We start from the raw sequence: 72,089 nt of genomic DNA, 5'->3' as shown, positions 1-72,089 counted from the left end.
TATTACAATGTTACAAATATAAAACTTTTTAACAATGTAGAGCTCTATCAACCTGCATGATAGGAAAGGCAAAAGCAAGGGAACATACAATAAAGCACTGGATACCAAGATGAGACAGAGAGGGTAGAGCTTCAAATGAGCTAATTGGCTTCATGTGTTAGCCACATGTGGCAGCTCAACTTCAATCTTGGTTGTGGTGAATTAAAGCAGAACAGACTGGGGACTGAAACTGGCCTGTTTGGCTGGATGATTTACTCAGTAATGCATTCAACAGCATTAGTGGTTGAGGTGGTGAAGCCCTTTAACATCCACTGAACTAGCAGCAAAGCACAAATTCCTTACATTTACTGTAATTTTCACAAGCTACAAAATAACATTGTATTATGCTGCCGACCACTCCAGCCCAATTTCCTCCCTTATTCTCCTGATGGAGCCAACTCTGACCTATGTGCAATTCTACAGTTCCAACCACCCTCTGGTATCTCACATTCAAATGGTAATTCTTCATTTCTGAGGCTTCACAGTGAACACTGGCAAGCTAATTAGGCAGTGGTGGGCACAGTAACTGATCTCAAAGACATGTGACTTTAATTCTGGCCTGAAATCTCTTTCTCCCACTAAATTCCCAGACTGCTTAAAGTAGCATTAAATCTTTAAGCACCTAAACAGCACAATCAGCAAAAACATGCAAAACCTCTTACAGTCAGCATGTTCAAGCAACCTGCTGGAAATTTCTTTTTTAAATATGGAGGCAGCGGGGGAGGGGTGGGGTTTGTGTTTGAGAGTCTTCTCTCAGGGGCTGGAAGCTGGACAGAGGATAATAATCAGGATATCATAGGTTTGCCAACTGCAATTAAATGTATTCCTGGAGGTTATTACAAGACTTGCCCCCACATTATTGCCATTAGTTGGCCAACACATCCATCCTTGTGACTTACTGCCTATGTTATTGAAAAGCAAAAAGTCTCATTACCTTGACCATTAACCAAACTGCTCTTTCCTTCCCACTTTCAATATTTTTATCTGGTAAAGAGAAATGCTCAAAGACCATAACACGTACGAGCAGAAGTAGGCCATTCGGTCCATCAAGTTTGCTCCACCAATCAACGAGATCACGGCTGATCTGATAATCCTCAACTCACTTTCCTGCCTTTTCCCCATAATTTTCGATTCCCTTACTGGATTAAAAATCAGTCTCTCACAACCTGGAATATACTTAACGACCCAGCCTCTACAGCCCTCTGCAGTAAAGAATTCCACAGATTCACTACTCTCAGAATGCCTCTTTTTCTCTGTCTTAAATGGATGACCCCTTACTGAGATTATGCCCTCTGGTCCTAGACTCTCCCATAAGGGGAAACAACCTTTCAGCATCTACCCTGTCAAGCCCCCTGAGAATGTGATATGTTTCAATAAGATCGCCTCTCATTCTTCTAAACTCCAATGAGTACGGGCCCAACCTACTTAACCTCTTCTCATAAGAAAATCTCTCCATACCTGGAATCAACTTAGTGAACCTTCTCTGGACTGCCTCCAATGCCAGTGTATCTTTCCTTAGATAAAGGGGACCAAAACTGTTCACAGTATTCTAGGCATGGTCTAACTAGTGCCTCGTATAGTTTTAGCAAGACTTTCCTATTTTTATACTCCATTCCCTTTGAAATAAATGCCAACATTCCATGTGCCTTCCCTATTATCTGCTGAACTTATATGCTAGCTTTTTGGGATTCATGCATGAGGACGCCCAAATCACTGCGCTGTAAGGAAAGGATTTTTTAAAATTGTTTTTTTTGATGCTGAGGATTTTTCTCCAGGGTTGCACAAAGATATGCAATTCCTGGAGACTCCAGGCCAATCCTAGAGGATTGATAACCCGAGAATATCACCTAGCGTTGAGTGGTCCCCTGTGCCTGCAATGGCCTGGGAACCAGTCAGCAACCTCTCAGGTGACAGGGGGCAGGCAAATGAAGGCTGGGGATAACAATATGGAAAAAATAAAGGAGGGAAAGTATCTCCCTAAAAACACCCTTCTAAAAATAGCTCAAGGATTTTACAAAAGGTTAAAAAAAAAACGTTTGAACAGAATGAGTAAAGTAGCTAGGACATTTAGCAACAGTTGCAATGGAGTTGATCCAATGAGCACATTAGACATTATAGCACAGTAAGCACTTCCATTCAGTTTTGTACAAATTTAAAACACATCTGCTTGTGTATAGCCATAAAAATTATAGCACATTACAATCTCATTTGGCTCATTATGTCTTTACCAGTTCTAGCTCTTTCATTACAGCCATCTACCCCAATCCCATTTCCCTACCCCGATCCTTATTCAACCTTTTCAAATTTATTCAATCCCTGTTAAATTATGTTAAAGGCTCAATGGTGTGCATTTCCACAATCTGACATTTTCTTCATCTTCAAGATGGGTGGGGTGGAGGAGGGTGGGGGGGGTTGTTGTGAGAAAAATAGGGATTCAAATGGAAATGCAGCATCTTTTGCCAGGAATGGGTCCTGTCACCTCAGAATTGTGTGTCTTATATATATTATTTACAAAAATTTGCATAGATCAATTTCATCTCTTCCCTATGCTATTAAATACCTTATTGGCTAAATTTCCTAATTCCAGATGGGATGTCTGATGGGACACTACAACTTACCTCAGTCCCTTGGTTTGGGAAGGGCAGGGAATCGAAGAGTCATCCAGAGTTCCCAATCCTGACCATTATCCATTGACTGACTAGAAAAATGTGCCAGGAAGTACGAACAAAAGAATGAGTGGGAGTATGTCAGATGTGATGTTTCCATAGTAGAAGTCTGCTGAAAGTCACAATCTGGGCTGATGTTTGAAGCATGGCCAATTGAGTAGGAAACCAAAGAGCAGCCTAAACTGCCAGAGACACACTCCTGCCAGAGAAGGGAACAGAAAATAGTCGTTTGGTAGTACAGAACTTGAGTATTGCTGAAAAAAAAGTTTTTTTGTCAAAGCTTTTCATCTTGCACTCATAAGGATAATGCACAAGAATATCAGATGTAAAGGGAACAACAATTTATATTGTGTGAGAAGAGAGTTACATTGCTGGTGCATTCTCCATGCCAACACCTCCACCAAACAGAGTCCACTTGCCAAACAATCAGCACTCTTTTCTCACAATATAAAATTGTTGTGCCCTTTATATTTGGTATTCTTGTGAATTGCCCTGAGTGCAAGACGAAAAGCATTGACAAAGGAACAGAAAATAAAACAAAATAAAATAAAATTTTATAGTAGTTTCTATCCTCACTACGAACAATTTAAGGTGGTGCATAACTAGCTGCACACACATTTAAGGGCAATACTTGCTTGCTCAGCTAAAAATATACAAAATTAAAGGGCTATAATGTAGGTGTAACTATAGATCTGAGGTAAGTTTAGCAAATTAGCTCTCCTCCCTCCTTCAGCCTGTTATTCTGTTAATTACCCTAGTTATAAACTCCTCCACTTCAGAAGATTGGACATGTAGGATAACAGCAAAAATTTCAAAACATTGCAAATCTCCTCTGATACAGCAATTTTTTTTAAAAAAAGATCCACAAATCATCCTCTACTCAGACATAGATAAATGCTGCTCATAACATGGTCCCAGAACTATTTGCAACCTGGTCCTCTCAATCACTGTCAGTTCACTAGATCTGCTCCATAGGGCTGCGTGGCTAAAACAAGGATTCACTGCTGCCTTTTACCCCATTGGTCCCCATGGGCAAGTGGCAGCCAGAGAGCAAGTGAAGGGATCCTAATAGTTCCATTGGAAATTCAAATACCAGTCCCATAACATTATTTCATGTCGTGCCACAAGGAAGTGCCCAGGGTGACTTCTGAAACTCTCCATGTGTGGTGGTGCAGATGACTCCCATCACTGCAGTGGAATTAGTTGCAGCATTCCCAAGAGGGATCTTTGAACATGCATGTTGGGGAGTGTGATCTTTAACAGAAGGTCAGTGAATAACAATCCTAAAAAACATCAAGGACAACTTGGGCTGTTTCACAAATCATGTCCCTCTGCAGCTTCAAAGCATCTGCTGCCCTGAAGAGAATTCGACAAAACAGGACTCTGTCTAAAAAGCAAACTTTGGTGGCACTTATCTCTAGATAGATTAACTCTTCACTCTTCTTATCCCACAGTATATTGTCTTTTCAAATTAATACTGTAGGAGATTCACCAATTCCAACAGCAAGACAAGTTTATAACATGCATTGCAAAAACCTGACAACAAAAATATCTCCATGACCTCTTTTGCTGCTACAAAATCTATGAATTCATTCCCACTGCCTCCATTGTATCCCTCCCTCAAAACCCATCTCCTCCCCTATCCCACCCTTTCCATTGTATTCCTACCTCAAAGCCCACCTCTTCCCCTAACTTCTCTTATAGCCAGCCCCCATTTTTCAATTTTTCCTATTGGTGATGTCACTCAGACAGAATTATAGCATCTAATTAGCCTTCAATACCAGTGAAAATAACCCATTCCCCTTCAATAGCACTCAGGATGCACTCAGCCCCTTCATCACCCTCAGTATGGCATATCCAGAAACGAGCAGTGGCAGAACAAATGGTGAAAAGAAAAGGTAGGAATGGTAACTTCACCAGCAGCAGCTCAGAAACTACTAGGATGCTGATTAGAGGGAGACTACAGGGGGGGTGGTAGACATTTTGGTTCATCAGTCTCAGGTGAAAATAATGATCCTCCAAAGTTCAATTCTCCAAGGCTCTCTGTGGCACAAAAATGAAACTGTTGGGAAGATTTTTGAGAGCTATGAGAAAGTCCTATTATCAAATTTCTCAAAGTGCTTCATACACAATGAATTACTCAAGTGCAACAACTGCTGTAATATGGGAAAATGAGGCAGCTATTTTGCACACAGCAAGATACCACAAACATTAAGAGCATAAGCAGTAAAGAGCAGGAGTAGACCAGGTAAGGAGATAAATCACCAGTTCATCTGTTTTTGTTTTGGTAGCCTGCAGACCAGAGTAATTCTGCACTGTAATTAAAATAACACTCACATGAACCACAAACATGCAGACAGAGCCTTCAATCAGCCTCTTAGTTGAATGAGATCAGTAACAATTCAGTACAAATACCTAAATATACAAATATCTTTATTGCCGTATCTCTAAATCAACAATATATCTGACTTTTTACAAGTCAGTATGTCCGGGGTGAGGGAGAAATGGTGGTGGGGGTGGTGGGGGTGAGAACGCAACAAAAGCAACATAGCAGCTTCCATTTGCCTGTTACGTCCAAACTGCTGCCCATGGATCTGAGGAACCCAAGCCTTCAGGTGCACACAACTCAATTCGATTTATTTGTAACCAATCTATTTCTTATTCTTGGTTTGTTCTATTAACTTTATAGGCCTCGAAGATTTGGAAATAGCTGTCTCAGCAGCAGCACTGCTTCATTTTTGGACAGTCAATTAATCTCCAAATGAACAACAAAATGCCAATTAACGAAACACGGATTTCAAGTTTAGGTGTAAACCCAAGGTTTCATGGAGCTCAGCCGAACAACTCAAATAAAAGCATGGACACCCCATTATAAACCAGCACAGGCACAAGCATATGCATACACATACAAACCCAAGACAGTCATTCCTTGGCTGCAGGGACCTAAGGTATGGTTGCTAAATTTGCTGATAACACAAAGTAGGAAGGCATGTTGTGAAGAGGACGTAAGGAGGCTACGAAGAGATAAATGAGTTAAGTGAGTGAGCAAAGAACTGGCAAATGGAGGGCAAAGGTGAGAAAAATGTGAAATTGTCCATTTTGGCAGGAAGAATAAAAAGAAACATTATCTAAATGGAGAGAGATTGCAGAGCTCTGAGATGCATAGGGATCTGGGTGTCCTGTTGCATGAATTGTAAAAGGCTAGTATGCCAGTACAGCAACTAATTAGGAAAGCTTAATATCATTTATTGCAAGGGGAATTGAATATAAAAGTATTGAGGTTATGCTTTGGTTATACAGGGCTTTGGTGAATCCACATCTGGAGTACTGTATATAGTATTGGTCTCCTTATTTAAGGATGTAAATGCATTGGAAGCAGTTCAGAGAAGCTTTACTAGACTACTACCTGAAATGGGCAGGTTGTCTTATGAGGAAAGATTAGACAGGCTAGGCTTGTATCTGCTGGAGTTTAGAAGACTAAGAGGCAACTTGATTGAAACATATAAGATCCTGAGGGGTCTCGACAAGGCAGATGTGGAAAGGATGTTTCTTCTTGTGGGAGAATTTAGAATTCAAAAATAAAGTGTCACCCATTTAAGACAGGAGAATTTTTTTCCTCAGAGGTTCGAGAGTCTTTGGAACCCTCCTCCTCAAAAAACGGTGGAAGCAGAGACTTTGAACATTTTTAAGTCAAAGGTAGACGGATTCTTGATAAGCAAGCGGGTGAAAGGTTATCAGGGCTACGCAGGAATGTGGAGTTGAGGTTACAATCAGATCAACCATGATCTTATTGAATGGCGGAGCAAGCTCAAGAAGCCAAGTGGCCTACTCCTGCTCCTTGTTCGCATGCTCCTCACAGTAAGCCTATGGTGGTAACTAAAAACTCCATAGTATTTCTAGCTTCTGCCCCATCCCAATTTTTTTTCTTCCTCTCCTTCACACATTGACTTTTCCAGGGTCAGATAGAGCTTGATTGCCAGAAGCTCCCTCACCCATCGCCTAATAGTGTCAGTGAGGTATTAGTTACAGACTCCATTCCATGCAGCCAAGCTTGATCCTACTCTCAGCTAATTTCCCCCATGTCCACATTCCAATTAGAAATCCCCCCAATCTCAGCCTGCACAAGGGTCAACCAGCGTAGAGAAATTTGAATCCATGCTCTTTCTGGTCTGCAAGGCTCAGTGCCAAGTGAGGCAGTGCATTCACTTACAAAGCCACCGGGATATGTCTCTGGTGTAGAAAGAGCTGGGGGCAGATAGTTGCTGCTGTTCATCTCAGCTTTAGAAGATTTGCTGTCTTCTGGAGATGCTGTAATAGTGTTGCTAATACCCCAGATGTAAGTTAAATTATATCCTGGACACAGAAACACAATATGTTACATTTTGGCATCCACAAGCTGCAATCAGCCAAACACCTACCACTGCATCTGTGTCACTTCTTAAGTGGAATGATGCTGACGTCTTCAATCTATCTCTGCAGCTCTTTCCAGTCCAATTTCTCAAATGTACTTTTAAAAAAAAAACTTTGGCCTTACTGTACATCTCCTCTTTCCATTACTATTGAAGACAGGCTAAAATCACCATGCCCCTACACCCTGTTATCACTCTCTTCACAAATCATTCCTCCTTGCAATTTCTCTCCCCTTTTTCAAAATCCTCAAAAAATCTAATATTTGAACACACCAATGGCCCCAAACCCTGCCTTTTCCTCTAGGTCCGGCACAGTATGCCCCCTCATCCTATTAAGGTGCATTTTGTTACAGGAAAACCCCCATATGTAAGTAAAAGCTGTTGCCAACAACGTTTAAACAAACAGTCTCAGTGACAGACAAGAATCTCCAGGGACCAGTTGGGGAGTCTAGGACAAGTGGGCACAGTCTAAAAATTAGAGCCAGACATTTTAGGGATGCAATTAAGAAACACTTCATGCAAAGGGTCATAGAAGTTTGGAACTGGCTTCTGCAAACAGAAATTGATGCCAAATCAATTATTAATACAAAAATCGGTCTGTTTTAACATTAAGGGATACAAGGCAAAGGCAAGTATATCGATTCAGGTCTCAGATCAGCTATGATCTCATTGAAGGATGGAACAGGCTTGAGGAGGCTAAAAAGCCTACCCATGTCCCTTAGCAAATGATTCCAATACCAGGTACAAAGTAGGAAGCTAGGAGTAAGAAAAAAAAAAGCCAGGCAAAAGAATTTCATCCATCGGGAAATAGAACTGCAGATATATCAGAAGGAAGCACCCTCAGGACTCATGCATACACATGTAGAACATAGCCACATAAACTTGGCCATAAGTTCCATACCCCAGTCATGCTGAAGTAACTGCTCTCGGGAGGGCAACTGGTGTTAATTGTGTTTAATTATATGCAAGTGACAGGTGTTAACTGGGAATCCACTTGTACTCCTATAAATAGGAACAGACTAACTCCAGTTGTGTTAGGCGATGCAGGTTTGTAAATAAATGCTTATTAAAAAAAGTGTAAAGATTGGCTCAGTTCTATCCTTCACCATCTGGCTTTTTGGAATAGAACAATAGGGGTACTATGATTCACATCCGTGCCCTCAAATAGGAGGAGGGTGAAATTACCCTATATCACCGTCTCTTCATTGTCACAGGGTTAAAATTCTAGAACTCCCTTCCTAACAGCATATGGACGTATCTACATCATGGACTGCAGTGGTTCAAGGCGGCAGCTCACCACCATCTTCAAGGGCAATTAGGAATGAGCAATGAATGCTGGCCTAGCCAGCAACACCCACAACCTGTGAACGAATAAGGAATAAAAAGTTAACAGGTAAAATAACTAATGAACTAAATAATTCAAGTAGATGGGTTGAGTGGTATAGCAAGGAGACTGGTAGGTGGAGTTGAGGGGTTTAGTACAATGATAAAGTGGGTCAGCAGGGATAAGGTACATGGTGTGATGATCAGGTGGCTGGTGGAAATGGAGTCTGGTAAGAAGATGGGTAAATGCCATTAAAACATTCAGTGAGAAACCTGTAGGTGGAATTAGGAACTTTCCTAGTCCAAATATTCAGGTTCCTAGATTTCTACATTGCTTATGGATGGAGGGCAGATAATTGTTAAACTGAACTTTGCTTCTCATTTTATTCCTATTAGCTTTCCTTGCCAAGTTTTGTCCTGTTCACCAAACTAAGAACTTTTAAAAGTAACTTAGTAACCTATACTGGGGCTCTTCCTTGGCAAGTGCATCATTGATCTTTGTCTACTGTCACTTTAGAGAAAAATGTTTCTCCAACTGGGAAAAGATGAAGGTTTGCCTCGTTAACTGGCAGTGACACACAGCAAAAAGTTGGAACTCGCCAGTTCAAAAATTATGAGAGATGTAACTGGAACCAGTGTGTTCACAGCAGAGGGTGTAAATGACCTCAAGCACTCATGGCCAAGCTTTTTAAATCTATTATTTATTTTTAACCTTTCTTGCCTGGTGCTGGAGTAAACATTCACACCAGAGCAGGGGTTACAAGAAACAATCTGGTACCTCTCCAAAATGGTTATTTTTCGTATGAATTGCGAGAGCACCAGTTTCACATTTACAATTCTGTAGGCCCCACTGCCTTTCCTTCCTCCCTCCCAACCCACCCCACAACTTGAGCAATCTAGGGCCAAATGTAGCAACCCACCTACCTGACCCCAATTAGCTCAGCTATCTTACCACAAGACTAAGACCTTCCTAGTCATGACGCTGAGTCCTATACTGAGCTGTGAATATAGCATCAGGGAACAGCCTCCTTCAGTTTTTTTGCATGTGGGGAAATATAATAACACCTCTGTTTAATCCTCCTGCTGATCAACTTAAGCAGCATAAGATGACAGAAAAAAATACAGGCAGCAGGGAGGTAAGACAACAATGGTACGAGTGCCCACAAAAAAATGGAGGAACAAGGGCTCCCATCTCTACGGGGGAGGAGTGGAGTGTTGCCCGTGCTTTACATAAATGGAATATGGCAAGATGCCTGTGGACCCCAGACTCACCCTTAGGGAGTATGGAAATAGTTCTGAAGAAGAGTCATACGGACTTGAAACATCAACTTTGTTTCTCTCTCCACAGCTGCTGTCAGACCTGCTGAGGTTTTCCAGCATTTTGTTTTTGTTGGAAATACTCCTGCTTTGGTCACCATTATTCACATTGGGTCTTACCTGGATAAGGTGTGAAAGCACTGTTATATATGTAGGTCTGGAATTGTATTTTAACAAGGCAGAGTGCATTGGAAGCAAAGCTGTCAATGCAGTTTAATGGGGGAAAATTAGGTGATCCATTGGGAGTGAATGAAAGATGGAAAGATAAGGCTGAACCATTCGCAACAATCTTCAGCCAGAAGTGCCGAGTGAATGATCCATCTTGGCCTCCTCCAGAGGTCCCAGGCATCACAGATGCCAGTCTTCAGCCAATTCAATTCACTCCACGTGATATCAAGAAACAAAGAACAGAGAACAAAGAACAAAGTACAGCACAGGAACGGGCCCATCGGCCCTCCAAGCCTGCACCGATCATATTGCCCGTCAACTAAAACATTTTGCACTTCCAGGGTCTGTATCCCTCTATTCCCATCCTATTCATGTATTTGCCAAGCTGCCTCTTAAACACCATTATCGTACCTGCTTCCACCACCTCCTCTGGCAGCGAATTCCAGATATTCACTACCCTCTGCGTAAAAAACTTGCCCCGCACATCTCCTCTATAGTTTTCTCCTCTCATCTTAAATCTATGTCCCCTAATAATTCACTCTTCCACCCTGGGAAAAAGCTTCTAACTATCTACTCTGTCCATGCCACTCATAATTTTGTAAACTTCTATCAAGTCGCCCCTCAATTTCCGTCGCTCTAGTGAGAACAATCCGAGTTTCTCCAACCTCTCCTCATAGCTAATTACCTCCAGACCAGGCAGCATCCTGGTAAACTGCCTCTGGACCCTCTCCAATGCCTCCATATCCTTCTGGTAATGTGGTGACCAGAATTGCACGCAATATTCCAAGTGTGGCCTAACCAAGGTTCTATACAGCTGCAGTATGACTTCCCAGCTTTTATACTCAATACCCCTGCCATTACCTATGCCTTCCTGACTACCTTATCCATCTGCATTGCCACTTTGTGACCTGTGGACCTGTACACCCAGATCCTTCTGCCCGTCAATGCACTTAAGGGTTCTGCCATTTACTGTGTAATTCCTGCCTGTATTAGACCTTCCAAAATGCATTACCTTGCATTTGTCTGGAATAAACTCCATCTGCCATTTCTCTGCCCAAGTCTCCAACCGATCTATATCCCGTTGTATCCTTTGACAATCCTCTTCACTATCTGCAACTCCTCCAACATTAGTGTCGTCTGCAAACTTACTAATTAGCCCAGTTACATTTTCCTCCAAATCATTTATGTATACTACAAACAGCAAAGGTCCCAGCACTGATCCCTGCGGAACTCCACTAGTTGCAGCTCTCCATTCAGAAAAGCACCCTCCACTGCTACCCTCTGTCTTCTATGACCAAGCCAATTCTGTATCCATCTTGCCAGCTCACTTCTGATCCCATCTGACTTTACCTTCTGTACTAGTCTGCCATGAGGGACCTTGTCAAAGGCCTTACTGAAATCCATGTATATAACATCCACTACCCTTCCATTGTCGATCATCTTTGTCACTTCCTCGAAAAACTCGATCAAGTTAGTGAGACACGACCTCCCCTTCACAAAACCATGCTTCCTCCCACTAATATGCCCATTTGCTTCCAAATGGTAGTAAATCCTGTCATGAGGAATCTTCTCCAATAATTTCCCTACCACTGACGTAAGGCTCACCGGCCTGTAATTTCCTGGATTATCCCTGCTACCCTTCTTAAACAATGGAACAACATTGGCCATTCTCCAGTCCTCTGGGACCTCACCTGTGGCCAGTGAGGATGCAAAGATTTCTGTCAAGGCCCCAGTAATCTCCTCCCTTGCCTCCCTCAGTACTCTGGGGTAGATCCCATCTGGCCCAAGGGATTTATCCACCTTAATATTCTTCAGGATGCCTAACACCTCTTTTTTGATCTCATGATCCAGGCTATCTACACACTCTTCCCTAGACAAAACTGCTGAAGGCACTGGATACTGCAAAGGCTATGGGTCCTGACAACATTCCAGCTCTAGACTTGTGCTCTAGAATTTGCCGTGTCTCTAGCCAAGCTGTTCCAGTACAGCTACAACACTGGCATCTACCCAGCTATGTGGAAAATTGCCCAGGTATGTCCTGTACACAAAAAGCAGGACAAATCCAACCTGGCCATTTACAGCCCTTTCAGTCTACTCTTGATCATCAGTAAACTGATGGAAGGGATCATCAACAGTGCTATCAAGCAGCACTTGCTTAGCAATAACCTGCTCACTGATGCCGAGTTTGGGTTCTGCCAGGGCCACTCAGCTTCTGATCTCATTACAGCCTCGGTTCAAGCATGGACAAAAGAGCTGAACTCCAGAGGGGAGATGGAATAACTGCCCTTGACTTCAAAGTAGCATTTGACAGAGTGTGGCATCAAGGAGCCCTAGCAAAATTGGAGTTAATGGGAATCAGGGGGAAACCTCTACACTGGTTGGAGTCACGCCTAGCACAAAGGAAGGCGGTTGTGGTTATTGGAGGTCAGTCATCTCAGTTCCAGGACATCACTGCAGGAGTTTCTCAGGGTAGTGTCTTAGGCCCAACCATCTTTAGCTGCTTCATCAATGATCGACCTTCAGTCATATGGTCAGAAGTGGGGATGTTTGCTGATGATTGCACAGTGTTCAGTACCATTCACAACTCCTCACACTGAAGCAGTCCATGTCCAAATGCAGAAAGACCTGGACAACATCCAGGCTTGAGCTGACAAGTGGCAAGTGACATTCAAACCACACAAGTGCCAGGAAATGACCATCTCCAAAAAGAAATAATCTAACCATTGTGCCTCAACATTCAATGGCATTACCATCACTGAATCCCCCACAAGATCCTGGGGGTTACCTTTGACCAGAAACTGAACTAGACTAGCCATATTAATACTGTGACTACAAGAGCAGGTCAGAGACTAGGAATCCTGTAGCAAGTAACTCACCTCCTGACTCCCCAAAGCCTGTCCACAAGGTACAAGTCAGGAGTGTGATGGAATACTCTCCACTTGCCTGGATGAGTACAATTCAAACAACACTAAAGAAGCTTGACATCATCCAGGACAAAGCAACCCATTTGATTGACACCCCTTCCACAAACATCATCCCTCCACTACTGAGAACAATGGCAGCAGTGTGTACCATCTACAAGCTGCACTGCAGAAACTCATCAAGGCTCCTTAGACAGCACCTTCCAAACCCACAACTGCTACCATCTATCTACACCACAGGCAATGCAGCAGTTCACGAAGGTAGCTCATCACCACCTTCTCACAGGCAATTAGGATGGGCAATAAATGCTAGCCTAGCCAATGACACCCAGATCCCACAAGTAAATAAAAAAGTCTATAGGCAAGTTTGCTATTTGGTTACTCAATGGCTGACTTTTGAATGTATTCATTGCATTATAAATTTGTTCTGTGAGACACATGCTGCTTGATAGTTGAAATAAAATCACCCAACCTAAACAAAAATAATGTCCAATATAATAAGCTGAGGCAGCACGTTGATATATTAGAACATTCAAAATACAATTATCGATGCAGTATGAGGAGCTCAGGCACTGTTGGTTCCTTTTGCCCTTCACATCTGATCTACTCTTACTTCCTTCAACACATTTCATGGAATGAACTCATGGAGGTAATTGAACACAACAGTTTAAAACACCAACAAACTCCTCTTTTATTACAAGCTATATCCTTGCCAGGCATTTAGTTTTTAAGACTATGACAAAATCTCAGGCCAAAGTTAAACTAATACTTTCACAGCCTGTACGCAAACATGGATGCTAGAAATCCTAAACAAAAACACTCTGTTCACCATAACTAACTCCAGCATTTCGCTCAGATTCTACCACAAACTCACGCTTTCCTCTCTCTTCAAAATCAATACCACTATAGTAGGAGCTCCTCAAACATCTTTTCAAATATTCCATTCTACAATCACTTACTCAAAATTAAGACTCATTACAATACCTCTAACCCAATTTTTTTCCCTTAAAACAATGGAATGCCTTGCCTTTTTTCTCCCCCCTTCCTGAAAACCTTTTAAGAGTCAAGCACTGTGTCAGTTAACCACTATTTCTGATTACTTTCCTAGTCTTTTCAATCTAGATGTCCTCCAATTTAGCCTTGGCTTTATTTTGTTTTCTAAAAGTTAATTGAATTTCTTCAAATGTTCTTTTCTCCCTCAAAGCTCCAAGTTTGTCAGCATTATCCCCGATCTCATTCAAGACCTTGGTGCTCAATTCTAATGATATTAACTTGAAGTGTTAACAGTTTATCTTTCCCCAGACACCACCTGACCTGCATCCACAGTATTTTGCTTTTGCACAGATAAGTGAGTTTTATCCTCATCTATTGGCTGGTGATTTTATTTTTATTCACTCATGAGGAGTCAGCATCACTGGCAAGGCCAGCATATATTGCTCTGACCTTGAGGTGACGGTGGTGAGCTGCCTTCTTGAACCGCTGCAGTCCATATGGCGTAGGCATACCCAGTGCTGTTTGAAGGGAATTGCAGGATTTTGGTCCAGTGACAGTGAAAGAACTGTACTCTCAAGCTGGATACTTTATCCAGCTACTCAAAGTAGTAGGCTGAGAGGATTTTTTGGTAAACTTTCATTGAGCACAAAATAGCATCTACATAGGAGATATCAAAAATATATCATAGGCAGGAACTGAACTTGGCATCTTCTGATCTGTATAGTTCAGTTACTCATTGGGTTTACCAACAGGGCCATCGGGGAAAGTGCTAGTAATGTACAACATCATTATGTATTTGTGTATTGGAATTAAGGAAGAACTTCAAAGGAACTACTTTTACTACTTCTCCTTAACTGACAATAGATAAACAGTACCAAATTACCAGACACATAGCACCAGGAGTTGGCCATTCAACCCCTTGTGCCTGTTCTGCCATTCAATCGGATCATAGCTAGTCTATATATTAACGATTTGTGGTCTGGCTTACTTAACAGAGATCTATCAATCTCAGTCGCTATTATTCCTCAATAAACATTGTATCCAACTGGCATGCACATTGTTGGAATTCTAGTTAACTATGGAATTCCAGTTAACTATTATAGAAAAGATCCAAGTTGGAAAACTGACTTTTCCCCAAATTTCTGGGTGAATTAGTGCTTATGAGTGATAGCAACAAAGGAGGATGGCACACATTTCTCACATGTCAGCAAACACTCCCGAGTCAGGTTAAAGTGTGATTAGATACAGAGTAAAGCACACTGTACATTGTCCTGTCAAATACTTCCAGATCAATACTGGATGTGAAAGATTCAGAGTAAACCTCCTTCTGGGGAATCTAGAACAAGAGGGCACAGTTTCAGGTTAAAAAATATTCTCCTCTAGGATGGAGGAGGAGGAACAATTTCTTCACTCAGTCGTGAATCTTTGGAATTCTCTATCCCAAAGGGTTGTGAATATGTCAAATGTATTTATTTAAGCATGAGATACAGATTTTTGTCACTCAGGGAATCAAGGGATATGAGGAGCAGGCAGGAAAGTGGAATTGAAACCAAAGATCAGCCTTTGTCATATCAGATGGTACAGCAGGCTCGACAGGGTGTATGATCTTCTCCAGTTCCCTGTTCTTATGGTATACAAAATCTAATCAAGCATAAAGGGAATAGGTACAGTTTGGGCTAGATGCTGAGGAATGCTCCCTCTACACTGTGATCCAGCACCCGCAGGATAGGAAGCACCCCAACCCAGATCCATGACTATCGCTTCAGCATTGCCATCTCATGTGGCCTCACTCCTTCATATCAAATCACAGGTAAGGAAGTAATAAGACATGGCCTCATCACTCTCACCCACATCCCCCTTCTTTCTGTGCCTCCTGGAAAAATCTCTCTCCCAATTCACTTACTTTCAAAATTCCAGCTGCCTCACCTTTGGCCTTCCATTCACAATGACACTTCTGCAATGAGTGGTCTGCTGAACCACACCCTCACCTCCATCTTTGATGCCATATTCCCCATTGAAACCTTTACTCTCCATCACCCTGCCTTTCTCCCCAGCACATCCATCGTCTGCATCCCTTGGACTTAAGGGAGTGGAGGTATGAACAGATTATGGAAAAAATCTGGTTGAGCCACTCATCTGGCTGGTCCACAAAGCACCATTAGGTCTTGCCCTCATCTGCAAAAACTGCTCACTATTCCAGTATCTTCCTGGAATTCAAAAACAAGTGCAAGTAGCTCATGAACTAGCTTGTCACCAAGATTGAGATAATCTGATCAGCTGCCTCTGCCATTCTCCCCTCCCCCCACCCCAAACAAATCAATCTCTAAGGTTCCCCTCTGCTCAAAATCCTGAAGTTGTACTGTTCTCTCGTTCCCCTCCCATCACCCCCAATGTCCATGAGACCCAATCTGTATTCCTTTGATCCCATTTCCACAAAATCGTGGATATCCCAAATTCCATTCCTGGCTCCCACGTTAGCTGATATTGTTAACTGTTCTCTCTTCAGATACTGTCCACCTATCTTTCAAAGCTGCTGCCGCCATCACCCCTCAAAAGCAAAAATCCTCAACTCCTCCACCTTTGCAAATACCATTCTATCCTCAAACCCTCCCAAATTTGTTGCCTACCTCACTACCACCTCTTTTAACCTCTTCATTATCTCCGAACTGTCAGACTGCCAACTTGACATCAAGTATTGGATCACCAGAAATTTCTGTCTCGAAAATGAGAAGACCAAAGCCACTGTCTTCAATCCCCACAACAAACTCTGTTCCCTAGACTGGACTCTATACCACTTCTGATCTGAGGCTGATCCACACTATTGAAACCTTGATGTCATTTGTCCGAGGTTGATCCAGATCGTTCTGAACCTTGGTGTCATATTCAACCTCAAGATGAGACTTCGACCACATCTCAACACCACTAAGACTGCCTATTCCAAACTCTAACATTGCCCAATTCTGCCCTGCCTCCGCTCATCTGCTGCGGAAACCCTCCTCTGTGCCTTTTTGCCTCTAGATTTGATTCCAAAGCACTTATGGCCTGCGTAAACTGGAGATCCACAAACACTTTGCTGCTCTTGTCCTAATTCACACCAAGTCCTGTTTACCTATCATCCCTGTGCTAGCTGACCTGCACTAGTTCCTGCTGAATTTTAAAATTCTCATCCTTGTTTTCAAATCCCTTCATGGCCTCATCTCCCCCCTTCCTATCTTTAACTTCCTCCATCTCCACAACCCATCAAGTTATCTATTCCTCTGATTCAGACATCCTGAACAGCCACAATTTTAATTGTTCCACTATTGGTGACTATGCCTTTAGCCACAAAAGGTCCCAAGCTCTGGAATTCCCTCCCCAAGCCTCTTTATCTCTCTCTCCTCCTTTAAGATTCACCCCTTGGACCAAGTTTCCAGTCATCTACCCAATTATTTCCTTGTGATTCAGTGCCAAAATTTACTTTATAACACTCCTGTGCAATAAAATTATCCAAGTTGTTGTAGTATAGTACGGGCTTGCTGTTAGCAAAGCTCCATCTACGCTGATTGATTGCTCCCAGGATAAGTACAGCAGGCTAGATGCAGAGTAAAACTCCCATGTCCTGCAGTACACCAATGACATTAATCATTCCACGCACCTGCCTTTGTGTGCCTTTTCTCACTGGAGTGGCAGTTTAGTGCCAAATTAGGGGCAATATTAAGCTACAGTTCACATCACTAAACACTGAATAAATGCATTTAAAATGTAACCTTTGAAACAGATACACAGAAGACTTTCATTTGAGTATTGAATTGGATTTGAACTCAGGTCACAGGAGTTAGAGGTCAATGTCTTGCCCACTGAATCAGTCACCTACCAGTTAATTTATTTTTATTTCAAAATTAAAGCCAGTGCAGTACTGATGTCCTGTTATTATATTTCAGGACCAAATTTAGTAAATTGAGTATAATGTTTGTTTACAAAGTACACTAAATATAGATTGAGCTAGATAGTCATTACAGCACCCGGACACCCTCAATCTAACACAAATGGTCACACCCTCAAATGCATTTAGTGATTTGACCCACCTGGTGTGGGGCTGCTGGCTTTACAACTAAAGACCATGAGTTACATAAATATGCCAACCATCTGAAAGAGCAAGTTAGCTAACCCCGCAGGCAGCAATAACAAAATAAAGTATCTACTTTTGGCAAATCTTAGTTTCCTCCCCCCACCCCCAAAGCACATACTATAAACACAAATTCACTACAACTGCCACTTTACAGTGACAATTAGTCTCACCCTTTTTTAAACTACTTATTTTCCACTCTCCTCTCCAGAAGGCACCAACTCTTGTTGAGGCTTCATCTAGTACTTCACCTAATTGGCCATCCTCATGTGAGCCCAGACAGGGAATACTGAAAAACTTCACAGCCAAAGCTAATCATGTCTTCATGTGGCATCTGTAAACAGGTACTTTTCAACCAAGGTCACTGAACAGCTTTCAGGAGCAGTGCTTGCTCCCGATTAGATTTTATCCCAGGGGCACCGAAGCCATAGTGCCCAACTGCTCTCCCAGGTATCATCAGCTAACCTCACAACAACCAAGGATCAAAGCTGGGATCTTCTGCTCTTTACATGCCCATTTACTTACCAACAGCAACATGGATGCTATGCTCCCAACCCTTACCACTGATTTAAAGAACAGACACTGACACATCACACTTAAAACTTGATTGCGGCAGATAGAGACTAAAACAACAGAACCAGGAAATGTACAAAGGGATTTTTTTTAAAAAGACTTTTTTTTCCTAAGAATTACAACACAATGTTACATAGATTAATATGTACAGCAAGAAAGTTTTGAAAGATGTTACATCCAAATGAATTTACACTTGGGGAACTCTGCACATTATATAAATAATATTTTAAATATTTATATTATAAGTAAAGGCAACACAAAACATACATTTAGATGCAACTTAAAAATTTAGAATGTTTACAAATAAATGTAGCATTTAAAATTACAAACACATTCATAAGATGTATCTTGTTAAAAAATACAGAATTAACAAGTAAATGCAACACTGTTTAAGCAATATTTCCCCATTGCACTTAGGAATTGCATCAAAAATTGACACTTTGACATGAAGCATAAATAAGGTAGAGGTGGATTCTAGTGTATAAAGAATCTGAAACACAAGGACAAATCTCCTCCAAGTGCATGCGGCTGTAATAAAATCCAATGCAACAATATCTGAGGCAGGCTGAAGGCTGACAGCATCTCTCCCCAGCCATTCCTGCATCTCCTGTAAATTATTTATAAGCAGCTTCACTTAAACCTTTCTAGGCTGTTGTCAAACACGCCATTTGTACCTGGTTTTTTTTCAGCATGCAGCTGTCCCTGGCTCCATGCTGCCCTGCTCTTGAGGTATTTAACTCTGATCTTTGCTTCCTCTCTTCAGTCGTTGTCTTTCTCACTAACCCGAGCTTCCCGAAGTCCCGCCCACCCACCGCACTCTTATTGGCTCCAGCCCAGCGCCCTGCCCGCTCATGTTGCGCTTCCATTGGCTGGCGAACCCGTCAATAACCGGCATCGGTTCAACACTGCAACACCCGAACCTCCCTCTGATTGGATAACGTGAAGGCCGCGTTGGGGGACAGTTTGTTCAGATAGGGGTTCAATCTTAAACTCTGAGGCTGGCGAAAGAGAAAATTAATTTAAAGACTAGCAGAGACCTGCAGAACGTTCGCTGAAATTAGTATCCTTATGGCAACAGTACTTCTTTAAATCGCCATCCCATCCTCTAGTTCAGCTCATCTTCCAATGCATCTCCATCCCTCCCATATCATCCCATGTCCCCCATTCCCACATCCATATCAACCCATCCATCCATCCATCCATCCCACACTTTTCCTCTCCCCCCGCCCTTTCCATCTACTTTCCTCTCCTCTCTGCTCCCATCCTAATTGGATTCACACCAGTTGATAAAGTTAAAACTAAGACACATCGTTTTCTTTGCTGGATAGAGTTTATTGACTTAGATCACAGTCAATACTACCTCCTATCAATGTGCCCCAGGTATCCCCATTTATAGGTGGGCAAATAAATTCCCATCACCTGCTTAATAATGTAATTGCCATTAAACCTTAACAACATAATTAATAAGATTTTGACATCCCCCTCCCTCTCATGCTGTTCCCCCATGCCACCCCACTTTTCCCCTACCTCCATTCCGTTTCACCCTCCTTCCTATATACCTTACCCCCTCTCACACATGGCATCCTCTGAGTGCTGCACCCCTCCCCCACAAAACTATGCAGCCTCCTCCCTCCTTTCCATGCCATTCTGCCCCCATGCTGTCCCTTTCTCCCCATCGTCATCAGGAGCTGTCAGTGGGGTGCAGCCAGAGCCCTGTAACTGAGGCTGGAGAGCAATGAGAGCCGGGAACCCAGTTATCCAGACTGGGGAACAGTGGGACATGGAGCCCAGTAACCACTATGCGTATGTCAGGCTCCACCCACCAATTACTTCACAGACTAATCTGAAAATGCAGACAGACAAAAACTATTATAATAGGTTTACTTCTTTAAAATATTTTGATCTTAGTATTCCTGCTCTTGCTAATTCTCTTTCAAAACCCTACACTGGTCAGCTTGGCTTAGTGACAGCATTATTACCTTAAAGTTAGAGACCCACTCCAGGGACTTGAGCACAAAATCTAGGCTGACACCACAGTGCAGTCCTGAGGGGGTACTACTGTACTGTTGGAGGTGCAATCTTTCAAATGAGAAGTTAAACCAAGGACATTCTGAATTTGTGAAAATTGCTATATAAATTTTGTCTTTCTTTTAAGATGTTTCATTGCAATACTATGGTTGTGTTATATTGTCAAAGGTGCTTTTCCTACTAGTGAGGTGTGAAACCAAATCCCCATCCAGTTGTTCAAATGGGTGCTAAAGATACTAAAGCATTATTTAAACCCCTTGGGCGGTATGCTTGACAAATTGTAAATATATGCTGTATTTGTAAGTGTAATGAAACACCTCAGAGTGTCACATATTATATTGAAAGAAACTGACATTGATTGCATGTATGATTTATGTAAAGTCAATTTTGAAATGTCATGTAATGTACTTTTATATATTTTATGAATAAAACATTTTTGGGGGAGTAAGAAGTACAGAGGAGATTCTCCTAACATCCTGGCCAATACAAGCAAAAACTGGTCTTTACATCTTAATTGTTGTTTGTGGAATCTTGCTGTGCAGAATTGGTTGCCCCATTTGCCTGCCGAACAAAAGTAACTGCACTTCAAAAGTAATTTGTTAAATGAGAAGTGTTTTGGGATTTTAAAAAGTGCTATACAAATCCAAACTCTTCCTTTATTTGCCTCTCTTCCTTCTTCCAAAAGTCTGTTAAATCTTAGGCATGAGTGGAACATAAATGATAGCATGGACAGCTTGGGCCGAATGGCCTGTTTCTGTGCTGTACATTCTATGTAATTCTGTGTAAAACCTTAAAAATCTAAATCTACCTTTGGTTGCCACTTCCCAAGCCGAGGCTAATTTGATCACATTGCTCCATCACACAGCAGCTTAGGAGACTGGTGGAGATTTGACCTGAATGGTCTCCATTTGAGGTAAGTAATTAGTAGTGTTTTTAAAAAGGTCGCTTAATATTTTTATGGACACCATTTTTTTCAATATTTATTTCTCAGTTTTTTGAATAAAAAGTTATTTTCCTTTAATGACCATCACTACATGATAAAGGAAAAAAGAACTGACATTTATTTTGGACTTTTCATATCCTCAGGCTATTCCAAGGTGTTTTAAGCTGCTGAATAACTATTGAAATGCAGTCCCTCTTTAGTAGGCAAACAGGTCGACCAATTTGTACCTGTAATGTCCCACAGACAGTATTAAAATGAACTTAGTCAGCTCTTGGACTGCTGACATGATCGTATCACTGAACCAGCTGGTTTTGTTTGTTTCCAGTTCACACACTGACATTGAAGCAAATAATAACATCACAGAAATGTATTAATTGCTGAAATATTTATGCTACCATATTTAAATAAACACAATTTATTTTTGCTAATCTCCTAACTCTTGTTATGAAATCTGGCAGTTCTAAAACTTCCTAGGAGAATAAAAGAGTGAAAGAAAACACAGCACCAGTGCTTCCAATCAGGTGTATTATAAGAGAGAGAAGTCTACTAATGACAGCATCAAAATGCTTTGAAAAGCGGTGTGAGCTCTATTATCACAGTGATGGCAGCAGCATCCATATGTTCATTGCTTCCTCACAATGTTATGAAATCAATGAAGGGCTGAACTCCATTTATAAACTTTATAAACATCTACCAAATGCTGATCTTTGGCCACCCCCACAAAGCAAGATTTGCCATGATTGAAAACTTAGAAGGCAATAATTTCCAATTATTAAATTGTCTATGGGATGGCAGCAAGTCTCCAAATTTGTTTTAGTTTAGTTTACCCTTATTGCCTCCTTCCCCACTCCCTCCGATAGCCAAATGACTAACGTTAATGGTAAGTGCAGCAGTACAGAGTAATCTGGAGTGAAATTAGGGTTGTCAACTATACTAAGTATTCCTGGAAGGCTTATCAATGACCCCCTGTCTCCAACTACCCAACTAGTAAAACAACTTGCTTTCTCCATCTTCAAATTTTTTCAATAATTAAAACAGAAGTTACATGGAATATACAGCACAGAAACAGGCCATTTTTCCTAAACAGTCCATGCTAGCACTTCTCCTACATTTAAGCCCCCTTCTATCCTTTGTCATTTAACTTGTTCAGCATGTCGCTCTATTCTCTCACCCTTAGTACGTTTATCCAGCTATCCCTGAAATGCATCTACACTATTCACTTCAACTACTCCCTGTGGTAACCAGTTCCACATTCCCACTGAAAGGTCCGAGGAACCCTCTGCTACAAAATTTCAACACTCAGAGTCCAGATGCAATATTCAAGTGGTTCTTTTATTACGCATGCAGGGAGCAAACGTTAGGCAGTCCAGGTGCTTCTCCAACAAAGTTCCAATGAGCATAGTTTATATATTTTTTACTATCAGTTACAACTTAATGGTATTAGCTAGACAAAGACACAGCACAATGAGCCCCCCCACCCCCCAAACCCACCCCCCCGCCCCCCCCCACCCCCACCCCCCCCCCCCCCACCCCCACCCCCCCCCCCACCCCCACCCCCCCACCCTGGTGGGCTGATAATTGTGTTCTTGTACAGTTGTTGCAGTGCAGAGACTGGGTATTGTCCTTTTAGAGACAGCAAAGAATGTATGTTTGTTCCAGACAAAAGGTTTACGGAGGCTGACTGGGTGTGGTTCGAGGCCATCAGATGATGTGAAATGACCTTCCCCATTTTTTGATCGAGTCATCCTATGTCCCCGCCCATGTGTATCTCCTATTTCCTAATTGCAAATTTACAGCTGAGCCCTTTGTACAAGTTTTTAGCTTTCATGTAAGGGTGTGATTGTCTGTGTATGCTTTGGCACCCTAGCTGCTGGTCCTGGCTGGCACTTTAAAATAAATCCAAATTTTCTGCATCTTCAGTCCCCACTTTTGGGTGTGTAACCGTTTGGTTAAGCTAGCCAATTAATCTGCTTCCGATGGCTCTGTCATGGCTCCGGTGGTACCGATCCGAGCAAGTCCTATGGGCCATGGCATCACTCAGAATTCTCCCTAAATTTTTAAGCTTCCTAGTGTCCAAGACTCCTATCTTTCCGGAGGTGCGTGGCCAACAAGACGGGAGGCTGGGACCCGACCACAATAATATTGTGTCCTGTCCCAGCAGCCGTTGTTGCTCCTTTAACATTATTTTTGTCCTATGTCTAAGAGCTTCCTTCTTATAGGTGCGACGTGCTGCAATTCCCCACGCCAATGCTAACACTAGCTGCACTGCGACGAGTATATGAGAGATTATTCTTATCCAGGGATGTATATCCACATTCAGCACCCAGTCCCACACTTGATCCCACCATGTCAGATCTCTCAATTGCTGTTCCGTATCATTGATTAGCCTTTTAAACACCGCCTGTAACACGTGATAGTGTTTCATCACCTTTCGTAAGTCACCTTTAATCTTTGTCAGATTTTCGGTGAGGTGGGGAATTGGGGCCTGCTTAGGTTCCTTATACTGTTTCAGGGTATCATGGAGTGTGTCAGAGGCGTTGACTGAGACCTGACCCCTTTGTTGAATGTACACCATTCGCGTTTGTCCGATAGTAACTGGGAGCCCGTGTTTAAAGCAGAAGTTGGGGTTGGTGATGTTGCAGTGTAGGCTCCCTTACGTGTATGACTGCTCAGTAGTTGTCACATAGTATTCCCCCTTTCCCTTGTATCCTGAGCGGGTGTGATGGCTTTCTCTGTGGGTAATTTCTAACATACAACCCGCATTCATCCAGCCACCCCCCGCCCCCCCCCACCGTTCCGACTGGATGGGGGCAAATCATGAGGCTACCTTTCCTCCTGCACCCGCTCAGTGATACCCCGTATATGCCCTCATTCTTGTGTATGGTATGCATGTCTATGGGTTAGTACCGGAGGGAGTCATTGTCTCAGATTAACCCAATGTTCTCCACTTGGTACTGAGGGTACAGGCCCGTGTGTGCTGTGACTGAGGAGATTGCCAGTACCATGCCTATCACATTCATTTGGTTTGTGGTGCACTTCTGAATCATTGGATACACCCTGGTCATTCCTTTCAACGTACAGGCATCAATGACGTCTGGGTTCTTGGCCATACCCTGCAACCAGGTACTGTTGATTCAGCTCAGTATCTCCCCTCTTTGGATCTGGGCCAGATTGTGTCTTAACTGCCCGCTCATCCACTGGCCGGAAGCGTGGCACAGCTGGCTTTTTTAGGTCATGTCCTCTTGTCATTCCTCCCTTTCTATTAATTGGTTGGTAGTTTTAGCATGGGTGTCTATAACGTGTACACTTTCCAATAGAAATGCCACACTCTTGCCCCCTAGGGCCGCTGCCCTTTCACCGCCCCTCGCTGCTCTTATGAGCAGTGGCCTCATGATCCCTTTAAGATTCGTGACCTTGGAGTTGATTCCTTGAATGTCGAGAGAGTTTACCAGGGAAGTCCCTGTGTTCACCCCTGCCAGTACATTGTTAACTAACCCTCTCTTCTAGTGGTGGAAAGCAGCATGTCCCCTGAATCTAGTGGTGCCCGTTAATCACAGTCTTACTCAATAATTTGTGTAGTTTTCATAGGGGCGCTTGGTTACTGCAATACTCAGGCAGTTGTTCACAATTACTGGTACAATTTCATGTTTAACGTTATCATACAATAGTTCACCGTCCGTATACAGTACCAGTCCATTTTGTGGCCCAGGGGTCATGGCTGGGCAAGATAGTCTCTGTAGTGACGTTGCGTCCTGTGATAGTGGGGTGGTGTCAGTCTGGGGGTCCGCTGTTGTAGTCAACTCTGCGTGTTTGGGCCTCAAGATCTAATGCCAGGTATCTGTCATTCCCATGTCCTCCTCTCCGGGACAGTGACCCCAGTTGTTGTTGTCCTAGGGTGTGAAGGTAAATTGCGAAATATCTCTCACACATTGTATCTGGACCTGTGCCCCCTTCACACATGTCCAGGGTCTGTCTGAGCCACCGCTGATCTGGAAGCATGTTGGGCCCTCAGTTTTCCATTGGAGTTCCATTCCCATATCCGAGCTCTGCCTTGGGCTGTCTCCATCACTCATTCCAACGGATAGTTGTATAAGCCCAGTGCCACACTTGAGGAGCGTTGACCTTTCCATTGTGACGTTCACTCCTCCTTTCACACAAAATCCACCGCTGACATTCTTGTAGTATAAGCCCATACCAGTCGCTGCTTCACAATTTATGTTCTGTATGCCGGTGGCTGCGAAAGCCAGGGCCCTGGTAATGACTATCAACACCCAGCTTTTTCCATCTTGGTGGGGAGGTTACCCAGTTATTGATATTTCTGTAATAAAGCATACTGTTGGTAATCACCATGGGTTAGGTTGTATATAAAAGGCAGCCTTCTCCTTTTCACCCCTCCTTGTGCACAGCCCACGGTGACTCTCCCCCTTTTGTCTTTCGGATGGCCAGTCATCCGATTGGGAATGAATCTTAAACCACTTGGCTAACACATAATGGACTGCTCGTTGTCTGTTTTCCCCCCACTGCCCGGTAATTCAGTCTTCCTTACTTACATCATACCTTTTCAGTTGCGATCAGTGTTTCCACCTACCTTTTCCCTTCATATCGACACAGGCACATAAATCACTGGTCCAAATAATTTCGTACAGTCCTGCCCATTTTGGGGCAAAAATTGGTTGGCTAGGGGTGATTTGAACAAACACCATGTCTCCGACCTCAGCCGGTGGTGACGGGTGTCCCGCTTTTGTCCTCTCTTCTAAATCCTTGATAGCCTGTTGGTCCTTCACTTCCTGTTGTAATTCCTTTAGTTGTCCATCCAATTGCTTAATATAGTTTTTAATTTTATCTCTGATGGGTCCCATATCCTCACTTCTGGTGGCTATGCCCTCTGGCAAGTGCATAGCCCTCCCAGTCATCAACTCATAAGGGGTTAACCTAGTTGTCCTGTTAGCGGTAGCCCTCAGTCACATCAATATGCAGGGGAGCACATTCACCCCATCCCCTAACAGTTGTTGCAATTGCCTTTCCAATAGCATTTTTTAATGTGCTGTTCATACGTTCTACCATTCCTGGGCTTTGTGGATGGTAAGGTACATGAAATTTCTGTTTTATCCCGAGCAGCTCACACATCCTTTTCATAATGCTGCCTGTAAAATGCGTTCCTTGATCCGAATCTATCTGTAAAAGGATTCCCCACTTTGGTATTACTTCAAAAGCGAGGATCTTTGTGACCGTGGTGGCGCTGCAGTCCCTGGTGGGGGCAGCCTCCACCTATCTAGTGAACTGGTCGATTATGACCAGGCAGTATTTCTTTCCCCTGCTGTCAGGAAGGGGTCTCATAAAATCTATCTGTAGGTTTTCACATGGGCCCTTGGGGAGCGGCTGGTGTGATAGCCTTACATTGACTGGTTTGCCAGGGTTATGCTGGGCTCAAATTATGCATCTCTGACAATACTTGGCTACATCCTTGCCAATGCCAGTCCACCACCAGTTCTGAAGCAGTCTACTGAGCATACTGCCTCGGACGCCGTGGTCTGGTTTGTGATACAGTTTCAACAGGGTGTATTGAATTTGGGGCCATTGCTAACAACCCTTTCCTCCCTTTTCCCGTGGTGGCCCCTGCACTTGTCCATTTTTCCTTCTCCTCGGGATCTATATCTGCCTGTAATTTCTGCACGTTCATCTCCTCTGGGCTAAATGCAGCCACCTGGACTATGCGCGGTTCCTCTTTCTCGGCTGCCTCTTTGGCTGCTGCGTCTGCCAGCACATTACCCCTTTGTTGCTGGTTTTCCACCTTCCTATGCGCCTGTATTTTAATAACTGCTACCTCTGTGAGCACCCGAGCTGCTTCCACTAACTCTCGTGCTACATTCTTGTGCCTCCTGAGGTGATGAATCCCCTCCTATTCCAGGCTGCCATGTAGGCATGGACTACCCCGAATGCATACCGGCTGTCAGTATACATGTTCACCCTCTCGCCTCATGATCTGTACTACCTTATCTTTTGGTAGTAACACAGGTTCCCATGCCGCCAATCTGGAGACTGACACTGCTTTCAGTTTCTCAGTGTTTAACAACTCCACTAAAGTATGCTGGATGTGTAGTATTACATGGTGATAGGTTCACACACCCGGACTTCCCACACAGCACAGTCTAGCGTTGCCACGCACCTGGCCAGTCCCTTTACTACAGGGGACTGCTGTGTGGAATAATATGCTCTGGGTCTCATACTTTCTCCTCGTTGTTGTGTCACTACTGCGTTGTAAAAATCCCCAAGTATACTGCTGTAAACGTGGAATGGTCTGGACATGTCGGGTAGCTTGAGGACCGGTGATGACATGAGACAACCTTCAACTCTGTATATGCTGTCTCTTGCACTTGTCCCGAATCAATCTTTTCTGTCCTGGGCTTTCCTCCCTTTACTAAACCCTGTACTGGCGCGGCCATTGCTACAAACTGGGGTAGGAAATTGTGGCAGTAACTGAACAGCCCCTTGACCTTTCGAACCCCCCTTACTGTAGTGGGGCAAGGCATGTCCGTGATAGCCATTTTCCTGTCCTGTGGTAGGATCTTGTTTCCCTGACTGATCTCCTGTCCTAATTAGCCTACTTGTGCCTTTTTGGGGTTTATCTTGAATCCAGCATTTTTAGTGTCCTTAGGATTACCAAGAGAGATCCAATATGGCCCCTTTCTGATTCTGACTCTATTAGGATATCATTTACATATTGTAAGATTGTACTGTTGTGTACTGTTGTATGGCTCTAAGTCGCACTGACTCAGCTTCTCACTCGTGACCCAATGGAATATGTTCAGGCTGTTGTGGAATCCCTGTGGGACCCTTTCCAAGGCATATTGCCTCCTACTGTGAAAGCAAATTTATCTTGGGATTCCTGGTCTAATGGTTTCGACCAAATTCCATTGGCTTTATCTAAAACTGTAAATGTTTTATGTTCGGGTTTCAATCTGTTAAAGATGGTCACGGGACATGACACTATTGGGTGTTCCAGTGGTGTTATCTTGTTCAGCGCTGTATAGCCTATCGTCAATCAACATGACCCGTCGGGCTTTTTGACCGGCCATACTGGGGAGTTAGTGGTCAAGGTAGTTGGCCTCAAGATTCTCTGATCTGTGAGTTCTTGCACAGTTCCCTCCACAGCCTTCATGGCCTCTGGTTTTATGGGGTATTGCTTGTGGGCCTGGAGGAGTGGCCTTGGGACCACCACTGGTGGGATATCAATTAACCTGCAGTCATGTTTGGCACTTGCCTATACCTCAGATAGTGCCTGGCACAGGAATCCGTATATCCCATCCCCAGACCAATCTTTTGTTATGACTGAGGCGCTTCCCAGGATAGTGACATTTTTGGCTTGAGCCTGTGTCCCCTTTGTTTTCTGTATCTTCCCCCGGTTATCTGTCCAAACTATTTGCTTATTTCTAGGATCTACTAGTACATCTAATTTGTTTAATATATCTACCCCCAATTTTGTAACTCTTTCAAGTACAAACATGTTTCCATCTGTTCCTATTTAGATGAAGTTACATTGTTTCATAGTTTGCCATTGTGAGATTTGAACTCTTGATCTTGGGATTACAAACCCAGTACCATAACCACTTGGCTATTTAGGCCAAGCTACCCCCAATATTGTACCTTCGGGGTTCTTACAGACCCAGAATTGAGCTGGGATTAACAATCCTTTTATTTCTAACACCTGGGTTTAGTTTTTGTATGCTGTTACTCGTTGTCTCCCTACTCCCTGAATAGGTCAATGGCAAATCTAAATTGGTTATGGACAACGATGCCCCCGTGTCTACTAACATATCACATTGCCGGCTCCCTAACAACGCTGTTATGTATGTGCGAGAATCGGTTCCTTCCTCGGGGGCCGATGCTACCTACTGGGGCTTTATCTTGGTCAGGTTCTCAATGATACTGATCAGTTGGGAGTTTGACATGTCCCTCAGATTCGCTGCGGTGCTATTGGGATTTTGTGTTGCCTTGTTTTGTCGGGGTCCCCTCCCCTCGGCCCCTCTGCCTTTTGCCCAACAGCCTCTTTGTATGTCCTAGCCTATGGCAACTGCATCAGTGGTCTCGCCTTGGGGTTTTGCACTCATTTTGCTTATGCCCTGGGTTTTTACAATTAAAGCACACCTCAGGTTTAGGGAAGGCTGTTGTGGTGGCCATCATCTCAGTGGGGTCTGTACCCCCCCCCACCCCCCGCCACTGCCGACACCTTTATCTTAGTTTCCCCTATGTGGTTATCTACCCCAGTAGCCCATCTTTCTAGCTCATCATACGTGTTCTTGTCTACTAGCCCAGTGTCTAGGATTGCCTGGTGGGCCGGGCTAAGGCCATCCTTGTACAATTGCATAAACTGTACATCGTCTCAGTTCGGCGTGGCACCTATACCCCCATAATTACAATATGCCTCAAACTTCTGATAGCCATATTCATGGACACCCTCACCCTTTACTTGATTTACTCCAGTCACTATATTCCAATTGACTGGGGCTTGCCCTAAGACTTGTGCTATTTCTGCTCTACAGGCTTGGAAATCAGCTTGCTGCTGTGCCTGGTCTGCAGCAGTATCATTACACCAGATTCCATCCTGATACCCTTGCTGCAGCCGTCCCCAATATGCCTCAGGTAGTTTCATCTGGACTAACCCGTGAACGTCCCTGTTATGGAGACCGTGGCATTGGCATATTTCCCACAATTTTTCCAAAACATCTCATTTCCATGTCTAGGTTTTAGTTGGGGTAATTTTTCCAATAGCTTCAGGGTGTCGCTAGGTGACAGGGACTCATATGTGGTTCTTAGTTGCACTGGGAACACCCTCTGTCTGTGCATTGGCACCTGGGCTGGCTGCCCATTTTGTGCCGGTTCAGTCGCTTGAGCTGGTCTGCCTGGTTATCCGGGCACTCGGGGCACATATCTTAATTGGGGGCCACAGGATATGAGGGTGATGATTCCCAACCCGCTTCCCGTTGTTCCTCATATCCTGCTGTCTGTCCCACCAGCCCATTCCAATCTACATTATCTGCGTATTGTGGAACTACTGGTGGTTGTGTTAAAGCTGGCAAAACTGACATGAGATTTTTGCCTGTACTAGCTCTTCATTATGGGGTTTGCTGGCCAACACTATTTACTTTCTTCCTTAACCCTACGTGTTGTCTTAACATTAGGATCCATGCTCTATCATCTTTGTCTTTTTTCTGATTATCTCACCGTTTTCTCTGACCCTCGGATGAGTCAAATGGGTTCCAATTGTTCTTTACCATTTTGCCTATCAATTTCTTATTTTTGTCAGCTAAATGCAGTGTCAGGGATCCCTCTGGTCCCCACTTGGGTTCGTCACTACTGGCCGTCTCTGGGTAAGACGGTCAGGGTATATTTGTCGTCAGCGGTACGGTTCTTACCTGGGTCCTTTCTGACCGAACTCATTACTTGCGACTAGTACCGGATGTAATTATAACAACCGTTTCTACCCCACCCTTACCACCCCTTGAACTAATGCCTGGAGCCTAGGTTTTGGATATGTGGGGCACCTAACACTTCCTGGGTCGCGATGGAGTCAAATTTAGTATTAATAAAAATATACTCACACTGTGTCTCGTCCTGGTTCCCCGTCAGTGTCCTGCGTTCTTTGTATCCTGCCAACTACATCAACTGAAAGGTCGGGGGAACACTCTGGCATAAAATTTCAACACAGATGCAATATTCAAGTGGTTCCTTTATTACGCATGCGGGGAGCAAACGCTGGGCAGTCCAGGCGCTTCTCCACCCAGGTTCCAAAGAGCACAGCTTATATATTTTTTTACTATCAGTTACAACTTAATGGTTTTAGCTAGACAAAGACCACAGCACAATAACCCCACAATGGGCTGATAACTGTGTTCTTGTACAGTAGTTGCAGTGCAGAGACTGGGTATTATCCTTTTGGAGACAGCAAAGAATATACAAAAGGTTTACGGAGGCTGACTGGATGTGGTTCGAGGCCATCAGACGGTGTGAAATGGCCTTCCCCATTTCTCAATTGAGTCATCTCATGTCCCCGCCCTTGTGTATCTCCCATTTCCTAATTGTAAATTTACAGCTGAGCCCTTTGTACAAGTTTTTAGCTTTGGTGTAAGGCTGTGATTGTCTGTATATGCTTTGGCACCCTAGCTGCTGGTCCCTGGCTGGCACTTTAAAATAAATCCAAATTTTCTGCATCTTCACCCCCAATCTCTGGGTATAAACGTTTCTCCTGAATTCCTATTCGATTTCTTGGTGACAATTTTACATTAATGGCCCCACAGGTGGAAACACTCTGTTTGTCTGCTCTATTAAAACCTCTCATAATTTAAAAACCTCTGTTTGTTCAATCTCAGCCTCGTCTTTTCAAGAGAGAAGAGACCCGGTGTGTTCATTCTATCCACATAGGTAAAAACATGCAGTTCTGATATCTACCTTGTAAATCTTTTTTTCACTCCCTCCAGTGCCTCCATATTCTTTTTATAATATGGTACCCAGGACTGTACACAGTACTCCAAGTGTAGTCTTACATTATTTCTCTACTTTTCAATTCTACAGTTGATGGTCAGGAAATCAAAGTGTGCGACCCTCCCTCAATCTTGATCCACAACAAAGGATTCAAAGTAAATGAGAAAATGCACCAATGGTTACATCATTTTTCTCCCAGCACAAAAGTCAAGGCTGACCCCTAAGTGTAGTACTGAGAGACTGCTGCAATGGGGAGGTTTTGTCTTTCACTTGAAACATTAAACTGGGGCCCTACCTGCTTTCTCAGGTGTCCTGGCCAATACTTATCCTTCAATCAACCTCACTAACAACCAATTATCTGGTCATTATCACGTTTGCTTGTGGGAGCTTGCTGTGTGCAAATTTGTTGCTGTGTTTCCTACATTACAAAAGTGACTACATTTCAAAATTATTTCAGTGACTGTAAAGTGCTTTGGGACATCCAAATGTTGCACTATACAAATTTTCTTTTTTTCTGGGCTGCTGTTAGCAATGTGCTGGTGATTAATTTTCAATTGATGGAGACTCCAGAACAAAGCTAGAGGTTTGGCAACCCTGAGTGGGATGCCTGGCTCATGTTTTATTACCACCCCTTAGTCAATGTTACTTAAGCTAATTTTAAAAAAAAATCATTTACAGGATTTGGGTGTCGCTGGCTAGGCCAGCATTTGTTGCCCATCCTTAATTGCCCTTGAGAAGGTGGTGGTGAGCTGCCTTCTTGAACTGCTGCAGTCCATGTGGTGTAGGTACACCCACAATGCCGTTAGGGAGGGAGTTACAGGATTTTAGCCCAGCGACAGCGAAGGAACAGCAATATATTTCCAAGTCAGGATGGTGAGTGGCTTGGAAGGGAACTTCCAGGTGGTAGTGTTCCCATGTGTCTACTGCCTTTGTCCTTCTAGATGGTAGTGGTCTTGGGTTTGGATGGTGCTGTCTGAGGAACCTTGGTGAGTTCCTGCAGTGCATCATTATGATTGATAGCAACTAATGCAGTGCTGGGGATTGATCCTGGACCTTCCAGATCTGTACGATTTATCTCAATGGCAGCCAGAATATTTATTCACAGAAGCATCAAGTAATATGAGGGGAGAAATATATTTAATTTGATATAAATCTGCTTATTAAGGTGTCGAGGGACAACGGGCAGCAGGTTAGCATTCCACCTAAAGTCACACTGGTTCGTGGCTCAAGTGAATCTCTGTACAATATTGTCTCTCTCCAAAACACATGATCATTTTGGATAGAGGTTATACATTAGCTACTAAAGTGGCCTTTGGGAGCACTTTTGAATTTGTGGTGCTGCCCCATTGGTAATTGTACACTGCCCTCCCAACAATGAGCACAGAATGTAGGCTGACAGTTCACTGCCCTGTTGACGCTTCAGTGCTCTATTGAGAGGTTGCTGCACTGTTGGAGGTGCTGTCCTGCAGCTGAGACATTAAACTACGGCTCTATCAGCCTTCTAAGATGGATGTGAAAGTTTGGTAGGCACTATTTCAAAGAAAAGCAGGGCTGTCCTCCCTGGAGACCTGGCGAATATTTACCCTTCAACTGACATTGCGAAAACCGATTATCTGGCCATTATCACGTTGCTGTTTGTGGGAGCTTGCTGTGCGGTAGTTAGTTGTTGTATTTCCTACATTACAGCAGTGATTTCATTTCAAAAGTGCTTAATTGGTTGTAAAGCTCTTTGGGGCACCTGAAGCCATGAAAGATGCCATAGAATTCCAATCTTTATTTCTTTATAATGACAAAACTTTTAAATCAGAATTTATATATGATAAGACGATAGGAAACTGTGTGACCCTCCCCCAATCTTGATCTTTTATATCATGGTTTGAAAGTGATTGCCCAATCTGCTGACTTAGCATGCATACAAGGCTGAATGCTGATTGAAAGGCTATAGGTTAGCTATAAATGGTTAAAAGGTGATTCGTATATCATTCTCACCCAGTTTATACAATGACCACTAAAATGTACAGACAGATGAAAATCGCTCCGTGTAGATGCAGACTGATTTGAAATGGTTGTTCTAGTTGACACCATAAGCAGTTTCTATGTTCTCTGGTGTTTGGTTCACAAATGCTACGTCTGAAGGTGTTTTATTGGTGGTTTTCAGTTTAAGCCAAAAACTAAAAACCTCAACTGCAATATACAAATATATACTTGGGAGCTGTCTTCGTTTCTCACAGAGCTATATGCTTCTGGTTTCCATTTATGCTGCTTATCTTGTATATTTGATGATCTTTGATTGTTGTAAAACAATCTTCTGAGGCACAAAATAGATATTGCACAGAGGATTATGAGACAAGCTGACTGGTTTCCAGAGTCTCCTGGGCAAAAAAGGGTTGAAAACATTGCCAATGATGCATATTTGAACTTGTTAATATAATTTCCAGCCAAGCTGTAACCTGCGAGGATCAGTGGTCTACGGTTTATTATGTGCATGTTCGGATGCTGAAGAGAGTGATTACATCATTTACCCTATTGCATGCTGTCAGTCCAGTCTAAAGTCTTCTAATTTTGGGACTGCTTGTAACAGGTCCTGGCCCGGAAGTTGTGCAGCATTGTACTTGTTGCCTATTGTAGCCCTGATGGAAGACTAATAGGATGTCATAAATAGGCATTTCCACCATTTCCCTCAGGTTTCCAGCTGTTGGAGTGACAGCAGGAATCTGGTAGTGTTCCCCTGGAATTTCAAGGTCAATTTGTCAGCTTACTAGTCAGTGGATGAAGCAGGAGTGCATAAGAATAAAATAGCCCAATAGCTCGTGAGGAATAGTCTATGGTTTGTTTTTATTTAGTGAGAAATATTACAATTGATTGCTCTTGTTCAGTATCTAAAAGTGCAATATCAATAGCTGGCTACAAGAGTGGGTCGGAGGCTGGGAATTCTTCAATGAGTAACTCACTTCCTGACTTGCCAAAGTCTGCCCACCATCTATAAGGCACAAGTCAGGAGTGTGCTGGAATAATCTCCACTTGCTTGAGTGAGTGCAGCTCCAATAACATTCAAAAAGCCTAACACCATCTAGCACAAAGCATTGATGATGCTGACACATCAGAACACCGTCACCTGCAAGTTTTCCTCCAAGCCATCCTGACTTGTAGCTATATCACCACTCCTTCTCTGTCTCTGGGTCAAAATCCTGAACTCTCTTCCTAATAGCATTGCGGGTGTACCTACATCACATGAACTGCAGCGGTTCAAGAAGGCAGCTCACCACCACCTTCTCAAGGACAATTAAGAATGGGAAACAAATGCTGGCCCAGCCAGTGATGCCAGATCCCACTAAAGAACATTTTCTTTAAAAATCCTCATTTAAAGCTTTGCGGAAAGCCACTAAATGGTTGTTGGGATAATGCAATGGGATTCCCAGCTCCAGACTGTTACAACATGGAGATATCCTTGTGTAGGTTTAAACATCATTCTCTGAACTGGTTCGTTGTGTTCTACCAAAATGTAAACTCATAATTTCCAACCAATTACACTTAAAGCACAGTTGATCAATTCTTTTTTTCCCATCCCATTTTTTCTGTTTATACAGCAGCGTCGAAAACAACTTTTCTGGTTCTGGCTGACGTCACTGTGCAAAGCATATTAACCTGTCTTGACCCTTCTGTGCACACACAGAGGAGGCAAATCACTGTGTTATATACAGCCAGAGACATGCTAGCTATCTTAGGAGCTGCCAGCAAGAAAAGGTTGGCAGATATTCTCATTGTATAGAAAGTGCCAGGCAATATGTAGGGATTGCACCAAACACCTGCTTGCTTACTGACCCATATTGGCTTCTGGTCCAGAAGTGTCTCAGTTTTAAAATTCTTATCCTTGTTTCCAAACACCTCCATAGCACCAATACCACAACCCCACCCGCCAATCTCTATAACCTCCATCAGCCTTGCAGCTCTGAGAATTTGCACTCCTCCAATTCTGGCATATTGCTTATTTTTATTGCTCCACCATTGGCAATTGTGTCATCAGCCACCTTGGTTTTAAGCACTGGAATTCCCTCCCTAAGTCTCTCCACCTGTGAATCTCTATTTCTCTCCTCTTAAAAGCTACCTTTTTGATTGAGCTTTTGGTCATCAGTTCTAATATCTCCTTAGGTTGTTTTGTGCCAAATTTTGTTTGGCAATGCTTATGTGAAGAACCTTGGGATGTTTTTACAATGTTAAAAGTGCAGTACAAATGCACGTTAATGCTCTTGTTTTGTTATGGATGTGTTTGAGAGATGAGAATCAGCACACAGATAGATGCACTTGAGTTTTTGTCAATGGATTCATAAAAGGGTCTTTCAGTTTAAGCAGTAGCTAAATAACTCCTAAAGGTTTATTGTTAAACTCAATATCCTTAACTAATGATTAAGCTTTCTACATACTCCATTAACTACTCCACCACTGATCTACAAGATCACTTCAGTACATAAAAGCAAAGAACTGCGGATGCTGGAAATCCAAAACAAAAACAAAAACAAAAATACCGGGAAAAACTCAGCAGGTCTGGCAGCATCGGTGGAGAAGAGCACAGTTGACGTTTTGAGTCCTCATGACCCTTCAACAGAACTAAGTAAAAATAGGAAAGGGGTGAAATATAAGCTGGTTTAAGGGTGGGGGGGGGGGGGTGGGGGGTGGTGTTGGTGGAGAGTTGGGACAAGAAGAGCTAGGTAAAGGGCCAGTGATAGGTGGAGATAACTAAAAGGTGTCACAGACAAAAGGACAAAGAGGTGTTGAAGGTGGTGATATTATCTAAAGAAATGTGCTAATTAAGGGTAGAAAGCAGGACAAACAAGGTACAGATAGCTCTAGTGGGGGTGGGGTGGGGTGAAGGAATCTAAACAGGCTAAAAGGTAGAGATAAAACAATGGATGGAAATACATTTAAAAATAATGGAAATAGGTGGGAAAAGAAAAATCACCCCACACCCACTACAGCTATCTGTACCTTGCTCGTCCTGCTTTCTATCCTTAATTAGCACATTCCTTTAGATAAAATCACCACCTTCAACACCTCTTTGTCCTTTTGTCTGTGACATCTTTTGGTTATCTCCACCTATCACTGACCCTTTACTTAGCAATTCTTGTCCCAACCCCCTCCCTTAAACCAGCCTATATTTCACCCCTTTCCTATTTTTACTTAGTTCTGTTGAAGGGTCATGAGACTCGAAAAGTCAATTTTGTTCTTCTCCACCGGTGCTGCCAGACCTGCTGAGTTTTTCCAGGTATTTTTGTTTTGTTTTTGTTTTTCACTTCAGTACATAGTTCAGGTTAACAATATCAGACATTGTGATGGGTGTGTGTGATTGCAGTGGATAGAAATACCTGAATTGACAGAAGACTTGTCAGAATGAATATTGCAGCAACCATTTATTGACATTCATGCCCAACTGGACTAGAGCAGGGGTGTGATGCTGCAATTCCTATTTCCAATAAACTTTGTGCTATCTGGCACTCCAGCAACCAGAGTTCTCTACTAACCAGAATTTCTGATGCTCCCCTGTTTTGAATCGTCACTTTACCAACTAGAAACAATTATGAAGTTACCTAAAGCCTGTGCCTGTATACTGTATTAGTGTATGCTTTATGTTTTAATGTACTGCTGAAAAAAGAGACATGTCAAAGCTTTTTGTCTTGCACTCATCAGGACACTTCGCAAGAATACCAATGTAAGGGGAAAACAACTCTTCACATACAGTACAAATTGTTGTTTTCCCCTTATATTGGTATCCTTATGAAGTGTCCTGATTAGTACAAGATGAAAAGCTTTGACATGTCTCTTTTTTTCAGCAATACTCAAGTTCTGTACTACCAGACAACTATTTTAATGCAAAAACAGAATTACCTGGAAAAACTCAGCAGGTCTGGCAGCTTCAGTGGAGAAGAAAAGAGTTGACGTTTCGAGTCCTCATGACCCTTCAACAGAACTGAGTGAATATTAGGAGAAGGGTGAAATATAAGCTGGTTTAAGGTGTGGGGAGGGGGGGGGGGGGGGGGGGGTGGGGTGGTGGGGGGGTGCGGGGAGAAGTGGGGGGAGGGGGTATGTGGTTGTAGGGACAAGCAAGCAGTGATAGGAGCAGATAATCAAAAGATGTCACAGACAAAAGTACAAAGAGGTGTTGAAGGTGGTGATATTATCTAAAAGAATGTGTTAATTAAGAATGGATGGCAGGGCACTCAAGGTACAGCTCTAGTGGGAGTGGGGTGGAAAGGCTAACAGGGCATAAAAGATATAGATTTAAAAATAATGGAAATACGTGGGAAAAGAAAAATCTATATAAATTATTGGAAAAAACAAAAGGAAGGGGGAAGAAACAGAAAGGGGGTGGGGATGGAGGAGGGAGTTCAAGATCTAAAGTTGTTGAATTCAATATTCAGTCCGGAAGGCTGTAAAGTGCCTAGTTGGAAGATGAGGTGCTGTTCCTCCAGTTTGCGTTGGGCTTCACTGGAACAATGCAGCAAGCCAAGGACAGACATGTGGGCAAGAGAGCAGGGTGGAGTGTTAAAATGGCAAGCGACAGGGAGGTTTGGGTCTTTCCTGTGGACAGACCGCAGGTGTTCTGCAAAGCGGTCGCCCAGTTTACGTTTGGTCTCTCCAGTGTAGAAGAGACCGTAGTGGGAGCAACGAATGCAGTCGGCTAAGTTAGGGGAAATGCAAGTGAAATGCTGCTTCACTTGAAAGGAGTGTTTGGGCCCTTGGATGGTGAGGAGAGAGGAAGTGAAGGGGCAGGTGTTGCATCTTTTGCTTGGGCATGGGGAGGTGCCATAGGTGGGGCTTGAGGAGTAGGGGGTGATGGAGGAGTGGACCAGGGTGTCCCGGAGGGAACGATCCCTACAAAATGCCTCCGGGGGTTGGGGGGGGGTGGTGAAGGGAAGATCTGTTTGGTGGTGGCATCATGCTGGAGTTGGCGGAAATGGAGAAAGATGATCCTTTGAATGCGGAGGCTGGTGGGGTGATAAGTGAGGACAAGGGGGACCCTATCATGTTTCTGGGAGGGAGAATAAGGTGTGAGGGCGGATGCGCGGGAGATGGGCCAGACACGGTTGAGGGCCCTGTCAACGACCGTGTGTGGAAAAACTCGGTTAAGGATGTACTTTTGAATATTAGAAGTGGAAAGAATACTGTTCTCCTCTTACTGAGTACTTGCATAGTAGTTCATGCTACAAGTATTGCACTGTATTCCATTGGTAAATGGAACTCTCCATTAACCAACATTTTTGATTAAGCAGCAGGACCCTTCCCCGTGTATACCATATAGTAAAGAATTTACTGTATTCCTACTAACTGGCCTTCTAGCTGTTTGTTAGCTTTTCAAAGTCTGTATATGGACTGGCCATGTACCAGGTGGCATATTTACAAACAATCTATTTATGGACTGTGCACTCTACCAAGCAGTGTATTCATAAACAATTTGTAATATGGATTGTGCCCTGTTGAGTGACCTATTCAGAAACATTTTACATTACTTTCTACAAGAGCTCCCTCTGGTGTCCAGAATGTTTCTTTGCCTCTATTTTCATTTTTCTATTCTGTTACTGCGCTTTGTGAAATGTAGTTTGAGTAGAGTCAGTACCTCACAATTAATAGCATACTTCTTATCCAGTCAGCTAATTGTTTGATCTACAAGGAAAATAATTAATACATGTCAGAGCCATGATTAAACCATTGAGAGTTTTGTAGAGTTTCTGTGCAAAATTTGACTTGCACAGGGACAAAGTGTCACAGACAGATGTGGTTCATGCACGGTCCTGCTGTCACACACATTCACACACGTACATGCTGTCAAACGTGGACATGCTGTCACAAACGTACATGCTGTCACACACAGACATGCTGTCAAACATGGGTGTGCTGTCACACACAGTCATACCTGGATGTGCTGACACAAGATACATGTTGTCAAACATGGACATTCTGTCACACAGAGTCACACTGTCATATACAGACATACAGGACTACAATTTCATTCCAGGGTCAGGACCCCGCTGTTGGGACTATTTCTGTGTCCTGACCCTTTTCAATGTAGCTGCTAGGTGTCTGACAGCATTTGAAGGAAGCAGCTGATTGGGGTGGCCTGCTGGCTAGTTTATCATCCAATTAGGGGCTATGAGCATATTGAGAAGGTGCAAGGAAACAGGGTAGGCTTGATTGATAGGGCACCCAGTAGCTATGATTGTGGAGGCTGGCATTCTGGGCAGAAGCCAGAACAGAACAAAGCAGCATTATGGCATGTAACATCTGAAAGGGCAGCCCCACAATATGCTAATGTACTCGCTGGAGGTGCTGATAGAGGCAATGACAGCCTAGAGGAGCGTCTAGTTTCTGGAGAGCAGCAGGAGGAAGCTAGCCAGTCAGACAAAGCAGGTATGGACTCAGGAGGTAAGCAAATGCAGTGTGGTCAGCAGGACGTGGATGCAGTGCAGGAAACACTCTGACCACCTTCTAAGGGCTGGGAAGGTGAGCGTGATGCTACAACCAGACCACAGGCCTCCAAGTCTGGAATCACCAGCACATATATGAGCAGAACAGCCCAACGGCACGCGATGCTCAGGAACAGGATATGGGCTGCTACAGGCCTGTTTAAACAGCTACTGATAGAGAAAAACTTTCCTAACCAATGGCTTACATCTCCCACAGGCCCAGATGTGAAGGGGGAGCCTCAGCATATCTCTGAACCATCAGCGGCAACTTCAGAGGAGGAAGATGCATCTGAGGCATTAGGGTCTCAGCAGTAAAGTACGCCCTCCAGCAGTGCAGATACATTCAGCTCGGCGGGGCCTCAAGCGAACTTAGAATGGGTGGCACAAGGTGACCAGGACTTCACCTGTGAGCAGGAGGAAGTGATGGAGACAGAGAGAGCTGTGGGCAGGTTGCCTCAGAGGATGGCGGATTGACACATCCATGCTCAGCTGAGCGGAAATACTGAGCTTCGGCAGTGACACGCAAGGTGGGAGATGTTTGTCCAAATGTCAGTGTTCCCTAGACATAGCACTCCCAAGTCTAAGCTAAAGGCACCATGAGCACAAGAGGGACAGGTCATGGGTGATTTTTTCTTAATTTATGTTTAATTAATGTATACCAGTCTGGGAATTAAGACCAGAGAAGTTGATGTAAATAGCCTGTACTTGTCAAAATGATATAAATTTTGATTTTGTTGTCATGGCCTGAGTATGCTTCACTTTTTTATTTTATCGGTGGAGGGTATGCCAGTGTGTAATGCTGGACTACATAGCTCTGAACTTTATTGTACAGGCACTGAGTGTTTTTTGTGTTCAAATGAAAGGGTCCTTTCAAACATCTGGAATGGAGGCTGCTGCCCTGGCATACGTTTGAAGCTGATCTTGGTAGCCTAGCTCATGGATCTCCACCATATCCTCCTGCACATCCCACTGGACATCCAGCATCTGCTGCCTAATGAACGACTCCAGAGGCTCATCATCAGCTTTCAATTGACATCGTCCTGGTCTCCAGCTGTCCTCCGACAGGCGGCACCATCGGCACTCTCTGCTTCTGCCTGCACCTCAAGCGAGTGTGAAGTGCCCTCACCAATGTGCACCGAGATTCTAGCTGATGATCTAATGCTCACCAAGTGCTGATATCTGCGCAGGTGCCTGTTTCAGAGAGCGGGTGTGACGCAGGTGAGAGTGACGCCCAGTGGTCCTTTGGCATCAGGGGTAGATCATTGGGGTCTGCAAATGGGACGCCTGCTGGCGAACCTAAAAGGGCAGTCACAGACACATTGTTATAGTCACCACACTGTCACTATACATGCCAGGGTCCCTGGGGAGACAATGGAGATCTGCAATGATCAAGGGGGACTCAGGTTTGAGGCTCACATCAATGAGGTACTGCATAGAATGGTTGCACAAGTTGAAAGTCTCACCTCTGTAGACTGTGCTCTTACCTTTGTCTGGCACCCCCGCCTCTCCACACCCTGTTGCACGGGGAGAATACCGCTCTCCAGCTCTAGGGTGTCCTGCTCGAACCGGGAGAGCGGCTGGAGGTTGGGCGGGCCTCCACCTATACATGCTCTCTCGGCTTGGTTATGGCTTGTCTTCTCCTGAAAGGACAGTGGAGCATTGATTAGTCCACTCTCTACCTGCAGTGCTAATGCAGCCTGGCCAACCCCAGCTAAGGAACACCTTGCAGGACACATCCGAGTCGTGGCCCTTGAGCCGCAAGTCCAAACAACCAGGGCTCAGCCCGTTGGCCAGCTCTGGTGAGATTGACAGGTGGCACTCAGACACTAACACCCCTGAGATCCACCGTGGTGGGGGGGTGGGGGGGGACGGCAACACCTTAACACTTCTGCACACTGACCCATGCCAACACTGTACTCGCCCTTCCTGAGCACAGCAGGTCAGTGAAGCGCTTCCAGCCCTGGACCCAGGTGCGCTGCACCACATCATGGCTGCTCACCTGGGCTGCCACCTCCTCCCATGCCCTCTTGGTGAGGTGTATCGACCTCCTCTCCCATCTCTGGGGGCAAGGGTGCCCCTCCTGGCAGCCACCGCCTCCAGGAGGACAGCGAGGCATTCATCCGATTTGCCCTCCGGCGTGGCGATTCCCGACGCACTCAAACGCACCATCAGAATGGCAGCCAGCGGTCCTTCCCTGGTAACCTTTCTGGGACAGCCCGGGCCTTCTTTTTGCCGGCCGCTGGGTCGGCATTGGACCCGGCAGCAAATAGGCCCTGGCCCCTAGTCCTGCCCCCGCTCGGCCATTCGTATCAGTGACGAGGCATGTTTCACGCTGGTGGGCCTTAATTGGCCCACCAATGTGAAATTGCGGTTGGGACCCAATCGCGGACTGCGCTCAGATTCACAGCCACACACAGGCCCACCCGCCCAATGAGGGCGAAGCCCAGCCTACACTCGGACACTGACAGAAACGCTGTTACACTCAGGCAGTTACAGACACGCTGTTACATTCGGACACTGACAGAAACGCTGTTACACTCAGGCAGTTACAGACACACTGTTACACTCGGACACTGACAAAAATGCTGTAACACTCGTGCAGTTACAGACACGCTGTTACATATGAGCAGATACAGACACGGTGTTACACTTCAACACTGTCAAAAACGCTGTTACACTCGTGAAGTTATAGACATGCTGTTACATACGGGCAGGTACAGACACGCTGTTACACTTGGACACTGACAGAAACACTGTTACACTCAGGCAGTCACAGACATGTTGTTATACTCCGGCAGTCACAGACACTCTGTTACACTCAGGCAGTCACAGTCACGCTGTTACACTCGGGCAGTCACAGACACGTTATTGCACTCTGGCAGTTACAGACACGCTGCTACACTCGGGCAGTTACAGACATGCTGTTACACTCCGGCCGTTACAGACACGCTGTTACACTCCGGCAGTTACAGACATGCTGTTACACTCCAGCAGTTACAGACACGCTATTACACTCCGGCAGTTACAGGCATGCTGCTATACTCGGACAGTTACAGACACGCTGTTACACTCAGGCAGCTACAGACATGCTGTTACACTCTGGCAGTTACAGACACGCTGTACACTCGGGCAGTTACAGACACACTGTTACCTTCGGGCAGCTACAGACACGCTGTTCCACTCCGGCAGTTACAGACACACTGCTACACTCGGGCAGTTACGGACACGTTGTCAAACACCAATAGTTACAGACAGGCTGTTCCACTCCGGCAGTTACAGACACGCTGCTACACTTGGGCAGATACGAACACGCTGTTACGCTCGGGAAGTTACAGTCATGTTGTCGGACAAGAGCAGTTACAGACACGCTGTTGGACTCGGGCAGTTACAGTCACGCTGTTACACTTGGACAGTTACATACAAGCTGTGACACTCGGGCAGTTACAGACACGCTGCTACACACGGGCAGTTACGGACACGTTGTCAAACACCAATAGTTACAGACAGTCTGTTCCACTCCGGCAGTTACAGACACGCTGCTACACTTGGGCAGATACGAACACGCTGTTACGCTCGGGAAGTTACAGTCATGTTGTCGGACAAGAGCAGTTACAGACACGTTGTTGGACTCGGGCAGTTACAGTCACGCTGTTACACTTGGACAGTTACATACAAGCTGTGACACTCAGGCAGTTACAGACACGCTGCTACACTCGGGCAGTTACGGACACGTTGTCAAACACCAACAGTTACAGACAGGCTGTTACACTGGGACAGTTACAGACACACTGCTACACTTGGGCAGATGTGAACACACTGTTACGCTCGAGAAGTTACAGTCACGCTGTCGGACAAGAGCAGTTACAGACACGCTGTTGGACTCGGGCAGTTACAGTCACGCAGTTACACTCGGGCAGTTACAGAAAGGCTGTTACACTCCGGCAGTTACAGACACGCTATACACTTGGACACTTACAGACATATTATTACACTCCGGCAGTTACAGGCAGCTGCTATATTCAGGCTGTTACAGACACGCTGTTAGACTCGGGCAGTTACAGACATGCTGTTACACTCGGGCAGTTACAGACACGCTGTTACACTTGCGTAGTTACAGGCATGCTGTTACACTCGGACACTGACAGCCAGCTTGCTACACTCCGGCAGTTACAGATACGCTATACACTCGGACACTTACAGACATATTATTACACTCCAGCAGTTACAGGCATGCTGCTATACTCAGGCTGTTACAGACACGCTGTTAGACTCGGGCAGTTAGAGACACGCTGTTACACTCGGGCAGTTACAGACACGCTGTTACACTTGCGTAGTTACAGGCATGCCGTTACACTCGGACACTGACAGCCAGCTTGTTACACTCGGGCAGTAATAGGCACACAGTTACAAACATGCTGTTACAATCAGGCAGCAACAGACACACTGTTGCACTCAGGCAGTTACAAACACGCTGTTATGCTTGGACAATTACAAACACACTGTTACCCTTGGGCAGCTACAGACAAGCTGTTAGACCAGGGCAGTTACAGACGCGCTGTTACACTCGGGCAGTTACAGACACGCTGTGACACTCGGGCAGTTACAGACACGCTGTTACACTTGGGCAGTTACAGGCATGCTTTTACACTTGGACACTGACAGCCAGCTTGTTACACTCAGGCAGTTATAGGCACGCTGTTACACTCGGGCAGTTACAGACACGCTGTCAGACTCAGGAAGTTACAGACACGCTGTCAAACTCGGGCAGGTACAGACACGCTGTAACACTCCGGCGATTATAGACATGCTGTTACGCTCAGGCAGCTACAGACACGCTGTTACGCTCAGGTAATTACAAACACACTATTACGCTTGGGCGATTACAGACACGCTGTCACACTCGGACAGTTACAGTCACGCTGTTACACTCGGACAGTTACATACAAGCTGTGACACTCAGGCAGTTACAGACACGCTGCTACACTCGGGCAGTTACGGACACATTGTCAAACACCAACAGTTACAGACAGGCTGTTACACTGGGGCAGTTACAGACACGCTGCTACACTTGGGCAGATACGAACACACTGTTACGCTCGAGAAGTTACAGTTACGCTGTCGGACAAGAGCAGTTACAGACACACTGTTGGACTCGGGCAGTTACAGTCACGCAGTTACACTCGGGCAGTTACAGAAAGGCTGTTACACTCTGGCAGTTACAGACACGCTATACACTCGGACACTTACAGACATATTATTACACTCCAGCAGTTACAGGCATGCTGCTATACTCAGGCAGTTACAGACACGCTGTTAGACTCGGGCAGTTACAGACACGCTGTTACACTCGGGCAGTTACAGACATGCTGTTACACTTGCGTAGTTACAGGCATGCTGTTACACTCGGACACTGACAGCCAGCTTGTTACACTCGGGCAGTAATAGGCACGCTGTTACACTCAGGCAGTTACAGATAAGCTGTTATTCTCGGGCAGTTACAGACAAACTGTTGGACTTGGGCAGTTACAGACACGCTGTTGGACTCGGGCAGTTACAGACATGCTGTCACACTCCGGCAGATACAGACATGCTGTTGCACTCAAGGAGTGACAGACACGCTGTCGGACAAGAGCAGTTACAGACACTCTGTTACACTTGGAAATTTACAGACACGCTGTTATACTCGGACAGTTGCAGACACACTGTTACACTCCGGCAGTTACAAACATGCTGTTACAATCAGGCAGCAACAGACACACTGTTGCACTCAGGCAGTTACAAACAGGCTGTTATGCTTGGACAGTTACAAACACGCTGTTACCCTCGGGCAGCTACAGACAAGCTGTTAGATCCGGGCATTTACAGACGTGCTGTTACACTCAGGCAGTTACAGGCATGCTGTGACACTCGGGCAGTTACAGACACGCTGTTACACTTGGGCAGTTACAGGCACGCTGTACACTCGGGCAGTTACAGACATGCTGTTAGACTCGGGCAGTTACAGACACCCTGTCAGACTCAGGAAGTTACAGACATGCTGTCAAACTCGGGCAGGTACAGACACGCTGTTACACTCCGGCGATTATAGACACGCTGTTACGCTCGGGAAGCTACAGACACGGTGTTACGCTGGGGTAATTACAAACACACTATTACACTCGGGCGATTACAGACACGCTGTTACACTCGGGCAGTTACAGACACGCTGCTAGTCTCAGGCAGTTACAGACACACTGTTAGACTCGGGCAGTTACAGACACGCTGTTACACCCAGACAGTTACATACAAGCTGTGACACTCGGGCAGTTACAGACACGCTGCTACACTCGGGCAGTTACAGACACATTGTCAAACACCAACAGTTACAGACAGGCTGTTACACTGGGGCAGTTACAGACACGCTGCTACACTTGGGCAGATGCGAACACACTGTTACGCTCAAGAAGTTACAGTCACGCTGTCGGACAAGAGCAGTTACAGACACGCTGTTGGACTCGGGCAGTTACAGTCACGCAGTTACACACGGGCAGTTACAGAAAGGCTGTTACACTCTGGCAGTTACAGACACGCTATACACTCGGACACTTACAGACATATTATTACACTCCGGCAGTTACAGGCATGCTGCTATACTCGGGCAGTTACAGACACAGTGTTAGACTCGGGCAGTTGCAGACACGCTGTTACACTCCGGCAGTTACAAACATGCTGTTACAATCAGGCAGCAACAGACACACTGTTGCACGCAGGCAGTTACAAACACGCTGTTATGCTTGGACAGTTACAAACACGCTGTTACCCTCGGGCAGCTACAGACAAGCTGTTAGACCTGGGCAGTTACAGACGCACTGTTACACTCGGGCAGTTACAGACACACTGTGACATTCAGGCAGTTACAGACACACTGTTACACTTGGGCAGTTACAGGCATGCTTTTACACTTGGACACTGACAGCCAGCTTGTTACACTCGGGCAGTTATAGGCACGCTGTTACACTCAGGCAGTTACAGACATGCTGTTAGACTCGGGCAGTTACAGACACGCTGTCAGACTCAGGAAGTTACAGACACGCTGTCAAACTTGGGCAGGTACAGACACGCTGTTACACTCCGGTGATTATAGACACGCTGTTACGCTTGGGCAGCTACAGACACGCTGTTACGCTCGGGTAATTACAAACACACTATTACGCTCGGGCGATTACAGACACGCTGTTACACTCGGGCAGTTACAGACACACTGCTAGTCTCAGGCTGTTACAGACACACTGTTAGACTCGGGCAGTTACACACACGCTGTTACACTCAGGCAGTTACAGACACGCTGTTACACTCTGGCAGTCACCGACATGCTCTTGGATTCGGGCAGTTACATACATGCTGTTACACTCTGGCAGTTACAGACACACTGTACACTCCAGCACTTAAATACACGCTGTTACACTCCGGCAGTTACAGACACGCTGTTACACTCAGGCAGTTACAGACACGATATTACACTCGAACACTGACAGCCACGTTCTTACACTTGGGCATTTACAGACACACTGTTACACTCGGGAAGTTACAGATATGCTGTTACACTCCGGCAGTTACAGACACGCTGTTACACTCGAACATTTACAGACACGCTGTTACACTTGGGCAGTTACAGACACGCTGTTACACACGGACACTGACAGCCAGCTTGTTACACTCGGGCAGTTATAGGCATGCTGTAACACTTGGGCAGTTACAGATACGCTGTTACATTCAGGCAGTGACAGGCCCGCTGTTACACTTGGACACTGAGCGACACATTGTTCCACTAGAGCAGTTACAAACATGCTGTTGCACTCGGGCAGTTACAGACACGCCGTTTCACTCAGACACTGACTGGCAACTCGCTACACTCGGTTAGATACAGGCACGCTGTTACACTCGGACAGTCACAGACACGCTGTTGGATTCGGGCAGTTACTAACATGCTATTACATTCGGACCATCAGAGACAAGCTGTTAGCCACGGGCATTTACAGACATGCTGTTGCACTCGGGCAGTTACAGAACGCTGTTACACTTGGGCAGTTACACACACGCTGTTACACTCTGGCTGTCACAGACAGGCTATTGGATTCGGTCAGTTACAGAAATGCTGTTACACTTGGACGGTCACAGACACGTTGTTAGCCTTGGGCAGTCACAGACACGCTGTTACACTCCGGCAGTTACAGACACGCTGTATACTCCAGCAGTTACATACACGCTGTTACACTCCAGTAGTTACAGACACGCTGTATACTCCAGCAGTTACATACACGCTGTTACACTCCGGTAGTTACAAAGACGCTGTTACAATCGGGCAGCAACAGACACACTGTTGCACTCAGGCAGTTACAAACACGCTGTTATGCTTGGGCAGTTACAAACACGCTGTTACCCTCGGGCAGCTACAAACACGCTGTTAGACCTGGGCAGTTACAGACGTGCTGTTACACTCGGGCAGTTACAGACATGCTATGACCCTCGGGCAGTTACAGACACGCTGTTACGCTCCGGCAGTTATAGACACACTGCTAGACTCGAGCAGTTACAGACACGCTGTCAAACTCAGACAGGTACAGACACGCTGTTAAACTCTAGCAGTTACAGACACGCTGTTACACACGTGCAGTAACAGACACGTTGATACACTCATGCAGTTACAGGCATGCTGTTACACTCGGGCAGTTACAGACACGCTGCTAGTCTCAGGCGGTTACAGACACGTTGTTGGACTGGGGCAGGTACAGACACACTGTTACACTCGGGCAGTTACAGACATGCTGTTAGACTCGAGCAGTTGCAGACACGCTGTTACACTCAGGCAGTTACAGACACGCTATTACACTAGGGCAGTTACAGACACACTGTAACACTCTGGTAGTTACAAACACGCTGGTACAATCGGGCAGCAACAGACGCAGTGTTGCACTCAGACAGTTACAGACACGCTCTTATGCTTGGGCAGTTACAAACAGGCTGTTACCTTTGGGCAGCTACAGACCCGCTGTTAGACCCGGGCAGGTACAGATGCGCTGTTACACTCAGATATTTACAGACATGCTGTTACACTCGGACACTGACAGAAATCTTGTTGCACTCGGGCAGTTACAGGCACGCTGTTACACTCGGACAGTTGCAGACACGCTGTTACACTCGGGCAGTGACAGACATGCTATCAAACCCAGGCAGATGCAAACACGCTGTCACACTCGGGCAGTTCTATACACACTATCAAACTTGGGCAGATGCGAACACGTTGTTACACTCAGGAAGTTACAGTCAGGCTGTTGGACAAGAGCAGTTAGAGACACTCTGTTACACTCGGACTTTTACAGACACTCAGTTACACACGGACAGGTGCAGACACGCTGTTACACTTGGGCAGCTACAAACACACTATTACACTCCGGCAGTTACAGACATGCTGTTACGCTCCGGCAGTTACAGACACACTGTTAGACTCGGGAAGTTACAGACATGCTGTTAGACTCGGGAAGTTACAGACACGCTGTCAAACTCGGGCAGGTACAGACACGCTGATACGCTTGGGCAGTTACAGACACACTGTTACACTTGGGCAGTTACAGACACGCTGTCAAACTCAGACAGGTACAGACACGCTGTTACACTCCGGCAGTTACAGACACGCTGTTATGCTCGTGCAGTTACAGACACGCTGTTACACCCGGGCAGTTACAGACACGCTGCTAGTCTCAGGCAGTTACAGACATGATGTTACACTCGGGCAGTTACAGACACGCTGCTAGTCTCAGGCAGTTACAGACACGCTGTTACACTAGGGCAGATGCAAACACGCTGTTATACTCCGGTAGTTACAAACACGCTGTTAAATCGTGCAGCAACAGACACAGTGTTGCACTCAGGCAGTTACAGATACGCTCTTATGCTTGGGCAGTTACAAACACGCTGTTACCTTCGGGCAGCTACAGACATACTGTTAGACCTGGGCAGGTACAGATGCGCTGTTACACTCAGACATTTACAGACATGCTGTTACACTCGGACACTGACAGACATCTTGCTACACTCGGGCAGTTACAGGCACGCTGTTAGACTCGGGAAGTTACAGACACGCTGTCAAACTCGGGCAGATACAGACACGCTGTTACACTCCGGTAGTTACAAACACGCTGTTAAATCGGGCAGCAACAGACACACTGTTGCACTCAGGCAGTTACAAACACGCTGTTATGCTTGGGCAGTTACAAACACGCTGTTACCCTCGGGCAGCTACAAACACGCTATTAGACCTGGGCAGTTACAGACGCGCTGTTACACTCGGGCAGTTACAGACAAACTATGACCCTCGGGCAGCTACAAACACGCTGTTACGCTCCGGCAGTTGCAGACACACTGCTAGACTCGAGCAGTTACAGACACGCAGTCAAACTCAGACAGGTACAGACATGCTGTTAAACTCTAGCAGTTACAGACACGCTGTTACACACGTGCAGTTACAGACACACTGTTACGCTCATGCAGTTACAGGCATGCTGTTACGCTCATGCAGTTACAGACACGCTGTTACACTCGGGCAGTTACAGACACGCTGCTAGTCTCAGGCAGTTACAAACACGCTGTTACCATCGTGCAGCTACAGACACACTGTTAGACATGGGCAGGTACAGATGCGCTGTTACACTCCGACATTTACAGATATGCTGTTACACTCGGACACTGACAGACATCTTGCTACACTCGGGCAGTTACAGACACGCTGTTACACTTGGGCAGTTACAGACATGCTGTCAAACTCAGACAGGTACAGACACGCTGTTACACTCCGGCAGTTACAGATACGCTGTTACGCTCGTGCAGTTACAAACACGCTGTTACCTTCGGGCAGCCACAGACACGCTGTTAGACCCGGGCAGGTACAGATGCGCTGTTACACTCAGACATTTACAGACATGCTTTTGCACTCGGACACTGACAGACAACTTGCTACACTCGTGCAGTTACAGGCACGCTGTTACACTCGGGCAGTTACAGACACGCTGTGACAATCGGGCAGTTACAGACACGTTGTTGGACTCGGGCAGTTACAGACACGCTGTCAAACTCGGGCAGTTGCTGTCACACTCGGGCAGTTACAGACACGTTGTTAGACTCGGGCAGTTACAGACACGCTGTTACACTCGGGCGGCTACAGACACGCTGTTACACTCCGGCAGTTACAGATACGCTATTACCCTCGGGCCGCTACAGACATGCTGTTAAAACCGGCAGATACAGACACGCTGTTACACTCTGGTAGTTACAAACACACTGTTACAATCGGGCAGCAACAGACACAGTGTTGCACTCAGGCAGTTACAGACACGCTCTTATGCTTGGGCAGTTACAAACAGGCTGTTACCTTTGGGCCGCTACAGACACGCTGTTAGACCCGGGCAGGTACAGATGCGCTGTTACACTCAGACATTTACAGACATGCTGTTACACTCGGACACTGACAGAAATCTTGTTGCACTCGGGCAGTTACAGGCACGCTGTTACACTCGGACAGTTGCAGACATGCTGTTACACTCGGGCAGTGACGGACATGCTATCAAACCCGGGCAGATGCAAATGAGCTGTCACACTCGGGCAGTTCTATACACACTATCAAACTTGGGCAGATGCGAACACGCTGTTACACTCAGGAAGTTACAGTCATGCTGTTGGCCAAGAGCAGTTGGAGACACTCTGTTACACTCGGACTTTTACAGACACTCAGTTACACATGGACAGGTGCAGACACGCTGTTACACTTGGGCAGCTACAAACACACTATTACACTCCGGCAGTTACAGACATGCTGTTAGACTTGGGAAGTTACAGACACGCTGTCAAACACGGGCAGGTACAGACACGCTGATATGCTTGGGCAGTTACAGACACACTGTTACACTTGGGCAGTTACAGACACGCTGTCAAACTCAGACAGGTACAGACATGCTGTTACACTCCGGCAGTTACAGACACGCTGTTATGCTTGTGCAGTTACAAACACGCTGTTACACTCGGGCAGTTACAGACACGCTGCTAGTCTCAGGCAGTTACAGACACGATGTTACACTCGGGCAATTACAGACACGCTGCTAGTCTCAGGCAGTTACAGACACGCTGTTACACTAGGGCAGATGCAAACACGCTGTTATACTCCGGTAGTTACAAACACGCTGTTAAATCGTGCAGCAACAGACACAGTGTTGCACTCAGGCAGTTACAGATACGCTCTTATGCTTGGGCAGTTACAAACACGCTGTTACCTTCGGGCAGCTACAGACACACTGTTAGACCTGGGCAGGTACAGATGCGCTGTTACACTCAGACATTTACAGACATGCTGTTACACTCGGACACTGACAGACATCTTGCTACACTCGGGCAGTTACAGGCACGCTGTTAGACTCAGGAAGTTACAGACATGCCGTCAAACTTGGGCAGGTACAGACACGCTGTTACACTCCGGTAGTTACAAACACGCTGTTCAATCGGGCAGCAACAGACACAGTATTGCACTCAGGCAGTTACAAACACACTGTTAGCCTCGGGCAGCTACAAACACGCTATTAGACCTGGGCAGTTACAGACGCGCTGTTACACTCGGGCAGTTACAGACAAACTATGACCCTCGGGCAGCTACAAACACGCTGTTACGCTCCGGCAGTTACAGACACACTGCTAGACTCGAGCAGTTACAGACACGCAGTCAAACTCAGACAGGTACAGACATGCTGTTAAACTCTAGCAGTTACAGGCACGCTGTTAAACACGTGCAGTTACAGACACGCTGTTACGCTTGTGCAGTTACAGGCATGCTGTTACACTCGGGCAGTTCCAGACATGCCGTTAGACTCGGGCAGCTACAGACACGCTGTTACACTCGGGCAGTTACAGACACGCTCTTACACTAGGGCAGTTACAGACACACTGTTACACTCTGGTAGTTACAAACAAGCTGATACAATCGGGCAACAAACAGACACAGTGTTGCACTCAGGCAGTTACAGACACGCTCTTATGCTTGAGCAGTTACAAACAGGCTGTTACCTTTGGGCAGCTACAGACACGCTGTTAGACCCGGGCAGGTACAGATGCGCTGTTACACTCAGATATTTACAGACATGCTGTTACACTCGGACACTGACAGAAATCTTGTTGCACTCGGGCAGTTACAGGCACGCTGTTACACTCGGACAGTTGCAGACACACTGTTACACATGGGCAGTGACAGACATGCTATCAAACCCGGGCAGATGCAAACACGCTGTCACACTCGGGCAGTTCTATACACGCTATCAAACTTGAGCAGATGCAAACACGCTGTTACACTCAGGAAGTTACAGTCACGCTGTCGGACAAGAGCAGTTAGAGACACTCTGTTACACTCGGACTTTTACAGACACTCAGTTACACACGGACAGGTGCAGACACGCTGTTACACTTGGGCAGCTACAAACACACTATTACACTCCGGCAGTTACAGACATGCTGTTACGTTCCGGCAGTTACAGACACACTGTTAGACACGGGCAGTTACAGACATGCTGTTAGACTCGGGAAGTTACAGACACGCTGTCAAACTCGGGCAGGTACAGACACGCTGATACGCTTGGGCAGTTACAGACACACTGTTACACTTGGGCAGTTACAGACACGCTGTCAAACTCAGACAGGTACAGACACGCTGTTACACTCCGGCAGTTACAGACACGCTGTTATGCTCGTGCACTTACAGACACGCTGTTACACTCGGGCAGTTATAGACACGCTGCTAGTCTCAGGCAGTTACAAACAGGCTGTTACCTTCATGCAGCTACAGACACACTGTTAGACCTGGGCAGGTACAGATGCGCTGTTACACTCAGACATTTACAGACATGCTGTTACACTCGGACACTGACAGACATCTTGCTACACTCGGGCAGTTACAGGCACGCTGTTACACTCGGACAGTTGCAGACACGCTGTCAAACTCGGGCAGTTACAGACACGCTGTGACACTCAGGCAGTTGCAGACACACTGTTACACTCCGGCAGTTACAGACACGCTGTACACTCAGGCAGCTACAGACATGCTGTTACACTCAGGTAGTTACAGTCACACTGTTGCACTCGGGCAACTACAGACACACTGTTACACTCGGACAGTTGCAGACACGCTGTTACACTCGGGCAGTTTCAGACATGGTGTTACACTCAGAAACTGACAGACATGCTGTTACACTCAGGCAGATACAGACATGCTATTGGACTTGGGAGTGACAGACATGCTATCAAACCCGGGCAGATGCAAACACGCTGTCACACTCAGGCAGTTATATACACGCTATCAAACTTGGACAGATGCGAACACGCTGTTACACTCGGGAAGTTACAGTCACGCTGTCGGACAAGAGCAGTTAGAGATACCCTGTTACACTCGGACTTTCACAGACACTCAGTTACACATGGACAGGTCCAGACACGCTGTTACACTTGGGCAGCAACAAATACACTATTACACTCCGGCAGTTACAGACATGCTGTTACGCTCCGGCAGTTACAGACACACTGTCAGACTCGGGCAGTTACAGACATGCTGTTAGACTCGGGAAGTTACAGACACACGGTCAAACTCAGGCAGTTACAGACACGCTGATACGCTAGTGCAGTTACAGACACACTGTTACACTTGGGCAGTTACAGACACGCTGTCAATTCAGACAGGTACAGACATGCTGTTACACTCGGGCAGTTACATACACGCTGCTAATCTCAGGCAGTTACAGACACGCTGTTACACTCCGGTAGTTACAAACACGCTGTTAAATTGGGCAGCAACAGACACAGTGTTGCACTCAGGCACTTACAGACATGCTTTTATGCTTGGGCAGTCACAAACACGCTGTTACCTTCGGGCAGCTGCAGACACACTGTTAGACCCGGGCAGGTACAGATGCGCTATTACACTCAGACATTTACAGACACGCTGTTACACTCGGGCAGTTACAGAGACGCTGTTACGATTGGGCAGTTACAGACACAATGTTACACTTGGGCAGTTACAGACACGCTGTCAAACTCAGACAGGTACAGACGCGCTGTTACACTCTGGCAGTTACAGATACGCTGTTACGCTCGTGCAGTTACATACACGCTGTTACCTTCGGGCAGCCACAGACACGCTGTTAGACCCGGGCAGGTACAGATGTGCTGTTACACTCAGACATTTACAGACATGCTGTTGCACTCGCACACTGACAGACATGCTGTTACACTCGGGCAGATACAGACATGCTATTGTACTCGGGAGTGACAGACATGCTATCAAACCCGGGCAGATGCAAACACGCTGTCACACTCGGGCAGTTGTATACACGCTATCAAACTTGGGCAGATGCGAACACGTTGTTACTGTCGGGCAGCTACAGACACACTGCTAGACCTGGACAGGTACAGATGCGCTGTTGCACTCAGACATTTACAAACATGCTGTTACACTCGGATACTGACAGAGATCTTGCTACACTCGGGCAGTTACAGGCACGCTGATACACTCGGGCAGTTACAGACACATTGTTGGACTCGGGCAGTTACAGACATGCTGTAACACTAGGACAGTCACAGAAACGCTGTTGACCTCGGGCAGTTACAGACATGCTGTTACACTTGGGCAGTTACAGACACGCTGTTGGACTCGGGAAGTTACAGACACGCTGTCAAACTCGGGCAGATGCTGACACACTGTCACACTAGGGCAGTTGTAGACACGTTGTTAGACTCGGGCAGTTACAGACACGCTGTTACACTCGGGCAGCTACAGACATGCTGCTACACTCCGGCAGTTACAGATACACTATTACCCTCGGGCAGCGACAGACACGCGGTTAAACCCCGGCAGTTACAGACACGCTGTTACTTTCAGCCACTGGCAGACATGCTGTTACCTTCGGGCAGTTACAGACATGCTGTTAGACTCGGGCAGCTACAGACACGCTGTTAGACCCGGGCAGTTACAGACACGCTGTTACACTCGTGCAGTTACAGACCCACTGTGACACTCGGGCAGTTGCAGACACGCTGTTACATTCCATCAGTTACAGGCACGCTGTACCCTCGGGCAGTTACAGACGCGCTGTTACACTCAGGCAGTTACAGGCACGCTGTTATACGCGGGCAATTACAGACACGCTGTTATACACCTGCAGTTACAGATACGCTATTAGCCTCGGGCAGCTACAGACACGCTGTTAGCCCTCGGCAGTTACAGACATGCTGTTACACTCAGCCAGTAGCAGACATGCTGTTACACTCGGGCAGTTACAGACACGCTGTTAGACCCGGGCAGGTACAGATGCGCTGTTACACTCAGACATTTACAGACATGCTGTTGCATTCGGACACTGACAGACATCTTGCTACACTCGTGCAGTTACAGGCACGCTGTTACACTCGGGCAGTTACAGACACGCTGTGACACTCGGGCAGTTACAGAACGTTGTTGGACTCGGGCAGTTACAGACACGCTGTCAAACTCGGGCAGTTGCTGACACGGTGTCACACTCGGGCAGTTACAGACACGTTGTTAGACTTGGGCAGCTACAGACACACTGTTACACTCAGGCAGTTACAGATACGCTATTACCCTCGGGCCGCTACAGACACACTGTTAAAACCCGGCAGTTACAGACACGCTGTTACACTCAGCCACTGGCAGACATGCTGTTACCCTCGGGCAGTTCCAGACACGCTGTTAGACTCGGGCAGCTACAGATATGCTGTTACACTCGGGCAGTTACAGACACGCTGTGACATTCAGGCAGTTGCAGACACTCTGTTACACTCCGGCAGTTACAGACACGCTGTACACTCAGGCAGCTACAGACATGCTGTTACACTCAGGTAGTTACGGTCACACTGTTACACTCGGGCAACTAGAGACACACTGTTACACTAGGACAGTTGCAGACACGCTGTTACACTCAGGCAGTTACAGACATGCTGTTACACTCGGACACTGACAGACATGCTGTTACACTCGGGCAATTACAGACATGCTATTGTACTCGGGAGTGACAGACATTCTATCAAACCCGGGCAGATGCAAACATGCTGTCACACTCGGGCAGTTGTATACACGCTATCAAACTTGGGCAGATGCGAACACGCTGTTACACTCGGGCAGTTGCAGACATGCTGTTAGACTTGAGCAGTTGCAGACACGCTGTTACACTCAGGCAGTTACCGACACGCTCTTACACTAGGGCAGTTAAAGACACAATGTTACACTCCGGTAGTTACAAACACGCTGTTACATTCGGGCAGCAACAGACACAGTGTTGCACTCAGGCTGTTGCAGACACGCTCTTATGCTTGGGTAGTTACAAACACGCTGTTACCTTCGGGCAGCTACAGACACGCTGTTAGACCCGGACAGGTACAGATGCGCTGTTACACTCAGACATTTACAGACATGCTGTTACACTCGGACACTGACAGACATCTTGCTACACTCGGGCAGTTACAGACACGTTGTTGGACTCGGGCAGTTACAGACACGCTGTAACACTAGGACAGTCACAGAATCGCTGTTGACCTCGGGCAGTTACAGACATGCTATTACACTTGGGCAGATAAAGACACGCTATTGGACTCGGGGAGTTACAGACACGCTGTCAAACTCGGGCAGATGCTGACACTCTGTCACACTAGGGCAGTTGTAGACACATTGTTAGACTCGGGCAGTTACAGACATGCTGTTACACTCGGGCAGCTACAGACATGCTGTTACACTCCGGCAGTTACAGATACGCTATTACCCTCGTGCAGCGACAGACACGCGGTTAAACCCCGGCAGTTACAGACACGCTGTTACATTCAGCCACTGGCAGACATGCTGTTACCTTCGGGCAGTTACAGACACGCTGTTAGACCCGGGCAGTTACAGACACGCTGTTACACTCGTGCAGTTACAGACCCGCTGTGACACTTGGGCAGTTGCAGACAGGCTGTTACATTCCGGCAGTTACAGGCAAGCTGTACACTCGGGCAGTTACAGACGCGCTGTTACACTCAGGCAGCTACAGACATGCTGTTACACGCGGGCAATTACAGACACGCTGTTACACTCCAGCAGTTACAGATACGGTATTAATCTCGGGCAGCTACAGACACGCTGTTAGACCCCGGCAGTTACAGATATGCTGTTACACTCAGCCAGTAGCAAACATGCTGTTACACTCGGGCAGTTACAGACACGCTGTTAGACCCCGGCAGGTACAGATGCGCTGTTACACTCAGACATTTACAGACATGCTCTTACACTTGGACACTGACAGACATCTTGCTACACTCGGGCTGTTACAGACACACTGTTAGACTCGGGCAGTTACAGACACGCTGTTAAACTGAGACAGGTACAGACACGCTGTTACAGTCCGGCAGTTACAGATACGCTGTTAGACTCGGGCAGTTACAGACACGCTGTTAGACTCGGGAAGTTACAGACGCACTCTCAAACTCGGGCAGGTACAGACACGCTGTTACACTCCGGCAGTTACAGACACGCTGTTACGCTTGGGCAGTTACAGACACACTGTTATACTTGGGCAGTTACAGACACACTGTCAAACTCAGACAGGTACAGACATGCTGTTACACTCTGACAGTTACAGATACGCTGTTATGCTAGTGAAGTTACAGACACGCTGTTACACTCGGGCAGTTACAGAGACGCTGCTAGTCTCAGGCAGTTACAGACATGTTGTTGGACTGGGGCAGTTTCAAACACGCAGTTACTTTCGGGCAGCTACAGACACACTGTTAGACCCGGGGAGGTACAGATGCGCTGTTACACTCAGACATTTACAGACATGCTCTTACACTTGGACACTGACAGACATCTTGCTACACTCGGACTGTTACAGACACACTGTTAGACTCGGGCAGTTACAGACACGCTGTTAAACTGAGACAGGTACAGACGCGCTGTTACAGTCCGGCAGTTACAGATACGCTGTTAGACTCGGGCAGTTACAGACACGCTGTTAGACTCGGGAAGTTACAGACGCACTCTCAAACTCGGGCAGGTACAGACACGCTGTTACACTCCGGCAGTTACAGACACGCTGTTACGCTTGGGCAGTTACAGACACACTGTTATACTTGGGCAGTTACAGACACACTGTCAAACACAGAGAGGTACAGACATGCTGTTACACTCTGACAGTTACAGATACGCTGTTATGCTAGTGAAGTTACAGACACGCTGTTACACTCGGGCAGTTACAGAGACGCTGCTAGTCTCAGGCAGTTACAGACATGTTGTTGGACTGGGGCAGTTTCAAACACGCTGTTACTTTCGGGCAGCTACAGACACACTGTTAGACCCGGGGAGGTACAGATGCGCTGTTACACTCAGACATTTACAGACATGCTGTTACACTTGGACACTGACAGACATCTTGCTACACTCGGACTGTTACAGACACACTGTTAGACTCGGGCAGTTACAGACACGCTGTTAAACTGAGACAGGTACAGACGCGCTGTTACAGTCTGGCAGTTACAGATACGCTGTTAGACTCGGGCAGTTACAGACACGCTGTTAGACTCGGGAAGTTACAGACGCACTCTCAAACTCGGGCAGGTACAGACACGCTGTTGCACTCCGGCAGTTACAGACACGCTGTTACGCTTGGGCAGTTACAGACACACTGTTATACTTGGGCAGTTACAGACACACTGTCAAACTCAGACAGGTACAGACATGCTGTTACACTCTGGCAGTTACAGATACGCTGTTACGCTAGTGCAGTTACAGACACGCTGTTACACTCGGGCAGTTACAGAGACGCTGCTAGTCTCAGGCAGTTACAGACATGTTGTTGGACTGGGGCAGTTTCAAACACGCTGTTACTTTCGGGCAGCTACAGACACGCTGTTAGACCCGGGGAGGTACAGATGCGCTGTTACACTCAGACATTTACAGACATGCCGTTACACTCAGACACTGACAGACATCTTGCTACACTCGTGCAGTTACAGGCACGCTGTTACACTCGGGCAGTTACAGACACGCTGTGACACTCGGGCAGTTACAGACACGTTGTTGGACTCGGGCAGTTACAGACACGCTGTCAAACTCGGGCAGTTGCTGACATGCTGTCACACTCGGGCAGTTACAGACACGTTGTTAGACTCGGGCAGTTACAGACACGCTGTTACACTCTGGCAGCTACAGACACGCTGCTGCACTCCGGCAGTTACAGATACGTTATTACCCTCGGGCCGCTACAGACACACTATTAAACCCCGGCAGTTACAGACACGCTGTTACACTCAGCCACTGGCAGACATGCTGTTATCTCGGCAGTTCCAGACATGCTGTTACACTCAGGCAGTTACAGACACGCTGTTAGACCCGGGCAGTTACAGACGCGCTGTTACACTCGGGCAGTTACAGACACGCTGTGGCACTCAGGCAGTTGCAGACACACTGTTACACTCCGGCAATTACAGACACGCTGTACACTCAGGCAGCTACAGACATGCTGTTACACTCAGGTAGTTACGGTCACACTGTTACACTCGGGCAACTACGGACACACTGTTACACTCGGACAGTTGCAGACACGCTGTTACACTCAGGCAGTTACAGACATGCTGTTACACTCGAACACTGACAGACATGCTGTTACACTCGGACAGATACAGACATGCTATTGGACTCGGGAGTGACAGACATGCTATCAAACCCAGGCAGATGCAAACACGCTGTCAAACCCGGGCAGTTATATACACGCTATCAAACTTGGGCAGATGCAAAAACGCTGTTACACTTGGGCAGCTACAAACACACTATTACACTCCGGCAGTTACAGACATGCTGTTACACTCCGGTAGTTACAAACACGCTGTTACAATCGGGCAGCAACAGACATAGTGTTGCACTCAGGCAGTTACAGACACGCACTTATGCTTGGGCAGTTACAGACACGCTGTTAGACCCGGACAGGTACAGATGTGCTGTTACACTCAGACATTTACAGACATGCTATTACACTCGGACACTGACAGACATCTTGCTACACTCGGGCAGTTACAGGCACGCTGTTACCCTTGGGCAGTTACAGACACGTTGTTGGACTCTGGCAGTTACAGACACGCTGTAACACTAGGACGATCACAGAAATGCTGTTGACCTCGGGCAGTTACAGACATGCTGTTAAACTTGGGCAGTTACAGACACGCTGTTGGACTCGGGGAGTTACAGACACGCTGTCAAACTCGGGCAGATGCTGACACGCGGTCACGCTAGGGCACTTGCAGACACGTTGTTAGACTCGGGCAGTTATAGACACGCTGTTACACTTGGGCAGCTACAGACACGCTGTTAAACCCCGGCAGTTACAGACACGCTGTTACACTCAGCCACTGGCAGACATGCTGTTACCTTCGGGCAGTTGCAGACATGCTGTTAGACTCAGGCAACTGCATACACGCTGTTAGACCCGAGCAGTTACAGACGCGCTGTTACACTCGCGCAGTTGCAGACACGCTGTTACAATCCGGCAGTTACAGGGATGCTGTACACTCGGGCAGTTACAGACACGCTGTTACACTCTAGCAGTTACAGATAAGCTATTAGCCTCGGGCAGTTACAGACACGCTGTTAGACCCGGGCAGGTACAGATGCGCTGTTACACTCAGACATTTACAGACATGCTGTTACACTCGGAAACTGACAGACATCTTGCTACACTCGGGCAGTTACAGGCACGCTGTTACACTTGGGCAGTTACATACACGCTGTTACACTCGGACAGTTACAGACACACGGTTACACTCCGGTAGTTACAAACACACTGTTAGAATCGGGCAGCAACAGACACAGTGTTGCACTCGGGCAGTTACAGGCACGCTGTTAGACCCGGGCAGCTACAGACATGCTTTTAGACCCAGGCAGTTACAGACGCGCTGTTACACTTGGGCAGTTACAGGCACGCTGTTACACTCGGACAGTTACAGGCACGCTGTTACACTCGGGCAGTTACAGGCACGCTGTTACACTCGGACAGTTGCAGACACGCTGTTACACTCGGGCAGTGACAGACAAGCTATCAAACCCGGGCAGATGCAAACACGCTCGCTGTTACACTCGGGCAGTTATATACACGCTATCAAACTTGGGCAGATGCAAACACACTGTTACACTTAGGCAGCTACAAACACACTATTACACTCCGGCAGTTACAGACATGCTGTTACGCTCAGACACTGACAGACATCTTGCTACACTCGGGCAGTTACAGGCACGCTGTTACACTCAGACAGTTGTAGACACGCTGTTACACTTGGGCAGTGACAGGCATGCTATCAAACCCGGGCAGATGCAAACACGCTGTCACACTCGGGCAGTTATATACCGCTATCAAACTTGGGCAGATGCAAACACGCTGTTACGCTTGGGAAGTTACAGTCACGCTGTTGGCCAAGAGCAGTTACAGACACTCTGTTACACTCGGACTTTTACAGACACTCAGTTACACACGGACAGGTGCAGACACGGTGTTACACTTGGGCAGCTACAAACACACTATTACACTCCGGCAGTTACAGACATGCTGTTACGCTCCGGCAGTTACAGACACACTGTTAGACTCGGGCAGTTACAGACACGCTGTTAGACTCGGGGAGTTACAGAAACGCTGTCAAACTCGGGCAGGTACAGACACGCTGTTAGACTCCGGCAGTTACAGACACACTATTACACTCGGTCAGTTACAGACATGCTATTAGACTCGAGCAGTTGCAGACACGCTGCTACACTCAGGCAGTTACAGACACGCTCTTACACTAGGGCAGTTACAGACATGCTCTTATGCTTGGGCAGTTACAAACACGCTGTTACCTACGGTCAGCTACAGACAGGATGTTAGACCCGGGCAGGTACAGATGCGCTGTTACACTCAGACATTTACAGACATGCTGCTACACTCGGGCACTGACAGACATCTTGCTACACTCGGGCAGTTACAGACACGCTGTAACACTAGGACAGTCACAGAAAAGCTGTTGACCTCGGGCGTTTACAGACATGCTGTTACACTTGGGCAGTTACAGACATGCTGTTGGACTCGGGGAGTTACAGACACGCTGTCAAACTCGGGCAGATGCTGACACGCTGTCACACTAGGGCAGTTGCAGACATGTTGTTAGACTCGGGCAGTTACAGACACGCTGTTACACTCGGGCAGCAACAGACATTCTGTTACACTCCGTCAGTTACAGATACGATATTACCCTCGGGCAGCTACAGACAAGCTGTTAAACCCCGGCAGTTACAGAAACGCTGTTACACTCAGCCACTGGCAGACACGCTGTTACTTTCAGGCAGTTGCAGACATGCTGTCACACTCGATTAGCTACAGACACGCTCTTAGACCCAGGCAGTTACAGACGTGCTGTACTCTCGGGCAGTTGCAGACGCACTGTTACACTCAGCCAGTAGCAGACATGCTGTTACACTCGGGCAGTTACAGGCACGCTGTTAGACCCGGGCAGCTACAGACATGCTGTTAGACCCGGGCAGTTACAGACGCGCTGTTACACTCGGGCAGTTACAGACACGCTGTGACACTCAGGCAGTTACAGGCACGCTGTTACACTCGGGCAGTTACAGGCACGCTGTTACACTCGGACAGTTACAGGCACGCTGTTACACTCGGGCAGTTACAGACACACTATTACACTCGGGCAGTTACAGACATGCTATTAGACTCGAGCAGTTGCAGACACGCTGCTACACTCAGGCAGTTACAGACACGCTCTTACACTAGGGCAGTTACAGACATGCTCTTATGCTTGGGCAGTTACAAACACGCTGTTACCTACGGTCAGCTACAGACAGGATGTTAGACCCGGGCAGGTACAGATGCGCTGTTACACTCAGACATTTACAGACATGCTGCTACACTCGGGCACTGACAGACATCTTGCTACACTCGGGCAGTTACAGACACGCTGTAACACTAGGACAGTCACAGAAAAGCTGTTGACCTCGGGCGTTTACAGACATGCTGTTACACTTGGGCAGTTACAGACATGCTGTTGGACTCGGGGAGTTACAGACACGCTGTCAAACTCGGGCAGATGCTGACACGCTGTCACACTAGGGCAGTTGCAGACATGTTGTTAGACTCGGGCAGTTACAGACACGCTGTTACACTCGGGCAGCAACAGACATTCTGTTACACTCCGTCAGTTACAGATACGATATTACCCTCGGGCAGCTACAGACAAGCTGTTAAACCCCGGCAGTTACAGAAACGCTGTTACACTCAGCCACTGGCAGACACGCTGTTACTTTCAGGCAGTTGCAGACATGCTGTCACACTCGATTAGCTACAGACACGCTCTTAGACCCAGGCAGTTACAGACGTGCTGTACTCTCGGGCAGTTGCAGACGCACTGTTACACTCAGCCAGTAGCAGACATGCTGTTACACTCGGGCAGTTACAAACACGCTGTTAGACCCGGGCAGCTACAGACATGCTGTTAGACCCGGGCAGTTACAGACGCGCTGTTACACTCGGGCAGTTACAGACACGCTGTGACACTCAGGCAGTTACAGGCACGCTGTTACACTCGGACAGTTACAGGCACGCTGTTACACTCGGGCAGTTACAGACATGCTGTTACACTCAGCCACCGGCAGACATGCTGTTACTTTCAGGCAGTTGCAGACATGCTGTCAGATTCGATTAGCTACAGACACGCTGTTGGGCCCGGGCAGTTACAGACGTGCTGTACTCTCGGGCAGTTGCAGACATGCTGTTACACTCGGATAGTTACGGTCACACTGTTACACTCGGGCAGCTACAGACAAGCTGTTACACTCGGATAGTTACGGTCACACTGTTACACTCAGGAAGGTACAGACACACTGTTACACTTGGGCAGTTACAGACACGCTGTTTCACTCGGACAGTTGCAGACATGCTGTTACACTCCGATAGTTACAGACATGGTGTTACACTCGGACACTGACAGACATGCTGTTACACTCAGGCAGATACAGACATGCTATTGGATTCGGGGAGTGACAGACATGCTGTCAAACCCGGACAGATGCAAACCTGCTGTCACACTCAGGCAGTTGTATACACGCTATCAAACTTGGGCACACTGTTACACTCGGGAAGTTACAGACACGCTGCTAGTCTCAGGCAGTTACAGACACGTTGTTGGACTGGGGCAGATACAGACACACTGTTACACTTGGGCAGTTACACACGTACTGTTAGACTCGAGCAGTTGCAGACACGCTGTTACACTCAGCCAGTAGCAGACATGCTGTTACACTCGGGCAGTTACAGACACGCTGTTAGACCCGGGCAGCTACAGACACGCTGTTAAACCCCGGCAGTTACAGACATGCTGTTACACTCAGCCACCGGCAGACATGCTGTTACTTTCAGGCAGTTGCAGACATGCTGTCAGATTCGATTAGCTACAGACACGCTGTTGGACCCGGGCAGTTACAGACGTGCTGTACTCTCGGGCAGCTGCAGACGCACTGTTACACTCAGGCAGCTACAGACATGTTGTTACACGCAGGCAGTTACAGACACGCTGTTACACTCCAGCAGTTACAGATGCGCTATTAGCCTCGGGCAGCTACAGACATGCTGTTAGACCCTGGCAGTTACAGACACGCTGTTACACTCAGCCAATAGCAGACATGCTGTTACACTCGGGCAGTTACAGACACGCTGTTAGACCCGGGCAGCTACAGACATGCTGTTAGACCCGGGCAGCTACAGACATGCTGTTAGACCCGGGCAGTTACAGACGCGCTGTTACACTCGGGCAGTTATAGACACGCTGTGACACTCAGGCAGTTGCAGACATGCTGTTACACTCGGGCAGTTACAGACACGCTGTACACTCGGGCAGCTACAGACATGCTGTTACACTCGGATAGTTACGGTCACACTGTTACACTCGGAAAGCTACAGACACACTGTTACACTCCGGCAGTTACAGACACGCCATTACTCTCGGGCAGTTACAGACACGCTGTGATACTCAGGCAGTTGCAGACATGCTGTTACACTCGGGCAGTTACAGACACGCTGTACACTCAGGCAGCTACAGACACACTGTTACACTCGGGCAGTTACAGACACGCTGTTTCACTCGGACAGTTGCAGACATGCTGTTACACTCCGATAGTTACAGACATGGTGTTACACTCGGACACTGACAGATATGCTGTTACACTCAGGCAGATACAGACATGCTATTGGATTTGGGGAGTGACAGACATGCTGTCAAACCCGGGCAGATGCAAACCTGCTGTCACACTCGGGCAGTTGTATATACGCTATCAAACTTGGGCACACTGTTACACTTGGGAAGTTACAGACACGCTGCTAGTCTCAGGCAGTTACAGACACGTTGTTGGACTGGGGCAGATACAGACACATTGTTACACTTGGGCAGTTACAGACATACTGTTAGACTCGAGCAGTTGCAGACACGCTGTTACACTCAGCCAGTAGCAGACATGCTGTTACACTCGGGCAGTTACAGACACGTTGTTAGACCCGGGCAGTTACAGACACGCTGTTAGACCCGGGCAGTTACAGATGCGCTGTTACACTCGGGCAGTTACAGACATGCTGTGACACTCAGGCAGTTGCAGACATGCTGTTACACTCCGGCAGTTACAGACACGCTGTTCACTCGGGCAGCTACAGACATTTTGTTACAGTCGGATAGTTACGGTCACACTCTTACACTCGGGCAGCTACAGACACACTGTTACACTCCAGCAGTTACAGACACGCCATTATCCTCGGGCAGCTACAGACACGCTGTTCACTCGGGCAGTTACAGACACGATGTTACACTCAGGCAGCTACAGACACGCTGTTACACTCAGCCAGTAGCAGACATACTGTTACACTCGGACAGTTACAGACATTTTGTTAGACCCGGGCAGCTACAGACACGCTGTTAGACCCAGGCAGTTACAGACGCGCTGTTACACTCTGGCAGTTACAGACACGCTGTGATAGTCAGACAGTTGCAGACACGCTGTTACACTCCAGCAGTTACAGACACGCTGTACACTCGGGCAGCTACAAACATGCTGTTACACTCGGATAGTTACGGACACACTGTTACACTCGGGCAGCTACAGACATGCTGTTACACTCGGATAGTTACGGTCACACTGTTACATTCGGGAAGCTACAGACACACTGTTACACTCCGGCAGTTACAGACACGCCATTACTCTCGGGGAGTTACAGACATGCTGTGACACTCAGGCAGTTGCAGACATGCTGTTACACTCGGGCAGTTACAGACATGCTGTACACTCGGGCAGCTACAGACACACTGTTACACTCGGGCAGTTACAGACACGCTGTTAGACCCGGGCAGCTACAGACACGCTGTTAGACCCGGGCAGTTACAGACGCGCTGTTACAGTCGGGCAGTTACAGACACGCTGTGATAGTCAGACAGTTGCAGACACGCTGTTACACTCCGGCAGTTACAGACACGCTGTACACTCGGGCAGCTACAGACATGCTGTTACACTCGGATAGTTACGGTCACACTGTTACATTCGGGAAGCTACAGACATGCTGTTACACTCCGGCAGTTACAGACACGCCATTACTCTCGGGCAGTTACAGACATGCTGTGACACTCAGGCAGTTGCAGACATGCTGTTACACTCGGGCAGTTACAGACATGCTGTGATAGTCAGACAGTTGCAGACACGCTGTTACACTCCGGCAGTTACAGACACGCTGTACACTCGGGCAGCTACAGACACACTGTTACACTCGGGCAGTTACAGACACGCTGTTTCACTCGGACAGTTGCAGACATGCTATTACACTCCGATAGTTACAGACATGGTGTTACACTCGGACACTGACAGACATGCTGTTACACTCAGGCAGCTACAAACACGCTGTTAAACCCCGGCAGTTACAGACATGCTGTTACACTCAGCCACTGGCAGACATGCTGTTACTTTCAGGCAGTTGCAGACATGCTGTCAGATTCGATTAGCTACAGACACGCTGTTGGACCCGGGCAGTTACAGACGTGCTGTACTCTCGGGCAGTTGCAGATGCACTGTTACACTCAGGCAGCTACAGACATGTTGTTACACGCAGGCAGTTACAGACACGCTGTTACACTCCAGCAGTTACAGATACGCTATTAGCCTCGGGCAGCTACAGACATGCTGTTAGACCCTGGCAGTTACAGACACGCTGTTACACTCAGCCAGTAGCAGACATGCTGTTACACTCGGGCAGTTACAGACACGCTGTTTCACTCGGACAGTTGCCGACACGCTGTTACAATCAGGTATTTACAGACATGGTGTTACACTCGGACACTGACAGACATGCTGTTACACTCAGGCAGATACAGACATGCTATTGGACTCGGGGAGTTACAGACATGCTGTTACGCTTCGGCGGTTACAAACACGCTGTTACCCTCGGCTAGCTACAGACATCCTTTTAAACCTGGGCAGTTACAGACGTGCTGTTACACTCAGAAATTTACAGACCCGCTGTTACACTCGGACAGTGACAGACATCTTGCTACACCTGGGCACTTACAGGCACGCTGTTACACTCGGGCAGTCACAGACACGCTGTTAACCTCGGGCAGTTACAGACATGCTGTTACACTCAGGCAGTTACAGACACGCTGTTGTACTCGGGGAGTTACAGACACGCTTTTATGCTCCGGCAGTTACAGACACGCTGTTACTGTCAGGCAGTTACTAACATGCTTTTATACTCAGGCAGTTACAGACACGCTTTTAGACCCGAGCAGTTACAGACACGCTGTTATACTCGTGCAGTTACAGACACGCTTTTACACTTGGGCAGTTACAGACACGCTGTTACAGTCAGGCAGTTACAGACATGCTTTTACACTCGGGCAGTTATAGACATGCTTTTACGCTCCGGCAGTTACAGACACACTGTTACACTCGGACAGTTACGGACATGCTGTTACACTTGGACAGTCACAGACACGCTGTTAGACTCGAGCAGTTACAGACACGCTGTTACACTTGGACAGTTACAGATACGCTGTTACACTCAGGCAGTTACAGACACGCTATTACAATTGGGCACTGACAGACACGTTGTTATACTCGAGCGGTTACAAACATGCTGTTACACTTGGGCAGGTACAGACATGCTGTTGCACTCAGACATTTACAGACATGCTGTTACACTGGGATATTGACAGACATCTTGCTACACTCGGGCAGTTATAGGCACGCTGTTACACTTGGGCAGTTACAGACACGTTGTTGGACTTGAGCAGTTATAGACACGCTGTAACACTAGGGCAGTCATAGAAACGCTGTTGACCTCGGGCAGTTACAGACATGCTGTTACACTTGGACAGTTACAGACACGCTGTTGGACTCGGGGAGTTACAGACACGCTGTCAAACTCGGGCAGTTGCTGACACGCTGTCACACTAGGGCAGTTGCAGACACATTGTTAGACTCGGGCAGCTACAGACACGCTGTTAAACCCCGGCAGTTACAGACACGCTGTTACACTCAGCCACTGGCAGACATGCTGTTACCTTCGGGCAGAGTTACAGACATGTTGTCAGACTCGGGCAGCTACAGACACGCTGTTAGACCCGGGCAGTTACAGACATGCTTTTACACTCGTGCAGTTACAGACACGCTGTGACTCTCGGGCAGTTACAGACACGCTGTGACACTCGGGCAGTTGCAGAAACGCTGTTACACTCAGGCAGCTACAGACATGCTGTTACACGCGGGCAATTACAGACACACTGTTACACTTCAGCAGTTACTGATACGCTATTAGCCTCGGGCAGCTACAGACACGCTGTTAGACCCCGGCAGTTACAGACACGCTGTTACACTCAGCCAGTAGCAGACATGCTGTTACACTCAGACAGTTACAGACACGTTGTTAGACCCGGGCAGCTACAGACACGCTGTTAGACTCGGGCAGTTACAGACGTGCTGTTACACTCGGGCAGTTACAGGCACGCTGTTGGACTCGGGCAGTTACAGACACGCTGTAACACTAGGACAGTCACAGAAACACTGTTGACCTCGGGCAGTTACAGACATGCTGTTACACTCGTGCAGTTACAGACACGCTGTGACACTCGGGCAGTTGCAGACACGCTGTTACACTCAGGCAGCTACAGACATGCTGTTACACGCGGGCAATTACAGACACGCTGTTACACTCCAGCAGTTACTGATACGCTATTAGCCTCGGGCAGCTACAAACACGCTGTTAGACCCCAGAAGTTACAGACACCCTGTTACACTCAGCCAGTAGCAGACATACTGTTACACTCGGACAGTTAAAGACACGTTGGTAGACCCGGGCAGCTACAGACACGCTGTTAGACTCGGGCAGTTACAGACGCGCTGTTACGCTTGGACAGTTACAGACACGCTGTTGGACTCGGGGAGTTACAGACACGCTGTCAAACTCGGGCAGATGCTGACACGCTGTCACACTAGGGCAGTTGCAGACACGTTGTTAGACTCGGGCAGCTACAGACACGCTGTTACACTCGGGCAGCTACAGACACACTGTTAAACCCCGGCAGTTACAGACACGCTGTTACACTCAGCCACTGGCAGACATGCTGTTACCTTCGGGCAGTTACAGACATGTTGTCAGACTCGGGCAGCTACAGACACGCTGTTAGACCCTGGCAGTTACAGACATGCTTTTACACTCGTGCAGTTACAGACACGCTGTGACTCTCGGGCAGTTACAGACACGCTGTGACACTCGGGCAGTTGCAGACATGCTGTTACACTCAGCCAGTAGCAGACATGCTGTTACACTCGGACAGTTAAAGACACGTTGTTAGACCCGGGCAGCTACAGACACGCTGTTGGACTCGGGCAGTTACAGACGCGCTGTTACACTTGGACAGTTACAGACACGCTGTTGGACTCGGGGAGTTACAGACACGCTGTCAAGCTCGGGCAGATGCTGACACGCTGTCACACTAGGGCAGTTGCAGACACGTTGTTAGACTCGGGCAGCTACAGACACGCTGTTACACTCGGGCAGCTACAGACACACTGTTAAACCCCGGCAGTTACAGACACGCTGTTACACTCAGCCACTGGCAGACATGCTGTTACCTTCGGGCAGTTACAGACATGTTGTTAGACTCAGGCAGCTACAGACACGCTGTTAGACCCTGGCAGTTACAGACATGCTGTTACACTCGTGCAGTTACAGACACGCTGTGACTCTCGGGCAGTTACAGACACGCTGTGACACTCGGGCAGTTGCAGATGCACTGTTACACTCAGGCAGCTACAGACATGTTGTTACACGCAGGCAGTTACAGACACGCTGTTACACTCCAGCAGTTACAGATACGCTATTAGCCTCGGGCAGCTACAGACATGCTGTTAGACCCTGGCAGTTACAGACACGCTGTTACACTCAGCCAGTAGCAGACATGCTGTTACACTCGGGCAGTTACAGACACGCTGTTTCACTCGGACAGTTGCCGACACGCTGTTACAATCAGGTATTTACAGACATGGTGTTACACTCGGACA

The sequence above is a fragment of the Carcharodon carcharias genome, chromosome 14 (genome assembly GCF_017639515.1).
Source record: "Carcharodon carcharias isolate sCarCar2 chromosome 14, sCarCar2.pri, whole genome shotgun sequence".
In the NCBI taxonomy this organism is placed as follows: Eukaryota; Metazoa; Chordata; class Chondrichthyes; order Lamniformes; family Lamnidae; genus Carcharodon; species Carcharodon carcharias.
The sequence above is the reverse complement of the archived record's forward strand: the minus strand, read 5'-3'. Positions refer to the sequence as shown.